This window comes from Pan paniscus, chromosome 7 (genome assembly GCF_029289425.2).
Source record: "Pan paniscus chromosome 7, NHGRI_mPanPan1-v2.0_pri, whole genome shotgun sequence".
Taxonomy (NCBI): domain Eukaryota; kingdom Metazoa; phylum Chordata; class Mammalia; order Primates; family Hominidae; genus Pan; species Pan paniscus.
The window spans coordinates 103425137-103497225 of NC_073256.2; the positions used below are offsets into that span (position 1 = coordinate 103425137).

General features: G+C 39.1%; 2 protein-coding genes across 2 annotated transcripts; one reads left to right on the forward strand and one right to left on the reverse strand.

Annotated features, from left to right (window-relative positions):
• The first annotated feature begins 965 nt into the window (after positions 1 to 965).
• On the forward strand, positions 966 to 1238 carry LOC103786542 (large ribosomal subunit protein eL42-like). Its single transcript, XM_014345969.1, has one exon. It carries the CDS (start codon positions 966 to 968, stop codon positions 1236 to 1238), a length of 273 nt encoding a protein of 90 aa, XP_014201455.1.
• Positions 1239 to 31297: 30059 nt separating this feature from the next.
• PSKH2 (protein serine kinase H2) lies at positions 31298 to 53780 on the reverse strand. The gene is made up of 3 exons (XM_003821161.6): positions 53550 to 53780; positions 48078 to 48744; positions 31298 to 32959 (listed from the first exon to the last, which is right to left on the reverse strand). Exons 1-3 carry the CDS (start codon positions 53732 to 53734, stop codon positions 32654 to 32656), a joined length of 1158 nt encoding a protein of 385 aa, XP_003821209.1. The 5' UTR covers positions 53735 to 53780; the 3' UTR covers positions 31298 to 32653.
• Positions 53781 to 72089: the final 18309 nt, after the last annotated feature.

The following is a 72089-nucleotide window of genomic DNA, read 5'->3' on the forward strand; positions in this document are numbered from 1 at the left end:
AGTTTCTTGCTTTCCCTTGGCTTGGATCTGAGGGCAGCCTGACTTTTCTAGCTTTCCTCTGTAACTTCTACCATTACACCTCACCCCAGCCTACATGTTGACCTTTCGTTTCCCACCGCCTAGACTGAGAACCTGGTCCATAGTTAGTGCTAAATAAATACTAGTTGCTTTGTCCTTACCATAACTGTCACCATCGCCATCATCATCATCATGACCACCATCACTGTCATCTGTAGAAGTGACAATTCCTTGTCTGGATTTCCAACCCTTTGTTCCCCAGCTGGTTAGCTTCGGTGGGCAATCCTGTCTATTTAGTGGTATGGATTATCAACTTTGTCTGCTCAGAAATACGTAACTTACCTGACCACTCCCTATCTTAGCCAATTTCCCTGGTCTTCAACCCCATGCCTTCCTCAATCTCTGGTACATTTATTTTCTTCTTCCACATAATCGCAGCTTGTTAGAAGTAGAAATCATCTTAAAGATCATCTTGCTTAACCCCTACATTTTAAAAATGAGAAAAGCAAAATTTAAGTAGATGTTATAACTAGCGGAGCCCACTTTCCATTCTCCAAGTCCAAGGTGTCTTTCTCTATGACCATGGTTCTCAGCCAGGGATGATTTCGGCACCCAAGCAGTGTCTGAAAACATTTCTGATTGTCAAAACGTGAGGGGCAGAGTATGCTCCTGGCATCTGCTAGTGTTTAGCAGTATCCTTGTCCTCTACTCACATTTAATCCTACTGCTGTAAATGGTGTTATATAGGAGACAAATGACGTTAAGAAATTAACGTAAGTACACTTGGCTAGTAAGTACAAAAGGCATCAATTACAAGGCCATCTGGCTTTAAGACACAATCCACTCTCCACAGTTGTGCCCTTGTCAAAAGAAAAGTAAAAAGGTGCTATATACTTCTGTTTCTGGCCTGGCCTCTTTCTTTCCGTGGTGATAGCATTCACACAAACATGGTGAACATTCCTAAAACCCGTCGGACTTTCTGTAAGAAGTGTGGCAAACACCAACCCCACAAAGTGACAAAATACAAGAAGAGCAAGGATTCTCTGAATGCCCAGGGAAAGCAGCGTTATGACAGGAAGCAGAGTGGCTATGGTGGGCAGACTAAGCTGATTATCCCGAAAAAGGCCAAAACTACAAAGAAGATTGTGCTAAAGTTTGAGTGCTTTGAGCCCAACTGCAGGTCTAAGGCTATTAACAGATGCATTTTGAACTGGGAGTAGATAAGAAGAGAAAGGGCCAAGTGATCCAATTCTAAGTGTCATCTTTTCTTTTATTATGAAGACAATAAAATCTTGAGTTTATGTTAAAAAAAATGAAAGGTAAAAAAGTAACCCTCAATTTTAGTATCATAATATTTTACATATTATAGTACATTATCATTTTTTCATTTTCCCAAATTTGGACCATTTATAGTTCTGAATTTCACAAGCATAAACTTATGTCCCCAGGGAAGAAAATTACTACTGTCCTTACTTGATGAGAAGAGGAATTGGCTTCAATAAGTGTTATAGGGCTCTGGGCCAAGTCTTCAGAGGAGTCTAAAATGATTTACTAGCTCAGCAAACAAAGAAGAGGAGGACATCTTGCCGACAACACTGCAGTTAGAATATGTTACCATAGTTTGTTCTCATTCGAAAAGAAGTACATGAGGAAAAAGAAATATTTCCTGGACCCTTTCACAAGTATTTCCTTTGTAAGTTGTTATTCCCCCAGCGGCCCTCTGCCAAAAATGGCAGTCTTTTTGTGTGCCCTTGGACATGAGGCAGGTGGCACCAGGCCCACAGAACCCTGATAAGAGTGTGGAATGACAGGAATGGAAAGAAAACAAAAATGGGAAACAATATCTCCTAAGAAGATCTTTCAGAGTTTATCTTGTCAACCACCTGCAAGAGATGGAGAAGCAGAACAAAGCCCATTGATGTCTATGATCGCATTTTAACAAGAGAGTGTGGCAGACAATTTCATTCCCGATGCTCTGACATGTACTATTTTTCAGACTCAGCGATCAGCACCCATGTTCTCTGCCTGTTTTGTTAATGATTCAAAGTGTACGCTTATTTTTTTTTACCATATGTGCTATCTATATACACACACTTAAATCCATAAAATCATAACAGCATTTTGATGTAATCATGCTGTCTCTCAATGGATTCTAATTGGTAATTTGCCTCTAATTTTTATAGTTACTTGAGTGACATGAATCCTAGAATAGTCAGGAAGCCCATGGTCTTGCCATAATACCGTAATTACCATAAATAATACTTTGATGAATCACAGCTTCTTTATTCCTTCTTCTTTACCCAACATTATTTCTAACTTAGTACTGATATCTTTATACTGCTTTTTTGTTTACCAGACTGATTCTCCTAGAAGCTTGTAAATTCCTTGAAGATAGGAATCATGTCCTATTTTTCTTTTTATCCCCAGAGCCTAGGATAGTACCCAGCACAGGTTAAGTGCTTAATAAATATGGGTCAGGCTGGGCACAGTGGCCCACGCCTATAATCCCAGGACTTTGGAAGGCCGAGGCAAGTGGATTGTCTGAGCTCAGGAGTTCAAGACCAGCCTGGACCATATGGCAAAACCCCATCTCTACAGAAAATTTAAAAATTAGCTGGGCGTGGTGGCATAGGCCTGTATTCCCAGTTACTTGTGGGATTGAGGCAGGATGATGGCTTGAGGTTGGGAGGTCAAGGCTGCAGTAAGCCATGTTCACGCCACTGCACTCCAGCCTGGGTGACAAAGGGAGACTCTATCTCTTAAAAAAATCAAATTACATTAAATTTAAAAAATAAAATTAAAAAAATAAAGTTAATATTGGTCAGGTTATCTAATGAATAAATAAATAATTGCTTGAGTGAATAAATGAAATAACAAGTCATGACGACTGGATTTATCAGTAGGTCTTTATCTGCCATAATAAGGACACAGAACCCACATTTTGCCACTATCAGAGGATCAGGGAATGAGGCAAAGGAGAAGTTTCTGGACACCAGAAAGCTTTCTCTGGGAGTGAAAGCTAAACAGCTGCTGGATGCTTCTCAGAACTGTGAATAAAGATATCAGCTTTCTAGGGCTGCATTTACTGTATACATAAGTTAACTTGAGTATTACACTACTGACAAAGTATATACTTGCCATCCTAAACATCAACAGGAACTAGAATAGGCAGTATTGTTAGAGCACATTAAGTTTTGTGTCTTCTGCCTCCCAAAGGTTAAATATCTGTACACTGGTGGCAATGAACTGGATATATACACCACAATCCCTCCAAGCTCCAATATTCTGTCACCAGTAGGGTGCTAGGTACCACTAGAGAACTTGGGAGATGCAATTCTAAATTAATCTTCACATTAGCATGTCCATTCTATGCAATTCAGCATCTCTGCACGACAATTGGCAAGTTGCTTATTTTTCTAGTCTCAGTTTTCTGGTCTGAAAAATGGAGACTATAAAGTGAGTTTATAGTACTTGGTGAAGAACCAGACACACGTTAAATAAATGTTAACTGTTGAGTTATGTTTATATAGATGTATTGTTAATGTGTTTCAGGATTTTATGAGATTCCTAAAATCTTGATATGTCTTAATATATGTTGTCAGTAATAATTATGATTATTATGTTAAGTTTTTATATGCCACAAAAATTACCAAATTTCCTTGTCAATTGTGTCTGTCCTGAAACTTTTGCATTCTACAATTGTTTTGCTTTGATTTTTGCAAAAAGCAGCTTATAATCAGCTACAGTCCAGGGCTTTCTTCTCTGGGAGAGTTCATGAAAAGGACTCTTAAATGCGTGTTTCTCATAACTGGAGATTGTGCCACTGGACTAGAGAAAAATGTCCAGGACTCTAATTAAAAGGTGGATGTGTCAATAACATTTACAAATCCAATATGAAGCAGAGCAGAAGTTGATTGCATGGACTGAACTAATGGAGGACAGAAGTACTTTTTTATGGCTTTTTTCTTTGAAACATTGCTGATTCTTTTGCTTTTCAGAGTCGACAGAACTTTTTTCTTTGAGCTATTTATAGCCTTTAGCAAATAAGTAGAGTATGCAGAATTTGAGACATATTTCTCTCTTTCTGTCTAATTTCTCCAGAATTCATAAACTATTTGTGAATATTCTTAATTCATGACAACGTGGTTGTTTGCATAAGTTCAATAAAAATTTGTTTTCTTTCATAATGGGATACAGTTGGAAGAACTGGTTATTTTCCCAGGGCTTTGACTAAAATGGCCTTGTGAGAGGTTTCAGAAAAGCCAGTTTAAAAGAGCCTATATGGACAGTGATTCTTGTTGCACTTCATGTGGGTAATCAGGCCCAGTATAGTGGGACTGATGATTATTTTGCAGGTAGGTTGGTCCTGCTGTGATTTGTCTTTGGTGAAAGTTGGGGACTGGAGAGAAAAAAAAGTGTGCTTCTGAAGAAAATCATGATATTAGATCAACCTTTGATTCCTGAGTGGTCACATGGTCACCCATTGCATGGAACTACCCACAATGCCCTTCCTTAGCATGAAGCAGCCAGAAAGATGAACGATCAGATTCCACACGAGTGAGGAACTGATAAATAGGGGAGACTGAAACTGGCCCAATTCTCCCATAGAAGTGACATTTACAGTTTATTTTGAATAAACATAGAAATTGATACTCCCAATCTTAAAACTTAAGAAAGTTACATTTATCTTATCTGAGTCCCTTTCTCAGGAAACAAACCATGAGTCCTCCCAGATAGTATCAAGAAACTGAAACTTACCAGATCACTGCATCTGAACAGTAAGATGCCAGATCTCTCACCTGTCATGATTGCCTATCTGACCATCTGCTTCCTGTTGGTTAATTAACTCCTCTTCCTTACTCAACCCCCCAATTCCTGTTTACACACATGTAGTTAAGTTCCTTTCCTGCTATATAAACCCCCAATTTTAGTTGGTCAGGGAGATGGATTTGAGTCTGATCTCCCATCTCCTCTTCTGTAGCATTGGATTAAAGCCTTCTTTCCTGGCAATACTCATTGTCTCAGTAATTGGCTTTCACTGTGGCAAGCAACTTGACCTAGGACAAACCTGTGGTGTTTTGGTAACATAATCTTTGCAAAGGTGGTTTCATTCCCCCATACCTTGCTCTATGTACCTCTTCCATTTGCCTTTTCCTGAGTTGTATTCTTTATAACAAATAGGTAAAGATAGTGTTTCCCTGAGTTCTGTGAGCCATTCTAGCAAATGATCAAACCCAAGAAGGGGGTTATGAGACCCTCCAGTTTGTAACTGGTCCATCAGAAGTTGTGGGTAACCTGGGAACCCACTACTTGCAATTAACATCTTACATGGGGGCAGTCATATGGGCCTGAGCCCTTCACCTGTGGGGGTGTGCACTAACTTATGTTGTTGTCAGAATTGAATTAAATTTGGAAAACAAAAAGTATCTGAGACAGGTCTCAATCAGATTAAAGGTTTATTTTGCCAAGGTTAAGGACTGTGGCCCACAACACAGCCTCAGGAGGTCCTGAGAATATGTGCCCAAGGTGGTTTGGTTATAGCTTGGTTTTATTTCGAGAGACAGAAATTACAGGCAAAGACTTAAATCAATACATGTAAAGTATACATTGGTTTGAGCTGGAAAGGCAGGGTATCTCAAAACAGGGGCTTCTAGGTCATATGTGGATTCAAATACTTAGAATTGGTTGGAAAAGGTGAGCTCTGCCTGAAGAGTTGAATTCAGCAGAAAAAGTGCTTAAGTTTAGATAAATGAGGTGTGGAAGCCAAGGTTCTTGTCATGTATATGAAGTCTCTAGGTAGCAGGCTTCAGAGAAAATAGATGGTGAATATCTCTTATTTGACCCTAAAAGGTGTCAGACTTTGCTGAAAAGACCTAGCAAGGGAAAGAGATTCTCATGTTAAACAAATAAATTTGAGGATAAAATTACTTTGATTCCCTTCAGGGCCTGTTTTCTCTCATGTGATGTGATATCAGAGTCAGAATTTGGTATATCTTGCTACAAAGTCTGTTTTGTGAATTTTAAGGTATCTGTTTTAATGTTAATGCTGGTCAGTTGTGTCTAAGTTCCAAAGGGATGAGGGTGTAATGAGGTATATTCAACCCCTTTCGTAGCATGGCCTGAACTAGTTTTTCAGGTTTCTTTGGGGTACCCTTGGCCAAGAAGGGTTCCATTCAGCCTGCTGGGGAGATTAGAATTTTATTTTAGGTTTACAAATTGTAGGGCACCCAGTTGGTGTCTGCAAAGAATTGGAGAATTGTGTAGTAAAGGAGAAATCCCCATGTTTTGGTGACCCGAAGTGTTCTGAGAGTATAGAAGAGAAAAAACATTTTTCCCCCAAACAATCTCCTTTAATCTTCACTAAAATGCTAAGAAACAGGTATAATTGCTATTATCCTTATTTTACTAATGGGTGAACCGAGACCAAAAGAAGTTAAGCAATTTTCAGCAGAGAAGCAGAGCTGGGATTCTGACCTTATGTCAGACTCAGAGCCCCACACTGCACCCTTACCTGCTACGACCCTCCCTCTAGGTCAGAAATGGTGGTGACCATCTCATCACAGAAGGGATGCTCATCTTTCCACATAAAGGAAGATCTGAATTACTATATGTCAAACAGACATAGATTATTAAAACAAGCAATGGAACTTAGTCTTTCAGGCAAATGCCAGAAAGACAAAAATGGTTTGAGAATGTGAATGCCACATTTGTAATTCAATAGAAATGCTGACTGCATAAAATGAGATCGTGATGGCCTTGATGTTCTGTGCTAACAATCATTCAGTATAATAATCACCTTCCAAAGAAATGCAGCCAGCAGCACAGAGAAAAATGAAAAACATCATTTTTGCACAAATGTTTGCTTTTCAAAAACACTTTGTGTGCATTTCCTTAGAATATTTTTGTATTTCTACAACTAGAAAATGCAGATTTATAGCAGCAGGATATGCACTCCAGAGCTGATCATCTGCCAATGTGAGGCTTCCTCAGGAACAGCCAGGCAGCACTATGAGATGTGACTCTGAGAGCAACCAGCAGGTTAATTGCACCTGAGACATGTTTAAATTCTTTTAGCCTGGACACATTCCAGAGTGATGGCCATGTAATGGACCTAAACAAACAAAATGTATGATCAACACTAGCTGTAGGCCTAGTAAGCTTCCAGAAGAGAACAGAAACATCTAAGACCAAAGATGATCTCAACATCTCTCCAGACTGAATGATTCCCTTCTCAGTAGGCCTTGGACAAAGCACCAACCTCATGAATCTGTTTTCTAATCTCTGAATAACAAATAATAGTACCTTATATCTAACCTTATGTCTAAGAGTTCTGAGGATCAAATTGATGGGTAAAAAAGAGTGAGGCAGTGTCTTATACATAAACCTTGCTCAACTGGTATTCCATAGTTTTTCTTGCTGTCATATAGGTGCTGCTTTTAACTGCATTTCAAATAATTAAGTTTATTCCTACAAAGTATAATCAAAATGAGGTATTCTTCAACAAATATGATGCGAATATAAAACAAGGATGATGTAATGAGAATATTGTTGCTCAATGACATCTTCTCTGAGAAGGTGGGGTCTTGAGAGGCCCCAGTGTGAAGCCTGGGACTGAGAAAGCTTCATGAGGTGGTAGAAGCAACAGGGCCAGGCAGGTCCCAACTAGATAGAGGCTGCACAAGACGATTAATCAAGCAAGGGCTCTGGAGTCCAACATTCTAACCATACCTGCCCAGGAACCACAGAAAAGGTACTTAGTGCCTCTCTGTATCCTCATCCATACTAAGTCTCAGGACTGCTCAGGTCATTTGCATGTCTTACATGGACACTGCTCTCCTGTCTATGTGATTTTACAACTTCAGACATTGTAACTCGGTTCTGACTCCACCAAGATCCCAAAAGGTGCTCTTTTTGTTGGATTCCCTTTGTCATCCTTTTCTTGGAAAATAATCTTTTCTTCTTGATTGAACACACAAATGAACAAAAAAAGACAAACAGCCTGGGAGTAGTGGCTCACTCGTGTAATCCAAGCACTTGGGAGGCCAAGGCAGGGGAATCGCTTGAACCCAGGTCTATGAGACCAGCCTAGGCAATTAGTGAGACCCTGTCTCTACAAAAAAATAAAAAATTGGGCAGGCATGGCGGCACACACCTGTAATCCTAGCTACTCGGGAGGCTGAGGCGAGAGGATCACTTGAGCCCAGGAGGCCGAGGTTGCAGTGAGCTGTGATTGTGCCACTGCACTCCAGCCCTGGGTGACAGAGTGAGACCCTGTCTCAAAAAACAAACCCACAAGCACAAAACAATAAAAACCTTCAACATCACATTTATCTACCTCATCTGTACCAGATTGCGTTCAAAACACCATTTACTTTATTTCCACGTTGTTGCTTTGGGATTGCATTCTATATTGTTGCAAACAAGCCTGACATGAAAACACAACCATAACATAAACACAATATGTGTAAATATATGTAAATCAAGCAATTACTTACCAAAAAAGCTGACCTTTCATTTGTGATTTATTTATCTACAGTCACATACTTGCAGTTAGTTTTTTTATTAGTAAAGAGCTGTGAAGCAGAGAGCTTGACTTCTGTCTTCCATAATCTTGGGCAATCTAAATAACCTCCCCTTTCATGGTTTATTTAATTGGAACTAATGTTTGATGGTTACAGGTAGCCACAGAGTTAATTAACATAAAATAAAGTAGTTTTATGGGCTTGTGACCCCAAAAAAGATATACAGAAGTCCTAACCTCCAGTATCTTTGAAAATAGGGCCACTGGAGATTGATTAGTTAAGATAAGGTCATACTGGAAGAGGGCATGCCACAAATCCAGTATGCTGGTGTCTTATGGGAAGAAGAAAGACAGACATGCAGGGAGAAGGCTATATGACAATGGAGGTAGAGATGGAATTGCTGCAGATACAAGCCAGGAACACCAAAGATTGAGAGCAAACCACCAGAAGCTAGGAAGAGGCAAGGAAGAATTTTCTCCTGCAGGTTTCAGAGGGAGCATAACCCTCCAGAAGAATTTTCTCCTTCAGGTTTCAGAGGGAGCATAGCCCTCCCAATGCCTTAATTTCAGGCTTTTAGCCACGAGAACTGTGAAACAATACATTTCTGTTGTGTTAAGCCATCTAGTCTGTGACACTTTGTTACAGCATTCTAGGAATCTCATCGGGGCAGCATGATAAAATCTTTGAGAGATTTCACCCTCTGAGTGAAAGGTCTAGCAGGGCATTTACAAACATTGGGCAACATATCAGCAAATAGAGCTCATGGGTCAGGCACCATGATATACACTTCACTTGAATCATTTCAGTATATTATCACAAGAAATAAATGCTGTTGGAGCTACTACCATTCCTATATAGTAGCTAATGAAACCATGGCACAGACAGTTCACATGACTCACTTGAGGTCACATTATTGGTAATTATAGAGTGTTGTGGGGACATCATGATGTTTCTTGCCCTTAAGGACTTGAAAATCTAGTAGGTAAAAACTAAAACATATGCACATTGGTTTAGTTATTAATTGGTTGTGTCTTTAATGTTTACTCCCTGAAATATTAACTAAAAGTATTCAACAGAAGGATCAAGAAATGTTAAGAGAGAGAGAGGCCAGGCACAGTGACTCATTTCTATAATCCCAGTATTTTGGGAGTCCGAGGAGGAAGGATCACCTGAGACCACATGTTCGATACAAGCCTAGGCAATGTAGTGAGACCAGGATAAAGAAAACTGGGATTACAGGTGTGAGCCACCATTCCTGGCCTCTCTCTCTCTCTCTCTCTTTCTCTTTCTCTCTCTCTAAATCTCTCAATCTCAGCCTTACTATGTTGCTTAGGCTGGTCTCAAACTCCTGGGCAAAATAAATCCTCCTGCCTTGGCCTCCCAAAGTTCTGGTATTACAGGTGTAAGCCAACACTCCTGGACCCTACAAAAAATTTTTCAAAACATCAACCAGGAGTGGTGACATGGGCCTGTTGTCCCAGCTACTCAGGAGGCTGGGGAAGAGGATCACTTGAGCCCTGCAAGTTGAGGCTGCAGTGATCCAAGATCATGCCACTGCACTCCATCCTGGATGACAGAGCAAGACCTTGTCTCAAAAAAATAAAAGACAGAGAGAGAGAGAACATGTATTGGGGACATCCAATCCTTAGCAGGCCTAAGAAATATAAATACAAGCCTGCCAAGTTCCTTATATAATCATCACATGTGGGAATAATTCATTTTCATAATCCTCACAGTCATATCAAAGTCCTGACTTGAGGCAATTTTCTAAGTTAACATCATTCTTGTTCTTGAAATTTTCCAATATTCTACCTGTGATTGTATTTGCCTGGCTCCCACTCACCCAGGGAGTGTGCATTCTGCACATAATTGCTTCCCTCCATTCTCTGTGTTCAGCCCAGCAGTGAGTGGAGATGGGCTGTATGAAAAAGATTTTTCCTTTCATAATAAAATGCGAAGAGGCGCACTTCGCTCCCTTTACCAAAAGAATAGCTGGCATATTTTGTTGTGTTTTCTCTTCTTTGTTATAAATTTAAGATGTCTAGGGCCTTTTTTCTAAAAGTTATCATTGTGCTTGGCTATGCCAAGCCAGCCTCTTAACTAATTCCTCCCCACTCACTCTCCTTCTGCACTCCTTCAGGGAGAGGACAAGGAGAGGCAGAGAGAAAGAGTTAAAGAGCTGCTCTTACCAGCCATTTTTCTTAGAGCTCTTCTGCTGTGGCCTTTCTGGACCACATTTTTCTTCTTGCCTAGCTACTACAACCTTTCTTTGAATTTTCTAAGCCACGTGGTATAAAAACTTATGCATGATCCTCCGTTAATTTGTGTGTCTCAGCTCATTTTATTCTATAATTTTCATGATGACAAGAGTAACGACTGCTCCAAAGTCACTCCAACTCTTTTGCTTCACAGTAACCACAATGTAATTTTTAAGTCTCTTAATTATTATTTTTTAGATAGTTAAGACAAAACTACCTGTACTGAGATTATCTTAATGATGTCAGTGTCTCGGGGTGACTGACATGCCAAGTAGCTGTTGTTCATCTACCATTGGAATTTCTGTGCAGATTCTGGCAAGGAACATTTAATATAGCCCCAGAAAAGCAAGTTTATTTCTGATGTCAGTGAAGTTCCAGTGAGGTAACTCTCAGATTGAATGAGTACTGATTTAGGCTTTATGGATAAGAGACTGGATTCTGATGTGTACTGAATGCATCTTGAATGTTGACTTCTTGTTACCTAATATTGATATTTCCATTTGTGGGAGGCACTGAACTGAGTGTTTTACAAGTATTATTTCAATTCTCATGCAAATCCGTGAAGTTAAATAATACTATTTTCAGGCTGGGCGTGGTGCCTCACGCCTATAATCTCAGCACTTTGGGAGGCCAAGGCTGGTGGAGCACTTAAGTCCAGGAGTTCAACACCAGCCTGAGCAACATGGCAAAACCACATTTCTACACAAAATACAAAAATTAGCTGGGTGTGGTGGTATGTGCCTGTAATCCCAGCTACCTGGGAGGCTCAGGTGGGAGGATTGCCTGACCCCAGGGGGCAGAGGTTGCAGTAAGCCGAGATCATGCCACTACACTCCAGCCTGGGTGACAGAGCGGAATCCTGTCTCAAAAAAAAAAAAAAAAGAAAGAAAGAAAAGAGAAAAAAAATTATATATATATATTTTTTTCCTTATGATTTCATATTTTATTTTAGATTCAGAGAGTAAATGTGCGGGTTTGTTACATGGGTATATTGCATGGTGGTGAGGTTTGGGGTATGACTGATCCTGTTACCCAGGTAGTGAGCGTAGTACCCAACAGTTAGTTTTTCAACCCCTGACCCCTCCCTGTCTCCCCCATCTAATAGTCCCCTGTGTCTATTGTTGTCATCAGTAATACTGTTTTCAAGTCCATTTCACAGATGAGGCTTTAAGGGGTTAAATCGCTTAGTCAAGAGAGAGCCAGTATTCAAATTCAGATCATCTAAAGCCAAACTTCTATGTTCTGAACTGCTGTGCCGTACTGCTACTTGTCTCTTCCCAGAACTCTGCTGAGGAACCACAACATTGGTTACAGCATTTGAGACTCTTTTAATGGCCAGAGTAACAAATGCAGTCATATTTATGCTAAATGGTTCTCTTCCTTATTTTCCAGTGTGGAAACCTCAAAAGGGAAGATATATGCCAGCCAGAAAATATATCCTCTTCCAGAGAGTAGTTAATTGCAATGCTATTTTGTAATGTAAACTGTTTTTCCACTGCCATCCCTGAAAGCATAGCATGAAAGGCTCTTCCCAGGCCAGCCACAGCCTCACCTCCCAGCCTCCCTTTTTATCACTGCCCACCACCTGCCTCTACCCCTTCACACTCAACGTCTCTCTGATCTTCAGATAAGCTGTGCTCCCAAACATCATCATGCCATATGCATACATTTCTTCTTCCTAGAATTCTCTTTCTTCTTTCTGCCAGGTGGTGAGCCCCTACTCATCTTTGAGGACCTGGTTTGTGTCACCTTCTCTCTATAGCCTTACTTGATTCGCCTAGGGAGAGTGAATTACTCTTGTCTGCACTATTGCGTGTTTCCTTGAATATCACAATTATTGCTCTTATTTGCTTTATTATCACTATTTTTTCAGTTATTTATTGTCCCAAAAGCTTGTCAGTAAATATTGGCAATATTGTAAGCCCTGCAACAGAAAACTGTGATTGCAATTGCTATTCTCTGCATTTCAATTTCCTTCTGTCAACATGTGCTTCTCTGTTATGCTTGTGAAACATAAAGTCTTACATACACAAAATAACCGATGCTTTCTTTCCCACCCCAGGTTCAACCAACCTGTTACCTTTAAATTCTATTTAGTTTTCAGCTTCAAGTTCATCATCAACCTCCTATGACTGGGCACTCACTTACAAATTAATAATTAGAACTTAGCCATTTTCTTGGCTAATAAAGAAATTGGTCTTGAGCTGTGTGGGTTTGAGTGGAGTCAAATATGTATTTTCAAATATTCCCCTACTCCCAAAGAGCCATTTCTCCCTATAACCGTAGCTGTTAGTTGGCAGAATAATTTCTTAAAGGAGCAAGATTCATTAATGTCTTTACATAATAAATATTTAGTGTGCCTTCCAGGTACCAAGCACTGTGTGAGATCCTGAGGAAATAAGAGCTTCATAGACTTTACAGTCTAGAGGAAAAGACGGGCTCAATTAGCAATCATTCAAACCAATATATAATTCCAACTGTACAAATGCAATAGTGAATATGGGTGCTCTGGACAAAAACAAACAAACAAACAAAAACAGAGACTAAGGATTCCAATCAAGTCTCTCTCAGAAAACGACATCTAAATTGAGACATAAAAAGTGAGCAATAGTTAACCAGGAAAGAGAGGAGAAAATGTTCTGGAATAAGATAGTAATCAGCTGCTCAATTTTGTATGGTCCAGATGTATATTTAGCTTGGCATCTAGACATGACTACTAAAGTATAGAGCTGTTTCCTAAGACAGTGGACATAACTCACCTTTTTAAATTTCTATTTAAAGAAAATATTCACTACATTTAAACACACTCGTTGATCAGTTGGCTATTAATCAAGATTAATTATTGCTATGCCTTAAAAACTGTGGGAAAGAATTATGGGAAAAGTGACTATAGAGAGCTAGGCTGAAAAGAGTGATTCCAATTGGGTCTTGATTGGTTCTATGAAATCATGAAGAATCAATCTGAATCTCAGTTTCTCAGAATACATGTGGTCCATCATGTATGGAACACTGGGGAGTGAAGCCAAGGAGCTAAAGAGGAGAAAGGAGTCCTGAGCAGAGAGAAGGCCTGGAGTTGGTGCACGGGGCAAAGTGGTCTGTAAGTCAGAGAGGAGCAGTCAAAGCGGAAGATGCAAGCAAGGGAGCTGCGCCTCTTCAGCCTTTCGAAGACTCCTGGCACGCCCACATGAAGAGCCGGCAGACTCAATATACCCATAGCTATGCTGGTTTTATTCGCCCTCTCTGCACTCCAGCCACCTCTGTAGAGAATCTCCTTTACATTCTAGGTCTTTTCCAGATCCAGGAGAGATTTCAATTAAGAGTCTGACACCTTTTAAGGTCCATCATGTAAGACATATTTACCATGTATTCTTTCTGAAGCCTATTACCTGGAGGCTTCTTCTATGTAACAAGAAACTTGGCTTCCACAACCACCCTTATCTTAACTCAAGATTTTTTTCTGCTGAGTTCAACTCTTCAGGCAAAGCTTAACTCTTTCAACCAATTGCCAATCAGAAAATCATTGAACGTGCCTGTAGCCTGTAAGCTCCCACTTCAGGATGTCCTGACTTTTCGTACCAAACCAATGTATATCTTACACATATTGATTTATGTCTTTGCCTGTAACTTCTGTCTCCCTAAAATGTATAAAACAAAGCTGTAACACAACCACCTTGGGCACACGTTCTTAGGACCTCCTGAGGCTATATCCCAGACCATGATCACTCATATTTGGCTCAAAATAAACCTCTTTAAATATTATGTAAAGTTTGGCTTTTGAAGTCAACACAAGAGTAAAACTCTTAAAAAACAATTTCTGTTTAGCTTCATAGCTTTTGGAGGCCAGGATATGAAAGGATTAGATTGCCGGGAGATAACAAGTGAAGGCTGGGCAGAGTGGGGGTGGGGGTGGGGGCTAGTGGCCCCTGTGCCCTGGGTGTGTGGCAGTAATGGAGAATGTGTTGGAAACATCTGGAATGCAACTTATATGAGCTCTTGTGGGGCCGGGAGCAGCAAGGATCACACTCCAGGGACTCACAAAGGGCATTGGCCAAACTGAGCAAGTCATGTCACCAGTGATGGGGGATAGAATTGTGGAGGGGGATTCCCTGAGGGAGGCACAAAACCTGCCTTATCTGCCAAGCTGCATTCATAGACAGGGTGGGAATTCTAGGGAGCCACAGATTGCTTTATCTGGAAGAAAAGAGCAAAGTTGTTGTTGGGACCATACAACTGCAGCAGACAATATTCCATTTGTGTAGGCAGGCTTGGAAGATGCCAAGCCCCACAACCCACACAAGAACAGCCATCACTCACTTCACCTCCATCTAATTTATCTTTCTCAATGCTGGGTTTCTTTTTCAAATGGTAAAAGTGGAATTCCAGTCCATATGGTGGACTAAGCTAGTGGGAAAAAACATCCCACTCTTTCAAAAGCATGAAAATTCTAGATAACATTTAAGAATGGAATATTTTAAAAGTATGCCTGAGTGCAAATGGGAAAAACTTCTTAGGCATGTTTTAAACAAAACCAGAACTGGGTACCAGAGCCACGAGCAGAAGCAAAACCAGAGAGGACATTGAGCTTTTGTGCTCATCTAAGGCCTCAGGGCTAGATGTCAGCTTTGATCCCTTGAAAGTGTGATGGTCCCCTGAGTATGGAGGAAGATGGGACACTGAACTGAGGAATTTTCCTGTTTAAATCTGAGAGCCATGAAAGGCTATTCAGTCTCCAAACTAAGACAAGAAGCTGAGCCACCCATCCTTTGGGCTCAGGGACACAGTGTGAGAGGGCCTTGGGTGGAAGGAGATTCACCCCTTAGAAATCAAAACATCAAGTCCCCACCCTGTGTGAGTGTGGGATCAGAGGTGGCCCTGTCTACATGAGGCCCTACCCAAACTGATAACTTATCACCAAAGCTGGTTCAGACATGCAGAGGCAAATGTGACCTCATCCTATAAGGACACCTTGGCAACCCATGGCACCGCAGGACATCTGTGGAAAACAATTCAATTTCACTTGGATAAGCTCACAGTCAAAAATTACAAACTTCTGGCTAGGCATGGTGGCTCATGCCTGTAATCCCAGCAGTTTGGGAGGCCGAGGTGGGTGGATCACCTGAGGTCAGGAGTTCAAGACCAGCCTGGCCAACATGGCTAAACCCCATCTCTACTAAAGATACAAAATATTAGCTGGGTATGGTGGTGGGCACTTGTAATCCCAGCTACTTGGGAGGCTGAGGTAGGAGAATTGCTTGAATCTGGGAGGCAGAGGTTGCAGTGAGCCGAGATCGCACCACTGCACTACAGCCTGGGAGACAGAGCAAGACTCTGTCTCAAAAAAAAAAAAAAAAAAAAAAATTACAAACTTCACAAGGCAATGAGTAACCATAGAGAAAGCCAGAAGATGCAACGAATGACATAGGCTACTTCTCAAGAACTTCTGATCATGGAGAAATCATAAAAGGAACACACCCTAACAAAGCTAACATTTATTGAGCACCTATCTAATATAAAGTGCTATGCTGATCGCTTCACATTTGTGATTTCATCTGTTGCTCAGAGTGACCCCATGAGTAGGTTTTACTACCATACTTTACAAGAGGAGGCTGGGGCACAAGGAGGTTAAGTAACCCACCCAAGATCACACAATCAGGATGCAAACCAGGCAGTCTGACTCCAGAACCTCCACCTTTATTTAACCCTTGGCACTAAACAACTTCTCCAATAGGATCCCTAAGACAAGATCTAATTAAAAAAAAGAGCAGACCAAATAAAATAGAAATAGAATTATAGATATAAATGCTTAATGAAAAGATTAAATAACAGATTGAACTGAATTGAGAAAATTAGCAATTTTGGAAGATAGATTTGGGGAAATTACCTAAAATATGGCATGGAGTGATAAAAAAAGGAAAATAAAATATTTGGAAGATAAATGAAGGAGCTCCAACACTTATTTAATAGAAGTAGCAGAAAGGGTGAATATAGATGGCAGAAGATAGATATTTGAAAAACAAATGAAGAAGATTTTCAGATATGTTAAAATTCACATTAAGGCATCCATTTGATCTTTGACAATCTGACATTATTAGTCATCCTGGCATTTATTAACAATATGATCTACTGCAAATTACTAACTTCTTGGAGACTTAGTTTCCTCTATCATAAAAAGGGAATCATGAATCATGATAATTATTTCAAAGGGTCCTTTTGAAAACTAAATGATATTTTATGCTTAGAAAGCACTTAGCCCAGGTTATAATACGCAGGAGCATTCAATAATTGCTCATTCATTAAATTAGAATTTAAATAATAAATATGTTTCTATTATAATTCTATTATCTGTTCTTACAGCAAACTTTCCTGAAAATAAAGAAACTCATTAGAATGCAAATGCTTCATTACTGGGAGTAATACTATCTAGACTCATAACTTATAACATCTTGACATAGAAGACAGTGACCGTTTAATAAAGATTGGACCTGAAAATATAAAAAACACCAAACATTTTGCTGTATGGTAATATCTATGTATAATTTTTAAACAAAAAATCCACTTTGTAATCATCTAAAATGTAGGTCTACAATTTATTTAGTTTTTGAAGAATATATAAATGTATGTGAAAGTAAAAAATGTTAGCTCTGTAAACTGTACCTTTTCCTTAATAAATTTTTAACCTCAGACTTCTGTTTGAACTAGTATTACTCCAGACCTACAAAGTGCTAACATCTGAATGTCTTATGGCTCCATCTAGTGTCAAATGCTTATTAATACAATCTGCTTTATTAGGAATAAGCATCTGAATCTTAGATATATAGAGAATTCATCCATCATTTAGAAGGGGCACACCGACAATACTAGGTCAGAAGTCCTTTGTCTCTGTTAACATCATGCTCTGTACACATTTCAAGACTATTACCTGTTGAGTCCACGTGCTTTGTTCCCACACTTGCCTATTTCCACTGTCCTAGACATTCCCACACATGCCTATTTCCACTGTCCTAGACAGGTAGGAACCCAGTCTCTTTTATCTTTGTGGCCACCAGGCTGTATGCAGTGCCTGGAACAGACCAAGTGCTAAGTAAATCTGAATGGACAAGAGTAGAAATATCAACAATTTGGTAGAATAACACTGCCATTCAAAAGGAAAAATTTTGATATCCAAAGTGATTGTCTTACGTGAGAGAGGTGTATCCTTACAAAGAATATCAAAAATCTCTGGAAGTACAGCTATACAAGGTCATTTTTATGTAACTTGGCCTTAGTTGAGTCTTTCAGCGATTTGATATTGATGGCCTGATAGTGTGGCTGTGAAGGATCCTTACTCAAAAAAAATGCCTCACATTAGTATAGCACTTTAGAGAGAGGAATTGAGGTTAGAAATATGCAATTATAGCATTTGCCTAACCACAAGCACATGCAGGTCTCAGCTGTCTAGGTCTGTAGCCTTAAAGAAGAATGCCCAGTTTCAGTGAAGAATAATTCACTCTGCTTGCTTCCTTGCTTTGTTTGTTTTGCAGGAGTGGAAATTGGTTTCTGAATTATAAATTGAGCTGTCTCTAACATTTCAACAAAGTAGAGTTAAAAATTGGTATTTTCATTCCTTGTGAGAAGTTGCCAGCTACTGATGATAAGAGTTCTTACATTTTCTACTTATTTTATAACCAAGAGCCTGTTAGTCACCAGCAACTTCCCCAAATGGAGGAAAGCCACTTAACTGTATCCTCCCTGAAAGCATAACTGCAGAATTCTGTTGAGAACAGTTGTAGGCACTACAAAGACAAAATAAATGTAATTTATTTTCTTTTATCAACATTTTATTTCACAGAAGTTTTGAGGCAAATGAGCAGTCTATTCCTGCCCCTGCCTCAAATTGAGGGTCATAAACCATCACTGCTTATATTATCTTGGTCCTGAGTTTAGACACGTCTCAATCTTGACTACTGAGTGAGCCCTGAACCCTTCCTCAAGCTCTGATGTCAGCAGCAGTGGGAAGAATATGGGATTGCCAAGAAAATCTCATTAAAATAAGCTATTGTATAAAATTTGTCAATAAATTATAGTACAAGGCATTTCAGGCTTGACTATTTTGTTTGTTTTATTTTTGATAGGCAAATAAAGACATGACAGGGGTTGAGTAAAGACGGCTTATCAAAGTAACATACACTATCCTTCCATACATATGTCCTGAGTTCTAGTCTGTACCCTCAAATTCATCTTTGGGCTCACTTGCTGCTGGAAAGTAAAGAAATCAAAATTAAGTCAAGATATCATTTTTCATCTATTTGAGTAGACCAGATTATTTTTAAACTACCAGTACCCAATATCTTGGCAAGGGCATGGGAAGTGTACATTTATGTAAACTTTTTAGAGGGTAAAAATTTCATTCTCTTTGATCTGCCAATTACATTCCGAGAATTTATCCCAATAACAAAAATGGAAGGAAAGAGATTACAAGCATTTTCATTATACCGTTTATTTACAATAGCAAAGTTTTGGAAATAAACTAAGTGCTCAAAAGTAGGACAATGGCTAAATAAGGTATGATATATCCACGTGCTAAAGCATCAGGTAGTCATCAAAAATGTGTGGAAGAATATTTAAAGAGATAGAAAAATTCCACAATATAAAAGTGGAAACCAAACAGCGCATACATATTTATAAAGTATGGTAATGTGGGCAGTAGATATCTCTGAGTATTGTAATTATGGGTAATTTGATTTTCTCTTTGGGGTTTACATATTTGCACAATGAGCATGTACATCTGTTATAACCCGAAAAAAAACAATAAAATTTATACACAAAAAAATTAGTCATGAGTTGGATAAAGTCATGAGCCTGAATGAAGAAACAGGAATATCCATTGTTCTTCCAAAAGAACCATGACTATAACTGCAACTCAGCAGTCATAACACAGGCTAGCCAAGTGTCATCACTGTTTAGAACCCAGGTGATGAGATCACATGAATCTACTTCAGATTTTATTTTCATAATAGCTTACACTAGTGTTGTCCTGGAGCAGGACCAGATTAGGCAGTGATAATCTAGCCTAGATTAGGCTAATCTAGACTAATAACTAAGACAATTAGTGATTGCCTTACATGATAGAGGTGTGTCCTTACAAAGAATAAGAAAAATCTCTGGAAGTGAAGCTATACAATCATTTTTATGTAACTTGGCCTTAATCAAGGCTTTATGCTGACAAACAGTAAAAACAGTAGGCAGACAGCTGTGGCAAGACATTACAATTGGAGTCACTGAAAGGAAGTGCAGCACCCACAGAGTGTTTCAGTGACCTGAGGTCTGCAGTGTCACCACAACACATGGTGGGTATGCAGGCAGGACGAGGGTGAGGAGACGACTAGAAAGATGGCATGAGAAGACTATAGTTGGAGTTTCAATATATTCAGTGGATTATTGGTAGGCCTTTTCTTTCAAGGATTTTAAGAATGCTGATGCCACAATCAAGATCTGTGTTTTAGAAGTGTGTGTGTGTGTGTGTGTGTGTGCAATGTGGAAAATGAATTAAAAAGAAAAGAAACTGAAAGCAGAGCTACCAGTCTGAAATCTACTGCAGTAGTGCAGAGTTTGGAAAAAAAAAAAAGATCTAAAACAGGAATGGATAAAAGTAAATGAATGAGAGAGACATTGTGGAGAGGCATTGTGGAGGTAGAGGACAGGGCTTGGTGATGAAATTGAAGCAGAAAGGGACAGACGGGACATTTGTAAGGTGGCTGCTCATGCTGTGATAATGCAGCTAGCACAAACCTTGGATGTTTTGATCATCACAGTTTATATGAATGGAAAAAGTCCTACAGACCCTTTAACAAGTGACAATGTGCCACCTCCACTCATAGCTGATTATAGCTACAAGGAGTTCCTTAGAACCCTAGAGGACATGGGTTCTTCCCAACAGGTCCAGCTACCTCTGCATTAAGTACAAGGTCAGAAGAGCAGTGGCATGGTTAATCTGAAGAGTTATCTTTTAAATATTGGGTTTGGAATATTTAAACCTGTATGTTTTTTAAATAAGCAATTTTTGACCTGACCAAAAATAAAAAAGAATTCATTATATTTCTAGGTTTTATTATTATTGTTGCTGCTGCTGCTGTTTTGCTAAGTGACATGTGAAGCAGACACCCTCAGCTCTTTAATTCTGCTCAGTAAAGTAAATAAAGAGCCTCAGGCCATCTTTCACTTGGGGTAGAGGGGAATGGGGGTGTTCAGCTGAGCTAGACAGACATAAAGAGGCTGATGGATGAGAGTCATGGTGAGTCATCACCCCACAGAGAAGCCACATGTGACCAGGAGTCCCAGGCCTGCCACACTGGCTACTCTGAAAAGAGCAATCAATCATTTAGGCAAAGTGTGTAAGGATTTTCTGATCATCGACTTGTGTAGGCTGCATCTCACATCTCATATTTCGCCCTTATATCTACAATGGAAATGTTCATTGGCTTAAACAAATTTCAGAGTTGGCATTTCTTTTGAAAGCATAATATTTATCATTACTTGGAAATGCTACTAAAATCTATTGAAAATTTAAAATAGAACTGGTGGCTCTATTTCATGGTGGCTCTCTCCTATAATCCTAGCACTTTGGAAGGCCAAGGTCATAGGGTTGCTTGAGCCCAGGAGTTTGAGACGAGCCTGGGCAACATAGTGAGATCCCATTTCTACCAAATTTTTTTTTTTATAAATTACCTAGGTATGATGGTATGTGCCTGTAGTCCCAGCTATCAGAGAGGCTGAGGTGGGAGGATTGCTTGAGTCTGGGAGGTCAAGGCTGAGGTAAGCCATGATTGTGCCCCTAGGCACGATCCCAAGCCTAAGCAACAGAGCAAGACCCTGTCTCAAAAATAAATCAATATATAATAAATAAAAATAAATTTAAAAATAAAACTGGGTAAATACATAGCTACAGTCAGGCGCAGTGGCTCACACCTGTAATCCCAGCACTTTGGGAGGCAAAGGTGGGTAGATTGCTTGAGCCCAGGAGTTTGAGACCAGCCTGGGCAACATGGTGAAACCCCAACTCTACAAAAATAAAATAAAATAAAATAAAATAAAAAGTAGCTGGGCGTGGTGGCACACGCCTCTACTCCCAGCTTCTAGGGAGGCTGAGGTGGGAGAATCACATGAGCCTGCGGAATCGAGGCTTCAGTGAGCCATGGGCGCATCACTGTGCTCCAACCTGGGCAACAGAGCAAGACCCTGTCTCAATATACATAACTACAGCATTCTTAAGGATTGAAGTTGATCTTAGCAGAACAAAACTTTGTGAAAGAAAGTTTCAAAATAGCGGTGCTTTGTATACAGAGAAGGCTGAAAAAAAATGGATGTGCATTGACTAACAATGTGATGCTCCGACCACAGAACTACTTAAAGACTATTAGGAAGACTGGGCTTCCATCCTGGCCTCTGACTATCTTTATAACATCTACAAGTATATCCCTTCCTTCTGCAACTAGAGGTGGGCTTTCCTATCTTTAAAAAGGTAATCTGTTTCTTTCCCTAAGATGTAAACTATTAACTTATCAGACACTGCAAAAAAAAGATTCCATTTTCCCATTTTTCTCTTCTTGATAAATTATAGGCTGGGATATAAACAACAATTATATTCTTAATCTTCTTGTGAAAAAAATCTGCTGGGAATAACAAAGATATTCTGTGGCTTTTGTTGACCTTTCCTTTGCTTTTGACTCTATGGGCAAAATTCAGTTGAGACTGCATTCCTGAGTCCAAAGCAAACCTCAGGATATTCAATAATATCAATAACTTTAATCTTTCTGAGTGTGCAGATTATTAGAAATGTCATTTGATAGCTTTGATTAATGGTCTCCAAACTTTCTTATTTAGTCTTTATCAGTAAATATATTTACTTATTTTTGTTTACTATTAAATTATCTACATATGCCATTATATGAACATATACTTCAGGAAAATTGTGCAAAACTAGAAATTTCAAAAAGACAAGATAAAAATAAAACAATTATTTAAAAGTAATTTTAACTTGTCTTTATTAATGATAAAATGTTATTATTTATTAACAATAGGATTTATTTTACTTTCATAAAAATTATATTTAATAAGACAAATATGATGAATTATGCTTCATTATTGTTGAAAAGCTTGTTTACTACTTTGCAATGTCGTGGTTAGATGTCTGTTTCTCAATGAGATTTACTTCTTTCCTTGTTTTGAAAAGCTGTCAGAATTTTTTTTAAAAAGTCTGCATTTTCAAAATTACAACACCCATGTTTCAATCCATCTACCAATTTTGTAAAGGCTTTTGATAAAATTGTGCTCAGAGATTTTTTTCTTCCCTGAAGTCTGCATAGGTATGAATGTTAAGAGCCCAGGCCTGGACTGATTTTGCTTCTTTTCTCTTATTTTGTATCCAGCAGCCACAGGCTATTCTTCACAAAGAGGTCCTATTTTCAGAATCACCCATACTGCAATATAGAAAACAGTTGTTTCAGTAATTCTGATCTTTCATGTACTATAGTTCCACTGGGGCAATGCACTTTTTTCCACTAAGAAGCCTGCTTTCTGTGCTGGCTTTTGTACACAGAGCACTTTGAAGTTGGCATTTGTGCACAGCCACATTTCCAAACTGCCTCCTTCTTCCCTGGTTTTCCTGCCAGAGAAAAATAAGCCTGGTCCCCTCAGCTGTTAGTGTCTCCCGCTTTGTCTACGAGTGCCAATGGAGACTGGCCATCTCTTGGAAATGTGCCAGTCCCAGTCCCAGGTCCTCTGCCTTGGTTGGGGCCTGGATTAGTGAAACCCTCAAACCTAAGCTGTGATTCACAAATAACTCTGGGGTGGCTTCTCCACTCTGGAGGGGGGCTTTATTTCAGATGAACTCTGGCAGGGGAAGAAGAGTCCCTGGGTTGCTTTAAGGACATTGGAGTGTGTGCTAAGAAGTGGCTACGTTCTCGATTCCTTTCCCTTTTGCTTTCTTTTTCCCTTCTAAGCACAAGTCTGTCCTAAAGGCCATGAAAAGCTCTCTCCCGCATGATCCACCCCCTGCTCACTATTCTGCTTGTCTCTAACTCACACCTGTGGGTAGGGGAAAATGGCAGTGACTGTGGCCAGGAATGTCCTTAGCGCTGAAGCAATGCTAATGCAAGGCGCCCAGCGCTGAGCTTCGCTAATCGCTTCAAAACTGAAGCCAGCTCTGGCACAGAGTGAAACAGCGTGCTTCTGAAGTTGCTCTAAACTGTGGCCAGAGCCGCCACACCAAGCTGGTACCAGGAGACCTGCCTGGGGCATGAATCTAACTTTAGACATTTTGTGAGAACAAGGAGAACTCCGCCTCTAGATTCAAAAGAGAACTACCCAGCTGAACCCAGCCGGTTAATCCCCTGGACGGCTCCGTAAACACGCAGCAGCCTCTGCATCCTCCTGCTACAGACTCACTGCCCCACTTTTTAAATGCCGGAGGTGTTGATGTTGAAGGGGGCTAGGAGGTGTGGGTGATCAAGGACTCAATATAAAAGTCCAAGATTTTCCTACTCTCCCCAAACCTTTGCAGCATCATGGGAAGCAAATGTAATTGGCTTCTCTCTGGCTTTGCTGTGGCACAAAGTATCCAAGGAAAAGCTTCTTGCTCTTGCTTTTCTGCTCTTCTGCTGAGACAAGCATTTGCCTTCACCAGTGGGAGGAGATTCCATCTGCGCCTAGATGATTTATTATCAAGAAAATGTGTTAATAATTGATAAGGAATCCTATAAAAATAAAATCATAAGTAGCCAAAATATAGATGAAGAGGCTCTCTTATCACAAACTAGGTATGCTTTCAATAGAGAAATGACCCTCCTATAGGATATCTGCTGGGAAGAAGAGCTAGAGATCTATTTTTAAATCCAAGTCATCATTTTCATTAGAGGTTCCCCAACTTTTAACTAGCATAAAGATATTAATTCTACATAACACACTAATTCATTCAATTTCCTTAGAAACAGTTCTTTATGCCAGTTTTTTTTAGAAGAAGGTACACCAAGAGGGGACACTAACAATAAAAATCATGTGACACTTTATGAAATTTATTTTATGTATCAGAAGTAAGTATTTTGCCACAGTCACTTTAAGGTTTTTCAAATATTAAAATAATCCATGCCATTTACTGTGGAGTTTTGGTGGCCTTTGTTGCCCCTTCTTTTGGGCACTGCAGCAGGCTCCAATTTCTGAAGAAAATCCTGGTGGCATCCAAGGATATGCCCTCATCCCACCTCCATGTGGAGGGGAGGCAGTTTCTGTCCAGCATGTGTGTGGCACAGGTTGTCAGCCCAGCCCACTGGCTGCCAGCTCACCCACATGGCTGTGCCCTGAGCTGGCACTGCAGGCAGCCACCTTGCAGGTAATGTCACGTGTGGGACCTGGAATCACTGCTGTGCAGTGCAAACCAAAATCAGGGTGAGAAACAATATTTCTGGAATATTATTTGAAAAGCAAGTAAGCTATTCCTTCATTTGAATCTTCTAAAAATCCCTCTCTCCAGTAATCCAGACAAACATGGAGCTCCATCCATGGACCATGTTCTTTTGAGCTCCCTGGACTTGTTTTCATCAAATTACCCACTGGCCGACATTGAGGGACATTATGAACAAGAACCTGTGGAAACTGCTCACTGTGTTTACTACGAGGATGTTGCTGATTGCATTGCACTTGTTAATTACATTGTACATCCTCCCTGGGAGATCCCACAAGAAATTCTTTTCAGTCTGGGTCAGGAATGAATGTGCTTCCCTCAAGCAACTAATTAAAATTATTTGTTGTAATTTTATGACCACATTGAAACATGTACCTGCTTTCTTCTTTGAATGGATTACCAGAAAACAAAGTCAAATATAAAGTCGCCTTCTGTAATTTATGGGTTTAAATGTTTTATATTTTTATTTCTAATTTTTATGTGAGAATATTATCTTAGTTTTTCCTATCCCTTCTACTTTCAGGGTTTTTTTTTCCTGCATTCCTTTTCCACTCAATTCAAGTGGCCTTTTGTCTCATTTTTATCTATTTACGTAAGATACCTTAAAACCTTTAAAATAGGAAAATGAATAAATAGACAGTAATATCTGGTACTTTCAATTCATTATTTCTCAGAGGCAAATAAGATTCTCTCTTTTCCTGAATTTATATACCAAGAAATAGAATGTAATTACATAATTTTATGGAATTGGAACAATTACATAGAATATTGTTCTGAACAAATCCACTAATTAATACTGAAAGCACCATTTCATAAAACATTGAAAGTAGGGCCATAAAGCCAAGGCCAGAGACAAGAGAAAGACAAAGAAAGTGGTTTAGGACACCAGGGCTCAGGGAAGATAGCACATATTTTCTTCAAAGCTGCAAACCACAGATGATGATTTCCATGTGAAGTGGGTGGCACAGTGACCCCTAAAAGATACATCCAAGCAGAACCTCAGACTGTGACCTTATTTGGAATGAGTCTTTTCAAATGTAATTAAGGTAAGGATCTAGAGATGAAATCATCCTGAAATAGGATGGAACCCTAAATCCATTGATGAGAATCCTTATAAAAGACAGAAAAGGAAAAGACACAGGGACACACAGAGGAGAAAGCCAAGTGAAGACTACAGCAGAAACAGGTGGGCAGCCATGAGCCATGGAGCGCCAAGGGCTGCTGGCCACCACCAGAAGCTGGGAGAGAGGGACAGAGCAGATTCTCCCTCACAGCCTCCTGAAGGAACCAAACCCGGAGACACCTGGATTTTGGACTTCTGTCCTCCAGAACTGTGAGGGAATGAATTTCTGTTGTTTTAAGCCACCTGGTTTGTGGTATTTTATTACAGCAGCCCTAGGAAACTAATGCATCGTCTTAGGTCTCAAGATTGAAATTGAGGTCATATTAACTCATGTTTAAGGTTTTAGAACCTCCCTCTGTGAATTTAATTCTTGTTAAAAATCACTTTTTAAAGTAAAGCTTCTAATGGCCAGTTGTGGCGGCTCACATCTGTAATCCTAAGACCTTGGGAGGCTGAAGTGGGAGGATTGCTTGAGGCCAAGAGTTCAAGACCAACCTACCATTATAGTAAGACCTCATCTCAAAAAATAAATAAGTAAAATTTAAAATAAATAAAGCATCTGTAGTAAAAGTTTTAAAAAAATCCCAAGCACAAGTCAATCATTATTTGTCATATTAAATGGAAAGTGTACATTAGCCTAAAGATTTTAACTTTCCAGAATTCTATACACTCTTCGCCATCACGTATTTATATGTAGCTAATAGACAATGGTATAATATACAATAGTATGAAAAGGTGACTACAACTCATGTGAGCATGATTTCTGTTCTACAGGTTATGTTAAACATTATAAAACCCTTCAAAACATAGTCACTAACATTCTGTATATGTCATTGAAGTAGATCTTTTAAACAAACATTTTTAAAATATGGCAAGCAAAGCTGTCTTCCTCGGCACTGCCTATGAAGATGGCAGCCATCTTCTCCATGGCATCATGGCCGTTCTCAGATCCCTCATGAAGCCCAAGATCATCAAAAAGAGGACCGAGAAGTTCATCCAGCACCAGTTAGACAAACATGTCAAAATTAAGCGTAACTGATGGGAAACCCAGAGGTATTGACAACATGGTTCGTAGAAAGTTCAAGGGCCAGATCTTGATGCCCAACACTGGTTATGGGCGCAACAAAAAAACACAAAGCACATGCTGCTGATGGCTTCCGGAAGTTCCTGGTCCACAACGCCAAGGAGCTGGAAGTGCTGCTGATGTGCAACAAATCTTACTTTGCTGAGATCACTCACAATGTTTCCTTCCAGAACCGCAAAGCCACATGGAAAGGGCCACCCAGCTGACCATCAGAGTCACCAACCACAATGCCAGGTTGTGCAGCAAAGAAAATGAAGAGACAGCTCATGTGCTTGTTTTGTGTTTCAATAAAACCACCATAAAAAACTGAAAAATAAAATACGGCAGGCAAAGATGACAACTAACTATCACATAGCTTCCAGGAAACAGAAAAAGGGTGAGAGAGAATATACTAAGTAAGAGAGCTCAGAACAAATAATAATATAAGACAAAACCTAAATGAGTATTACATAGCAATGAAAGAAGTTTACATTATCATTCAGGAGACACTTGTTTTTTCTATTAGGAAATAAGTAAAAGTGATTGCACAAAAGTAATAAGAAAGGTAATAAGAAAAATGAAACATGGCTGGGTGTGGCGGCTCATGCCTGAAATCCCAGCACTTTTGGAGGCCAAGGCAGGCAGATCACTTGAGGCCAGGAGTTTCAGACTAGCCTAAGCAACATGGGGAAATTCTGGCTCTACTGAAAATACAAAAATTAGCCAGGCATAGTGATGCGTATCTGTGGTTCCAGCTACTCTGGAGGCTGAGGTGGAAGGATCATGTGAGCCCAGGCGGTTGAGACTGCAGTGAGCAGAGATCATGCCACTGCACACTGGTGTGGGCAACAGGAGTAAAACCTTGTATCACAAAAAAAAAAAGAAAAGAAAAGAAAGAAAAGAAAAGGTGAGGTTTAATGTGTTTATTATAAAATAATCTGAGTGCTCTTTTCACTCTATTGGTATTAACCCTGGTCAAATAAAGAAAAGAATATCCACATTTAGAAATTGATTTGCAATACCTAATTTCACCAGAGGATGGCAGAATAGGGTCAAAATAGGTGAAAAAGTGCTAGTTTATCTATTTTTCTCCCAGGAGTTCACAATAAAGCTGAATGATATGTCTAATTTGTAGGACTGTAAAAATCTGTTTATTTGACTGTCAAAATCTATTTATTCGAAAGTACAATTTAGAAAGGTAAGATGATGGGTTGGTTGGTTAATTTGCTTGTTGGTCTGTTTTGTTTGCAGTAGGAAAAGGGAGGGGGGAGAATTCCATTCTGGGGGATAAACTGACATAGAAGTTCCTTGTCACACCAAATCAAGATAACAGGAAACTAAGCCTCTGAGAGAACCACGATCTTATTAGAGAAACAGTTAAAAAACAAACTGAGTTGATTCGTAAGAACTTTACAAAAGCTGGAGAGAAGAGAACTAATAACCCAATCGCAACCTTCCATTCAAAAGCCTTTAAGGTTGGGAGGATTCTTAGCGAGGGCCCGGGGGTACTCAGCAGGAGAGAGAAGGATTTTTTTTCTACGAATGAAAATTTCCAGTGTACATCCCGCTAGGCATCTTGTCTCCCTCGTCATGCCTCTTCCTTTCCCGTCTCATTCATCCTTCTACACAGAGGCGAGTGATTTAGAAGATCTTCAAAGGGAACTCTGGCTGCTGAGCAGAGAAAAGGAGATACAGACACCAGTCCACAGTTCATTTTCAAACACTAACTGAGTGCCTGCTATATGTGGGCTACCAGATCCCAGGGTTTCAAAGATAATAAGACCTGGTCTGTGCTCTTGAGAACCTAAAAACGTAGGAGTCAAGAGGCACTGCCTACCTCTCAATCCTCCTATCCTGTAGGCTGTCTCATTAATGGTCCCCCAGTCACCATGTACACAAGCACTCTGACCTTGAGAAATCTTTGACTCAGTGTTAAGCCCCTCTTCAAAGGCTCTGACACCCAATTGTTTCCCTCTACCTGGGTTATTGAGCCTGGGTTGCCTGGAGCATGTGTCTGAGATTCTTCTGATCTCCTCTTCTGCAGACAGCCTCTCCAAATTACAAACTCCCTGACTTTGCTGATCTCTGAGGCTTGACCGTCTTCCTAGACCAGCCCCACTTCTCCTAGACCTCGCGCTTTGCCCTGCATTTAATAACCTTTGTTGTCCCAGCAATAACCTAGTCCTGCCCTTGGACTTCAGGATGCTTGCTGGGCGGGCTCGTTACGGCTGGTGAGGGTAGAAAAGCACCTCAAGGCAACCTACACAGGCAAAGGTGAAAGTCAATTATCCGTGGAAACTAGAAATATTTACACCATAACTCAGCATAATATTGTGTGGCATTGTTTCTTTGTGGCAGCATAGACAAAATCTAAGTCATCAGAACCTGACTTTTGCATTCTCAATTCTTGGAAATATCCAACAAAGAGATTAAGGGAAAAGTTCTGAGTTTCTGATTCCATATCTGCTATTTACCTACTGATGACCTTGGATAAGTTACTTCACATCTGTGAGCCTCAGTTTCCTCAGATAGAAACCAAATTAAGTATAATACCCTATAGCTTTGTTGTGAGGAGCAAATGAAATAATGTATGTTAAAGTCTTAGCATAGTACTAGGCACAGAGTAAGTTTTCAATAAATATTAGGATAAAATGACCATGGCAGCATGTGAAAGCGACTTCCTGATCACTTAAGAAATCTGAAAGTATTAGCATTAGAAATTTTGATTGCTTTTTTTGTATTCTAAAAACTTCAGGGGGCAAATATATGAAATATTCAATTAAAAAGAACCAGTTTTCACATCTCATTAGTCAATCCCCAGTTCCTATCGGGGTGCTTATTCAAGCTTCTCCCTTTTAGATTGTTTCCCTTTTGCCACTTGCATTTTTAATTGCATTTTCTTTTTACTATAGACTTAAAAGAAATACATCAATTTTTCTGTTTGTTTGTTTGTTTGAGACAGGATCTCACTCTGTCACCCAAGCTGGAGTGCTGTGGCATGATCTCTGCTCACGGCAACCTTGACCTCCCAGGATCAAGTGATTCTCATGCCTCAGTTTCCTGAGTAGCTGGGATTACAGTTGTACACCACCACGTCCAGCTAATTTTTGCATTTTTAGTAGAGATGAGGTCTTGCCGTGTTGGCCAGACTGGTCTCGAACTCTTGGCCTCAAGTGATCCACCCGCCTCAGCCTCCCAAAGTGCCAGTATTACAGGGGTTAGCCATTGCACTCAGCCGAAATACATCAATTTTTTTAATGTTAAGGTAGAAATAGGTGTAAAATGAAAAGTAAACCTTTCCCTCCCACCCCAGACTTATTCTTTTTTTCTCCAGAAATAATCACTGTCTCCTTTATCAAATTCTTAGCAATCTTTCAAGCTTCTGAACATATTTTTTTCACACAAACATCATACTGTAATACTTCTGTGCTTTTTGCTTATTCATTTAACACAATAACATGTTATATAACAAAACTTACAGATCTACCGCATTATTTTTAATGGCTACATAGTAGACCTTTGCTTAAAGGTAACATGCTTTAAGGCATTCTCCTACTGATAGGCATTTATTTATGACTGTTAATATAATAACAATGTTTTATACCTTATGCACAATGTTTTATACACACTTTGGCAAGAATATATGTAGGACAAATTGCTACCAATGATGCAATTAGACCAAAGGTCAATGCATTTTTAATGTGAGTAGATATTACTACCAAACTGTCCCCCAAGGCCATGAGGTGGCACCAAATTGCACTCCTCTCTCTCTACAGGGCATGAGAGTATCTGCTTGCCTGCAACCTTCTACCATATGTAGTATCCAAGTTTTAAACTGTTTTGATCTAATAGGTAAAAAAAAATTCTTTGCCTTTTAAATTTTCATTTTCTTTGTCATTTTTATTTTCATTTTGTAAATTACAAATGAAACTAAGCATTTTTTTTATGTACTCATTAGCCATCTATATGTTTATAAACCACCTGGTAAAATATTTGCCCATTTTTCTATTATTTATCTAATGAATTTGTAAGTGTCTTTCTATATTAAAGGAATTAATCCAGGTCTGTCATATATCATGTGATACAGCATTACAACTTAAAAAGAAAATAGTTGTGTCACTAATTACATATTCTTATCTATATATCAGATATATAGCTGTTCCATCTATGTAGCCTAAAAGAGAAAAATAAAATGAAAAAATTGAGACTGATTTTAAAGTTACAGTAAATGTCATTCTAACATTTTATTATTTTACTGAATAAAATAAGCAATATCAACTAGTTAATCATTTATTTACTATGTTTACCCACACATATTACTGACTCACAGATTTGATTAATAATATTTCAATCTTTATATCATTTTACAAAAATTTACTGTATAAGAGATCAGGCCATATGCAACTTGCCTAGAGAACTAAGTTTTGAAACTTACCTCTTTATTGCATTACCTATAATTATTTCATGGTGAGCGTTTAAAGTCATCAAGATATTTGATTAAATAATTCTAGAAGAAACCAGTACATACTAAAAAGAGTTGACAGTAGTGATAAGAAGCAAGATGATCATATATTTTTTTGTAAACCCTGGTGGTTGATGAATGCTAACATTAGAAAAAAAATCACTATTTTATGATTCTTAAAAATCTCTATTTTTCCCATGAATAATGCCCCAATTAGACTAAAAGTTTCTGATAGATTGAAATTATATCTTATAGTTCTTTATAGGCCCCATAATTAATAATTTTTCATAAATATTTGCAGACTAAATATGAAATTAACAGACATTTATAACTACTTCGAGTGTTACCTAGTTAACACTGTATACTGGGGCTTAAATAAAAATCAGTAATTTCAGGATAAATACATATATTCCCCATATCTAACTATTCCTGCTATGTCTCTGGTTCACCATGCCTTCACATATACATCCCTTATTTCTATAGTATTGTATTTTATTTAATCCATTACATACTTTAAAGATTTTCTTATCTATTTATTGTTTCCAGTTATCTAAACATAGCTAGTATTTACTAAACTGTTAATCATTTGCAGCAGTATATTTTGGGAAAATGAATACAGGTATAGGTAAAATTATAGAACAAGAAAATGTTAAAAGTCAAGATCAATAGTATCCAACAATACCATGGGGTCCCATGTCTTTGGAGCTTGAAGGTGCCCTAATCATGATGAAATGGTCCTAAGATAGGCAAAAATGGTTTTAGAGGTCATCTGCTTACAAAAGTGCAGACAGTGGCGATTCTGCTATCCTTAAGTTTCTCTTGCTCCACATATGCCTGGATTTGTGAGAATAATGTGATTTAGAAGACTGTGCAGATCCAGGACTCTGAGAGTGGGGAGAGGCCCTCTGCATGAGGTTTCGGGATATGGCCCTCTGGAGATTCTTCATGGAAGACCCTGCAGCCATGGTGATCACCCAGGGATGGTCCAGGGCCTGGCCAGCTGACATGCGATGACCAGCCTCCAAAATCAGTAGTTTGTCTATAAAGTCCTTCGCCAAGTGGGAAATGCTTGGCCAAGGCTGAGAATAAAAATAAATAAGTTAGAATAAAATAAATAAAATGGAAATATACACAAACACAAAGAATCCTATTCTTAATTACATAGATTAATGCCAATCGAATCCAAAAAACTTTTTCAAATAAGCAGTTTTAATACTGTGTCATTACATATATAGAGGAACTAAACCACTTTTGAGGGAGGAAAAGAAAAAACTTTCACAGAAGAAAAAGACAAACACAAACACAGAAATTCTCTTCCAAACTCTTTGTCCAATGAGTGAGAAAACCTTCTCAGAAATCTGTCCATTGTGCTGTTGTTATCAATACGAGTTCCCATACTGCATTTACAGGAGCTGGACAAGGCAAAGCAGCTGTCTTTTACGAACTATGTCAACATCAGGTCAGTGTTTGCAACACTGTGGTCATCTCACAGAGTTCCTGTGACTTCAAGAATGAGAAGGAGTAGAAGGGGAAAGTGGAATGGATTGAGAAATCATCAACTTTTCCCTCCCTTTGAAAGCTTACTCTGAGCCAGGCACAGTAGCTCACGTTTGTAATCCCAGCACTTTGGGAGGTTGAGGAAGAAGGCTCGTTTGAGTCCAGGAGTTTGAGACCAGCCTGGACAACACAACAAGAACCCATCTCTACAAAAAATGTAAAAATTAGCCAGGCACAGTGGCACATGTCTGTAATCCCAACTACTCAGGAAGCTGAGGTGGGAGGATTCCTTCAGCCCAGGCATTCAAGGCTGCAGTGAGCTATGATGGCACCACCACACTCCAGCCTGGGTGACAGAGTGAGACCCTGTCTCTAAAAAGAAATAAAGAGGAGAGAGAGAGAGAGAGAGAGAGAGAGAAGAGGGGAGGGGAGAGGCAGAGAGAGAAACAGAGTGAGAAAGAAAGAAAGAAAGAAAGAAAGAAAGAAAGAAAGAAAGAAAGAAAGAAAGAGAAAAGAAAGAAAAAGAAAGGAAGAAAGGAAGAGAGAAAGAGGAAGAAAGAAAGAAAGGAAGAAAGGCAGAGAGAGAGAAAGAGGAAGAAAGAAAGAAGGAAAGGAGGGAGGGAGGGAAGGAAGGAAGGAAGGAAGTGAAGTGCACTTCCTCAAACACACTGGGCCCTCACTGTTCCCAATCAGCTGAGAACAAATAGATCCAACATGTAACAAATAGATTCAAATAGATTTGACTACAAATAGATTGAACATGTAACAGCTATGACACAGTACAATATGCACAGCTAAGCAGTTCCTATTTCAGGGATTTATAGTGGCAGTGTTTACAGCAATTGCACATACTTTAAGTACAATAACAGCACTTCATAGTGGCATTTCTGAGCATGGGAATAAGAAGGCTGTTGCTTTATATTCAAATTTGCTTTCTGCATTATCTGCTGAGAAAGAAAAGAAACATTTAATCTGAGGAATGCAAGCCCCTTTAAATTATCAGGCCAAGAGAGGCACTGAAATATAACAGCCTTCACTTCTCATTCTCCTCTTGTGCTAAATAATTACCTCTTGAAGCCACTTGCTATGTGGGCTCTACACTATCTAACACCAAGTAGCCATAAAGTGCCATAGGTTGGACACCATCACTCATACCCTACAGTTCAACAATATAGCCTATCACTAATCAATGTTATTTCTGTAAACCAGTGTTAATTCCTCTCAAGCAACTTTGTATCAGCCCAGACCTAAGAGCACACGCCCCACAGAAGTTAGGACGTTTTCCAGAGCAGCTGTCCCCACTTTGGCCTGATCAGACAAGCTCTTAAAAACTATATTTTGTGCCTCCACCTCATCCTTTAGGTTGACTCTACCAACACATACCATATACCTGGAAAACACTACAGTTTAGTGTCCTTTGTCCTCTGCCAAAGAGAAACATTGAGAAAATTGCCCATACGTTCGCTGCATCTCAAACACAATTTCTAATTGATGTGTGTTTTTAAAAGATGGTATTTCCAAGGAAAGATAAGGGAATCCTTCCATGTATTGTCTCTGCCCTTGTGTAACGATAAAGCAGAGTCCATACATAGACATCACACTCTCCAATCTCTTAGCACCCTATTAACTCTATGTTTTGTTTTTTGTTGTTTTGTTTTGCTTTTTTTAGAGATGGGGTCTTGTCATATTGCCGAGGCTGGACTTGAACTCCTCCTGGTCTCAAGCCATCCTCCTGCCTCAGTTTCCCAAGTAACTGTGACTGCAGGACCACTCCCACCCCCACCCATGCCAACTTAACTCAGAATTTGTTTGTTTGTTTGTTTTTGAGATGGTGTCTCATTGTGTTGCCCAGGCTGGAGTGCAGTGGCATGATCGTGGCTCACTGCAACCTCTGCCTCCCGGGTTCAGGCGATTCTCGTGCCTCACTCTCACATGCTGGGATTACAGGCATGTGCTACCAAGCCCAGCTAATTTTTGCATTTTTGTAGAAGCCGGGTTTCGCCACGTTAGCCAGGCTGGTCTCAAACTCCTAACCTCAGGTGATCCGCCTGCCTCGGCCGCCCAAATTGTTGGGATTACAGGCGTAAACACTGCCCCCAGCCTTAATCCAGAATTTGAATAATAAGAAACCAGTAAAAGAACTCTTCTTTTTTTTCCTTCAGTGTATTTAGGTAAATGAGACATGAGAAATATTTATCCCAGAAATAAAAGTTATAAAATAAATAAGCATATCTGACAAATACTCAAACACAGGAAAAACAAAATATAAACTCTGCAAGTCTAGAAAAAGCACATCAGTGACTGACACTCACAATGCCATGCCCTCTGGTTCTGGCTAGACATCTATTTGGCCCTGAATCCAGACACATCTATCTGAGCTCAAGACTATTTAAATGAAGGTTAAATTAGATGGCTCCTCTGGAACATTTTAAGACAAGCAACTGAATCTTTCTGAAAGAATATAAAATATGTGCAACAAGGTTTATGGAGAGCTTATTAAGATGACCCCAAATGATTGTACGTTTAAAATGCAGTTGAAGAAAATAAAGTAACCGGAGAAAAAGTTCTTCAGCCAAAGCTTATTATTCAAACATGAGTTATAAATTGCAGAATTCCTGAGCCATAAAGAACAACTGGAGAGTATCTAGGAGTCAGTTTCACATTTCACATTAGAAAAGGGCAGCTACAGAAAGAAAATGAACTATTTTATTTTTGTTTTATTAATCTAAAATTGACTTTCATCTATGTTTAGTAAAGTATAAAATAGACTAATATACATACACATACATATCTATTAATAAATAAAAATGGAGTGTGCATGCCCCCAAATGTTTAACTAATAGTGCTATATAACCAAAAATAACTAGGGAACCATAGGTTGAATCGAATACCCACTCTGGACCAGCTGTCACCTGATGACATCATTTAGTCTTTTCACCAGCTTTCCCATCCACTTGATGTCCAACAAACTTCCTTAGACTTTCTCCTCCCAAATTCGGCCATCTCCACTCTTTGCTTCAAAATTCCCCTTTGTTTGGCGTTTCTGGACAGTCTCAGGTAGACATGACCCCGAGTCCCACTGCTAACCCATCTTACTGTGGAAAAAGCATGAAGTCCTTGGATCTGGACTAGACAGGCAGTCTGACCACACACAGCTCTGCAACCTCAGGGTCTCAGTTTCCTTGTCAGAAAAATGGGGATCATCATATCTCCTTCACGAGATTGCCATTAGGACCAAATTAGACCAAGCATGTGAAAAAGGGTTTTCAAACTGTAAATATTGTTGCTGTTGTTCTTGTTACTATTAAATCCTCACACCTTAATTCCTTCCTCAGTTCTTTTGTGGATAGATTAACTGACTGCACTTAGAGAACTGGAATATGAAAATTATCCAATAATTCTCAAACCAATTCCATTCACAATAGCATGACAAATGTGCACCCTCAAAAAAAGTTATGTGTTAAGAGGTAATGAACCATTTTACAAAAAAAGGAGAACTTTATTTTATCCCAAGATCATTAAATTAATTTAGTTGCAAGTAAATTGTAATATTTGTGGATATTTCAGGACTTTTTTCCCCTTTTCTTCTTTCTTCATCTGGTTCTTTGCCTATTTTTCTGTCTTTTCCAATGGAGATTGGCTTCACTGTATAAAACAACAGTGACCCAAAAAAGGCATAAAACTGAACACCAGGAATCGCACTACTTATTAGCTTTAAATGATTCAAAGGAATTCGGAGGGATGGTATCTTACATGCTGTAGATGTCTTGACTCTCACCTTCAGAGAAGTCAGAAGTGATTGTAGTTTACTGCTTTCTAGTTTTTTGATGAACAATTTTCCTCTGTTGTTTGCCCACATCCAGGCCCTTTAAGAGTCTGGCTCTCGTCGCACAACACAGCCTGGCCTGCCCTGGTGAGGACCTTGCTGGACTCTTCTCCAGCATGGTGTCTCTAACTTCCCCTCAGTGGTGACTCTCTAACCCATCTCCCCAGCTTGCCACTTGCTGACTCTGTTCTCCCTCCTATTCTGCCCTCTTCTTCCTTTCAGTTGCCTTCCGTGGTCTGGTAGTCAGACCCCACTTCCCTCTCCAGTTTTCTGCATCAGCTTCCAAATTAAATGTTCTGTTCAGGCTTCTCTTTATCTAGCGGTCACACATCACTTTGTGTACTATAGACCCCCTATCTCCCCTCCTCACCATGAGCCCCAGGAATCCCATGGAGATTGGTGGTGCCTCTTCAAGGAGACAAGAATCATATATTCAAGATTAATATTTTCATTCTCTTCTTTTTTATGAACACCAATTAGTGCAGCTAATTTAATATCTTGTGCAAAAGATTGGTAAATATACAAAAGCTAACTAGGTAACCGGTTTAAAGAATGACTAATATTCCTACAACTAGTCAACGCTTTAATATTTCTCAGTTCCTTTGCATAAATGCCCACAAAAAATCATTATAAAAATAATTATTAGGACCAGGAGTGGTGGCTCATGCCTGCAATCCCAGCATTTTGGGAGGCCGAGGCAGGAGAATCACTTGAGCCCAAGAGTTCAAGACCAGCCTGGGTAACATAGTGAGACACTGTCTCTACATACAAAAATTAGATTAGCATGGTGACACGCAGCTGTAGTCCCAGCTTCTCTGGAGGCTGAGGTGGCAGAGTTGCTTAAGCCTAGGAGGTTGAGGCTGCAGTGAACTGTGATCATACCACAGTAACCAGCCTGGGTGACAGAGCAAGACCCTGTCTCAAAATACAAAGAAACAAAAATTATTAAAAAGCTAAACACTACACACACAACATAGACCCAGTCCCTAAAATTCTAGATGCAAACCTTTGAATTTAAGATTGTAATTAATGTTACAATTTGCTAAATATAGAGCTCTTGAAGTATAGGACAATTATTGGTGGATTTAATTAAATAATTTTTTTAAAGCTACAAATATCTAGTTTTAAAAATAAATAAATAAGCTATCGTTCAATTCCTTGCACTAGAAATCATCATTGTCACATTTATCTCCACAAAAAATCATAAGTTTTATTAAAAATTTCTACTCATGACAACCTTCTGATGAATTTTCCTTCCTTCTTTGAACATTAGTGTGTGGTCTTGGTAGAATTTAACTCAGGCTTTGCAAATAAATTTTATGTAAATATGCCCCAAACTGATTACTCTCTATGACTTTGTTAGTAGTAGACATGGCAAAAATTATTCTTCCACATCTCAGGAAGCAGAAGATTCCATACATCATTTTTGTTATAGATATTTAATATTTTTATTTCTTTATTTCTCAATCTACAAAGCAGATTTTAAATGCTTTATCTTGCCAAAAACGAAACTGCAGAAAGACAAAGCATTGACTAATTATGTCAGAATGCTCTGTCTGCTGGGGCATTTGTAAATTCTGGGAAGAGTGAACACATATTCACAAGTCACAGGTGCCATTTAATTTTAAAATGGAAAGTTAATTAATCTTACACTAGGCTCATAAAGAGTTTATTTTTGTGTGTGAAGGGGTTCTGCTTTGAGAGAAGGAATGCTTCCATTTCTTTACTCATAAGGAAAACCCTAAATTTAAGTAAAATTGGGTACAGTTGAAGTTTTCTGAGCACCTACTATTTTTCAAAGCACCAGAAGTTAACAAGAGGAGTGTTCCATTTTCTCCAAAGAAAAAACAATGTAAGAGTGACCAAAATAAACGGGTTGGCCTTTGAACCCCAAATCAACAGATGACTCATTCTTCTATGCATAATATACATTTATTATTCATAGCTGGTGCTTATAGTATAAACATATAGAATAATGTATTTATATTTATAACTAGTTCTTGCAGTGTACACCTATTAAAGTATAATATAAACAATATAAACATAGTATTAATATTAAGTCAGTTTCTGGAAACTTTACTCAAATAGTTCCTTTCCTCTCAACTCTGTGAATTCCACTGATGATATCAAGGTCAAGATACAACCTAATCAAGGAAGCAGATAGCATAGCTACGTTTATACCCTAATCACTAATGCAAGGTGACATCTACACAGTCAAAACAAAACACACCACCATCATTTCCCTTCCTAGAAACACTTATTGTCTGTGATTGAGTTTAAGAGATGAAGGTTTATATCCATTCAGTTTAAGGCAAGTCAGAGAAGAAATGAAGAAAGTGATAGAGCAGAAAATGAAGTTACTCTTGTAAGATTTAAAACCACTAAAATTATTTTCTATAAAGTAACTTTTAAAGTAAAAATATCATTAAAAATCATTAAGCACCACATATTTTGGTGAGCATAAGTACTTAGGAACTAAACCATAGGAATGGGGACCAAATTACAGGAATTAAAGCTTAGCAGACCTATCTGAAATATGGTACAATATTCATTCCAAGAATTCTAGTCATGATAGAAAGAGAATTAAAGTACTGAATGTTCTGCTTTTCTTTCCTTTTTTCCTACTTAATAACCTGAATGGAGAACAAGAGAATAAGAGAAGTTAGTGGAGAAAAGGAGACATAACAAAATTGGGATCATGGCTGGTGAAAAGAGCATAATCAAACAGACATGTTACTTCTAAAAGAGAATATCAGCAAAAGTATTTCCTAACAGTATGAGAATCATAGGTGAACCTAAGTAGATAGGGACCATTTTCTATCAATATCCATGTGGGATTTTAAAATATATATACATATATGTGTGTGTGTGTGTGTGTGTGTGTGTGTGTGTGTGTGTGTTTAGGCCAGGCACTGTGGTTCACATCTGTAATCCCTGCACTCAGGAGGCCAAGGTAGAAGGATCACTTGAGACCAAGAGTTCAAGACCAGCCTGGGCAACATAACAAGACCCTATCTCTACAAAAGATTTTTTTTTTTTAAATGAGCTGTGCATGGCACATACCTGTAGTTCCAGCTACTCAGAAAGCAGAGGTGAGAAGATTGCTTAAGCCCAGGGAGTTTGGGGCTGCACTGAGCTATGATCACGCCACTGCACTCTAGCCTGCTGGGTGACAGAGTGAGACCTTGTCTCTCAAAAAAGAAAAAAATGTTTATAATATCAGTGTCTGTCCTCGTCAGCTAGCTAATATGGTTATAATTCTCCTTTTTTTAAAATCAATGCATTGCTCACCAAAAAAAGATGACTGTGATACAGTGGAATATAATTAGACAAGAATATATGATTCACAACTCATTGATGAGAATTCTTGTAATTTATCATTAATATTAAAATTCTAACACTAACCTTTCTTCACTATTCCATGTAAAAGATTTAAAAGGTGCACTTGATAAATGAAGTTTGTACTGCAGAAAAAAAAGCCATAAAACTAATAACCTACTTAAGCAAAATTCAAACTTTCAGTCCTAGTCTCCTAAGTTAATAGTAACAATAACAAAAATAATGAACATATATATAGCACTAACTCTGTATACACTAGCATATGAAAATAGTCTCAGCACCTACATCTATTAGCTTATTTGATCTTCACAACAACCCTTTTAGGCAGGTACCACCATGATTACCATTTCACAAATGCAGAAACTGAGATACAGAAAAAACTTTTAAATGTCCAAAGTTACACAGTTAGTAAATTGCAGAGCTGGTAGTGGAATCCAGCCAGTCTTGTTCCACGTAGTTGGATTTTTTTTTTTTTTGGTTTGTTTGTTGTTGTTGTTGTTGTTGTTTAGAGAGAAGGTCTTACTCTGTTACCCAGAAGACTGGAGGGCAGTGGTGTGATCACAGCTCGCTGCAGCTATGATCCTCTTGCCTCAGCCTCTCAAGTGGCTAGGACTATAGGCACATGTCACCATGCCCACCTAATTTTTTTAAAATGTTTTTGGTAGAGATGGGGTCTTGTTATGTTGCCCAGGCTGGCCTTGAACTCTTGGGCTCAGGTGATCCTCCCACCTCAGCCTCCTAAAGCACTGGGATTATAAATATAAGCCACTATGCCTGGCCCAGATCGTGTTCTTAATTATTATATTATACAGTTTTTCCAAATACTTAATATGCATGCATGTACACACACACACACACACACACACACACACACAAATGCATGCATCTGAGCTCTAAAGTTTTTTTCGTTTTTTTGTTTCATTTGTTTTTGTTTTTGTTTTTGTTTTTTTGAGACAGAGTCTTAATCTGTCACCAGACTGGAGTGCAGTGGCTGGAGTGCAGTGGCCCGATCTCAGCTCACTGCAACCTCTGCCTCCCGGGTTCAAGCGATTCTCCTGCCTTAGCTTCCTGAGTAACTGGGACTACAGGCACGCGCCACCACACCCAGCTAATTTTTGTATTTTTAGTAGAGATGGGGTTTCACCATGTTGGCCAGGATGGTCTCAATCTCTTGGCCTTATGATCTGCCCACCTCGCCTCAGCCTCCCAAAGTGCTGGGATTACAGGCATGAGCCACCACTCCTGGCCTAAAGTTTTTACATTTTACTAGTCAATGTATTCCCTTATGTGCTTTTGCATATATTCTGTCTATTTGGAATCTTCTTCCTTCCAGAAACTCCTTCCCTTCCTGCAAGATAGCACAAATGTGGCCCTTTTCATGGACCCTGACCCAGTTTTCCTAAGCAACGATAGATTTTCTTCCATTGCCCCTGTGAACTTTGAGGCTTTGTTCCCACTTACAATAAAGCACTTGTATTTGAAGAGATACATAATCATACTTGTCTCTCAGCCAAGACCACGAGGCTCCTAAGAGGAGAGACACTGAGCTGAACAAAATTTCCGGCACGAGGAAGGCCTGACCAGAAGGAAGGGGTGAAGACCACATAAAGATGCCTTCAAATGGTCTCCATAATGAGTCCTTTACTTAGCGTCTCAAGCACGAGCTCTGCCACCATCCAAAAGCCATTGTGATGGCACTGGCAATCAAGTAGATAAGTTAAGGCCTTCCTTGCACACTGGGGAGGAAATCTTTGCTTTCTTCCATCCCTTCTCCACCATCTGCTGTACCTGTCTACCCTGGCTGCTCCTCCAGCATTGCAGAAAAAGACTAGAAAAGGGAACTCCTATGCCTACCCTGCAAAACCCAGTGAATAGAGTAGCTGTAGCCTTTCAGACCACCTACATATTCCAGAATGGATCTAATAAACTCAGCAACTAAGGATGTTAATTATCATCTACCTAACTATAAGTCAGAAATTCTATGCTGTGTTCAAAACAGTTATATCTGAGATACAGTTACTCATGCAGTTATAAATCAGAATCTTTTAATATTTTTCAAAAGCAATTTATTTGTAATTGAATGCATTCTCCATGCTTATTCCTTTTAGATGTCTTATTGAATGCAGAGAGAAAATATGGTAGTATCCCTGCCTTTAAGGAGCTTATAATGTCTTAAAGCAGCAACCTACAGCAACCAGATTAAATTAGAACAAATGAAATTAATTGTAATTCTAAACAGTATTTGGAAAAGGGAAAGAATGACAGAAGTGGAATGATCATAGAAGATTTCATGAAAAAGAATATATTTCACAACAAAATCCAAAAAAGTTAAACATTAATATTATGGCTAACTTTTACTTATATACGAGTGGAGCTAGAGTATGGCTCCGTTAGATATTAGTATAATATTTAGTATTATATTAAACACATCACTCCCCTTCAACATAAGAGGTATACCACATAAATCTCTGGAAGTTTTCATCCAATTTATTTTATTTTATTTTATTTTATTTTATTTTATTTTTTTGAGACAGGGTCTCACTCTGTCACCCAGGCTGGAGTGCAGTGCTGCAATCTTAGCTCACTGCAACCTAGACCTTCCAGGCTCAAGCAATCTGCCCACCTCAGCCTCCAGAATAGCTGGGACTACAGGCACACATCACTATGTGTGGCTAATTTTTTGTATTTTTTGTAGAGATAATGTTTTGCAATGTTGCTCAGGCAGGTCTAGAACTTCTGAGCTCAAGCAATCCTCCTGTCTTGGCCTCCCAAAGTTTTGGGATTACAGGTGTGCACCACAATGTCCAACCTATTTAATTTGATGTTTATACCTGAATTCTGGGGAAAATAAGTGATTTATACAATGTGTCATATCTGGAATTTCAGTTATAGGCAAAAGAAAACCTTTCTGAAAAAAATGCGAATTATTATTTTACAGTTCTGCAAATCAGAAGTCTAAAATGGGTCTTACGGGCTAACATCAAAGTGTCACCAGAGCTGTGTTCCTTCCAGAGGCTCTAGGGGAAAATGCATTCCTTGCTCCTTCCAGCCCCTAGAGACTGTCCTTATTCCTTGCCTCATGACCCCTCTCTCCATCTTCAAAAGCACATCATTTCAACCTGTTTCCCTAGTCATATCTCTTCTCTCTAGCTTTGACCCTCTTGTCTCCCTACTATAAAGAAACTTGTGATCGTATTGGGCCTCCAACATTATCCAGAATAATCTCCCAATCTCAAGAGTTTTAACTTAATCACATCTGCAAATTCTCTTTTACCACATAAGGTAGCAATCACAGATTCTGGGTATTAGGGCATGGACATCTTTGGTGGGCCATTATTCTGTCTACCACATCTATGCTTCCAGACTTGACGATATGGGAAACCAAAATATATCCACCAAAATATACTTCTTTGGCATATTTTGAGATGGCTCTTTAGAGGTGCTGCAGACATAACAGTGGCTCTGAAAGCTGTCCTTTTGTGGAAAAGATTTGCATCCGTAGAGGAAATCTACATTAGTGAAGTAAACAGTGGATGCAAACAGGATTTCTCTGAGACCCATTATCAGCCTTATCCTAAACTAGGAAAGATTAACTCATAGGAAATATCTGACAGTATTAAAGTTCCAACAGGGAAACTGTCACCACTGGGTTCCATCTATTCTTTCTGAGAGCTGTTACCTGAGAGATTTCATCTGCATAACAAGACAGCCTTTGCTCACCATGCCTTTTCTCCCCTCCCCCTCCCATAACCTGTCTCCAAACTCCAAGTCTCTGTTCCTTTCTGTACAGTATGAAAACTTCAGTCATTTGGCTCTTCTTTAAGTCTCATCTTTTGTGTGGCTCCTGTGCACAGAAATAAATTTATATACATTTTCTCCTGTTGATCTGCCTATTGTCAGTTTGCCTTATAGATTCAAATTATATTCAGAAGAAGGGGAAGGAAAATTCCCTTTACTCTACAGTGGTCACCTGGTTTTAAATAAAATTGGTACAATTAGCAATTACTAGACTTGGCAATAGATGCTAAATATATGGTAATATGATGACAAATGAAAACATGATGATATACTTTTCTGAGTCTACCAATATATGATTCCTTGGTATTATGGACTGAATATTTTATTCTCTCAAAATTCTCTGTTGAGCCCTAACCCCCAGTGTGGCTATGTTTGGAGATGAGGCCTCTAGGGAAGTAGTTAAGCCACCAAACCTGTGTTATTTTATTATGGCAGCCTGCACTGACTAAGACACTTGGTGATATCAAAAGAAATGTTAATATGCTGGATATGAGTGCCTGACAGACATGGGGAGGGAAATCAAGATAATATAAATCTAGTACTTTATTACAAGCAGTCACACTCCTCTGTGGTGTATGTTGTCAGTACTCTGGGGCTATAGGCAGACATTTCCTCAAGAAACAGAGGGTGCCTTGCACCTCCCACCATGGAGATGCTGTTAATGCTCCATCTAGACCCTGGGCCCCTCTTTCCTGTATGCATGCACGCACCCTTCTTTTGAAGTGCTTTGCTTCTAAATCCCAGCCCCCTGCTCTTTTTCAGCAGACTGCCCTGGGGCTCATGGAATCACTCTGCCTTGACCTCAGAAGGCCTGAGAATTTACCACCATTACCAACCTCAGTGACCAACAGATAAGTGTGGTGTGAAAACCCTGCCCATTAGCCTCTGGACAATGCTGAGAAGTATTAATATCTCCCCTGCTGAATAAGGCCTACCCTCTGTGGCCTTGGCCTCTTTGCCTTCCTTGTCCTGCTCCCCTCACTCCCTTACCTGTCTCCCCAGGAGTCTATCCATAATAAATCACTTGCACATGAATCCTCTTCTCAGTTGCTTTTGGGGAAACTGACCTTAGGAACTCTCTGAATTAAACCTAACAAAAGGATTTTTAAACAGAAAATATTGTATATTGTTTATTATTCTTTCACATTAAAAATAATTATAGTATCTAGTCCAAATATGGCCCAAATGGACCGCACCCCAATATCACACTCTGTGTAGTTCCCTCCAACATTGAATCATGGCTGGCCTAGGACTCAGTAACCAATAGAATGATGCAGACATGGAGCTGTGCTATTTTCAAGTTTAGCCTTGAAGAGGACTGGCAACTTCCATACCTCCCTTTTGGAATATCCCCTTCCCTCAGCTGTCATGTAAGAAATCTGGCTGCCCTGCTGGAGAAAGCACATGGAGAAACCCGTGGAGGAAAAGAGAGCCAGAGATGCATAGAAAGAATGAGAGAGAAAGGCCTAGGAGTCCCAGTGATCTAGTTGAACCCAGATTCCAGCCATCCCCACCAAGATGCCAGACATTTGCGTGGGGCCCTCGTGGATATTCCATCCCAGTCAAGCCCCCAGATGACTGCAGTCCCATCCAACATCATGTGGCACAGAAGATTCACAAGCTGAGCCTTATCAACCACAGGTTCATGAGTCATAAAAAAGTGATGATTGTTTTAAGCCACTAGGTTTGGGGATGGTTTGTTGTGCAGTGGTAGATAACGAAAACAGAAATATATGTTCTTTGTAAACAAAACAAAAACAGAAATACAAAGATATTCAAGCTATAAAGAAAATCAAAATGATCCAAATCACCATACCAGGAGAAAAGCCCGGTAAACATGCTATTGTATTTCCTCCTAGCCTTTTCCCATGCAAACATTTTCCCACACGAATGTGATCATAGTGTACACACAGTTTATATCCTGCTTTTATTCTACTTGGCAGTATATTGTGAAAATTTTCCAATGTCATTACAATTTTTAAATGTGCATGAATTGGGGACTATCATACTCTATCATATGGATGCTCAGTTATGTGTTCAAACATTCTCTCAGGACTCTTTAATTTTTTACTTTTGTAAATATAGCTTGGATTAGTACTCTTACAGTGAAACCTTTGCTGCATCTGGGATTACTTAGATTCTTACAAATCGAATTATAAGATCAAAATACATAAATTTTTTAAAGTTCTTGATATGGTTTGGCTCTGTGTCCCCACCCAAATCTCATCTCAAATTGTAATCCCTGTAGTCCCCGTGTGTCAGGAGGGGAACGAAGTGGAGGTGATTGGATCATGGGCAGTTTCCCCATGTTGTTCTCATGATAGTGAGCGAGTTCTAACGAGATCTGATGGTTTTATAAAGGGCTCTTTCCGCCTCTCTTTCTCTCCTGTAGCCATGTGAGAAGGTCCAAGCTTGCTTCCCCTTGGCCTTCTGTCATGATTGTAAATTTCCTGAGGCCTCCCCAGCCATGCAGAACTGTGAGACAGCTAAACCTTTCTTTAAATATAAATTACCCAGTCTTGGATATTTCTTTACAGTAGTGTGAAAATGGACTAAGACAGTTCTAGATTCATATTTTCAAACTACTTTCCAAGAAACCTATGACAATTTGTCCTCTACTAGTACTTAGTGAGAGGGCTAATCTCTCAGTACCCTTCGCAGCCATGTGTAGAATTTAGTTGTTTGTTGTTTTATCTTTATGAATTTGAAAGACAATAAAAAGACATTTTTGTGTTCATTTGCATTTCTTTGGTCATTAGTGAGGCTGGACATTTTTTAGACTTTTAATAATCAATGGTATTGCATTGTCTGTGAATTTTTCCCATCCTTTCCTACTTCCTTGTGTAAATTTTAGCTCTCATTTATCAATTTGAATGAGTTTGTAAAAACATATACATGTACCATAAGGCACTAAAGGTCTGTCAGAGTATAGAAAACATTATATTTAAATTTGGTGTTTAACTTTAATTTTGCTTAAAGATGTTGCTGTAGATATACACTTTACATTTTAAGTAGGTATAAGCAAATATCAATGTTTTTCTTCATGAGAAATTAGAAGTCAAATAAATTTGCTCATCTGCTGTACATGAAATGAATTTCCTATTTTGTCAGGCTTCCCACACACAAGCATTGGCAACTTTCCTTCCCTACCCAAAACAACAAAAAAGTTAACACATTCATGAACACTGGGAGTTTCAAGTTTAATCAGTGGATAAATATTTTACACAAACTGTGAGGTTAAACATTTCGCTGAGAAAACACTTCATCACAAAAAGGGCTTGGATCATCAAGATTTAAGGCAGAAAAATCTCTCGCCAAACACCCAAGCGTCATGCTGAGTTTCTGTGAACACATTAGTCTAGTCAGCCAGCTCAAGCTCTGCACGGATTGGAGAAAAAAACTGCAGAGGAACTCATTTATCTACTTGATTGTCAGTGTCATGTGCTAACCACAGGCAGCTAGTAATGGAGGCCCTTGCTATCTTGAGTCAAATGGCTCTCAGTCAGGGGCAATTTTGCCCCACAGGGGACATTTAACAATGTCTGGAGACATTTGGGGGTCCCACAACTGGGGGAGGTACATTACTGGTATTTAGAGTAGAGGACAGTGATGCTGCTAAGCATCCTACAGCACCCAGGACAACCCCAAAAATCATCCAGTCTTAAATGTCAAAAGTGACAAGGTGGAGAAGCCCCACTCTAAACCAACACAATAGAAATAAAATAATGCTCTCTTACCTCTCCTGTATAATTATATTTGCCTTTCAGAATCTTCTTGTAAAGCCTTGTCTGGCTTTCATCATCAAAAGGCAGGAATCCGCTAAGTAAAGCATATGTGATCACACCAAGAGCCCACATGTCCACTGCACTGGTATAAGGCTTCCTTAGCAAAACCTCAGGAGCTATGTACTCTGGGGTCCCACAGAGTGTCTTCATTGTCCAGTCACCACTTTTGTTCCCGGAGTGTGCCAAACCAAAATCTGTAATTAAAATTTTCGACTCTGCACCTGGATGATAGTATAAGAGGTTTTCAGGCTTTAGGTTCCTATGAGTTATCCGCAGAGCGTGCAAATACCTAATCCCATCAGCAACCATCTGGAGGATCCTGACGGCATCCCGCTCTGTAAAGGATCCCTGAGCAATGAGTCGATCAAAGAGCTCCCCTCCGGTAGCCAGCTCCATTACCATGTAAACTCGATCCTCAGCCTCAAAGATCTCCATGAGCTGGACAATGTAACGATGGCTAACCCGCCGCAGGACGCTCACCTCAGACACGCATGCTTCTCTACCTTCCCTCTCTCTGGTTTCCATCACTTTTATTGCAAAAGGTTTCTTGGTGGTCTTCTGCTCTACCCTGACAACCCTGCTGAAACTGCCTGTCCCAATAAGAGCTTTGATGTCATATCTGTTGGGAAGAAAAACCAAACATGTTATCCCCAGAAGTGATGATTCTCAAAATTATTTAAGTCCATGCTTTATATCATCTTTTCTATCCTTCTATTCCTCCCATCGGATTTATTTGTTTATTATTACTTGTGTTTATTATTTTTTGAAAGGTACCCCAAATCCTGTTTTGAAATGGAGGAAAACGATATAAAGGTAATTTGTTGGTAGAAAGACAATCTTAATACAATAACTACCATTTATTATACAGTTATTATATGCCAACAATTTTTAAAAATCTTATCCCTACTAAAACCCTGCTGGGTAATATAATAATATCCCCCTTTTTCAAATAAGGAAATTCAGACTTAAAAAGAAGTTAAATGAGTTATCAAGGGCACCCAGATTGTGGTTGGAATGGATGGGATTCAAATCCAGCCCTTTCAAATGCATTTCACGAAAACTGTTCCAAGAATGTTAAGACCCCCCTCTACCAATTTCTTTCCTTCCTCTAGCCCTTGTTTTTGTCATTCTTCAACAACAAACAAATCAAGTGGGGGAGAATAAAGTAGAAGCTTACTCCTGTTTATAATTTCTCAAAAGACTGAGGATCCCATATCAGAAGACAGAGAATAAACAGTATGTTTCTTTGGGTTGCTTGACTGTGAGCTCAGCCCCAGGCTCATCTTGTACACAGTAGCTGTTAATAAGGAAGAAGTAAATGCAGCTGTGCTATTATAAGAGCAGGTTTCAGCAGTCTGGTGGGAGTAGTGTTAGGGCCACCTTGCAGCCAGTAGCTTCTCACAGCCTCCCTCCATCCCCATACCCACACTTGGAATTTCTCGGCAGTAAAGAGAATTTTAACATGGAATGTATGTCAATAATTTGTAAACCAATTATCCCACAAAAAGGCCAAGAACATATGTTTACCTATGTAACAAACCTGCACATCCTGCACATGTACCCCTGAACTTAAAATAAAAGTTGAAGAAAAAAAGGCCAGGATATCAGCTCAGATTTCAAATGCTAGGGATCTTAAGCTTTAATTATCTGTGTAAACGTCTATTAAAATTTAAGAATCTGGCCAGGCACGGTGGCTCATCATGTAATCCCAGCACTTTGGGAGGCCGAGGTGGGAAGACTGAGCCTAGGAGTTTGAGAGCAGCCTGAGCAAAAAACTGAGACCCCTTCTCTATAACAAATTTAAAAATTAGCCAATCATGATGCACAGCTGTAGCCCTGGCTACTGAGGGGACTGAAGCAGGAGGATCCCTCGAGCCCAGGAATTTGAGGTTGCAGTGAGCTGTGATCAGACCACTGCACTCCAGCTTGGGTGAGAGAGCGAGACCTCTGTCTCAAAAATTAAAAAAAAAAAAAATAGAATCCTATCAAATTTAACCCTCTACCTCATATTTAAGACATGTTGAGAAAATGCTAGACTGAAAATCATGATTGTATAGCTGGAAAGAATATTAAAGTTGGGTATTTAACCCAACTTCTTGTTTTACTGATGAGGAAATTTGAAGACCACATTAGCCAATTGGTTGTTTACGTTGTAGAGTCAGGATTAGAACGCAGGTCTCCTTTTTTTTTTTTTTTTTTTTGAGATGGAGTCTTGCTCTGTCACCCAGGCTGGAGTACAGTGGCATGGTCTTGGCTGACTGCAACCTCTGCCTCCCGGGTTCAAGAGATTCTCCTGCCTCAGCCTCCTGAGTAGCTGAGATTACAGGTGCACGCCACCATGCCCGGCTAATTTTTGTATTTTTTTTAGTAGAGACGGGATTTCACCATGTTTGCCAGGCTGGTCTTGAACTCCTGACCTGAAGTGATCTGCCCACCTCAGCCTCCCAAAGTGTTGGGATTACAGGTATGAGCCACTGTGCCTGGACTTCATTTTAATAAAACCTCTCCTTGCTAAGGATGACAGAGAATGGAATGTACTCAGGGAGTACCCAGGGAGAAGGCACGTTTTTATATCACATATTCAATACCAAAGATTCAAATGCAAATACTAAACTATGCTTTAAATAGTCTTACTTCTTTTATTGAGCTTATTTTTCCTGTAACTTTTTTTTTGCCTTCTTGTTTGTTCTTTATATTCCTGTGTGTATTGAATAAAAATGACATTTGGCTGTACCAGATTACAGAAAACAGCTTTGTTCTCCACAGAGCATTTAATTTTCTGGCCAATTACCTTATCAAAACAGATAGCAATTTAGTAATCTTAAATAGATTCTTTCCCCTTTTCCCTTTCCAACTCTGCTTTTTTATTCACATGCATTCTCAGTGTGATTTTGAAGATAATCACAGGCATTTCAAATTCTATTGCTTTGCAGACCAACCAAGTTTTATATTACCTCTATTGTGGATGAAAGCACTTTGTAAATGCTAATTTATCACTATGCCCTCAAAGCTGCCATCAAACTCATTTGTTCACAGAATTAATCATATCAAACAAACTACCATTTCTGAGAACTACACGCTTTTGCTCAAATAAAAGAAGCTTTATTCAATACTGTTAAGGGGGCTTCATATTTCCAATATTTGAAAAAATGCTAGTAATTTGGCATTGGAGGAAACAGTACACTTGAAGCCAAGATTTAGAGTGGTGGAAATAAATGCCTCAGATTGTTATTCAGTTTGTCCCATAACAAATTCTTATAGCTACAGCCTTGCTCATGAGTCCTCAACTGCCATGAATGGTGACCAACTTCATGATTTGTGTGGCTATACCTTGTAAAGTGCCTAGCACAGAGGAGTAGCAATAAACGCTGAACAAAAGAATCATTCACTGAATACATATTATTCCTGAATCATCATATATATTTTGCAAACATTAAGTAAAGATCACATCAAGCTGGGAAGAATGCCTTTATAAGGTCTTTTCATTTCCTTCACTTTTACCCCTCCACTCTCTTAAAGAGTAGCCTCAGAGTCAGTTTAGTAGGTTGGACAATTTCGTATCATCCCAGAGACTACTGGGAATATTGGAAATATTACTTTAACCTCAGCTGCTATGATACCAGCTGGAAATTTTTGAACATAGATTGAAGATTTGAAACAAGGAAATAATAATAGTGTTACAACCTGCTTGAGAGAAACAATTATAATAAACTCCCAACAAGAAAGTAAATATACTCATATTTAAATTCTATCATCTCTTTTCTGCAAAAGTTATAGATGGAATCACAACGGAGAAGGAAGATGACTGTGTTCTAGTCCCTATTCTACCATTAACTTGGACAAGTCACTTAACCTTTGGGGACTCAACTACTCATTGGTTAAAGATGAGCCTTGAGTTAAAGTCTCTGAAGCCCTTATAATGTTGAGATCCTCTACTTCTGTGATGCCTTTACACTCTGTGGGGCTGGGTCTACCCCTGGATTGGGAGTTAGTAGGGTGGATGAAAACTAGACCAGACTAGCATCATCTCTCTGACTACAAATGGCCAGAGATGCCATTTAACCAATTCAGTCTTGACAAGACCCTGTACCTACTCAGATTCAGTTCAGTCATATTAGCCAGCCTTGTTCTTCTGTAAGCTTAGCAGCCACTGAACTAATCCTCCAGGAGTCACTGTACTAAAAGTTCTCAAGGAGGCCAGGAAATGGCTCTGCATAGATTCTGGACAGAGCACTGTGACGAAGTGAGCATGCAATTCTAGGACCAGCAGTGCCTTGGGAAGCCAGCTGAGCCACCCATTATTGTGTCTCCCCAAACACACAGAGGAGAAGGGGATTCTGTGATTTACTTGGTCAAAATGTCCAACATGTCCAACATGGTACACTCAGGAGGCCAACCAATCTGAAATCTTCTACATAGGAAGGGCTTATTTGCACTTCATGAAAACAATAATCAGCATTGCACTAATGTCTACATGAGGACTGGTGCCATGCACTGTGCAGCATAATTTACATGTATTACTTTAATTATGCTCACAACAGTCTTATGAGATAGATACTCCCATTTTACAGAACTAGAAACGAAGGAAGGAAAAAAGCTAAGGAATGTTCTACATGGTACATGATAGAAGATATGGAACTGGACCTCAAGTCTGGCTGACTCAAAGGCTCATCTCTAGTTCACTCGCTGTAATCCCAATTTTTAGAATTAGTGGAAGATCCTTCACACACCAGGTCTGGCAGGACCCAGCCCCAGGATATTAGAGGCAAAGCTGTCTTCCACCACAGATGCTGGAGGTTGGCAGACAGTCCTCTCACACCCCCACCCCCCACCTCCGAAGACAGGAATTCCTTCCCTTGTTTGCTGCTGCTCCTGCTCTCTTTTTTCGCATCCTCTGAACTCCCTGTTCAGAGATGTCAAAGAGAAATTGTACTGGGCACTTATGGAACACAGCAAGGAAGGCTTATCCCAGACTATTGCAATAGGAGTCAAGGCTTCTGCAACAGGGGAAAGAAAATGGACGCCTTTGAAACAAAAGGCAAGAAAGTTTCTAAGCACTGGGGTGAGCTGGTGGAAAAGAATGGGAGAAGCTTAGGGAGAGGTGGTCAATGAGATCTGTGTTTGCTACCTGGCCCTTATGGAAGTTAGGCTCCTACCCTCCCACAGAGACTGGGAGACAGTGGCCCTAACTCTCTTGATGACTACATTTCAAAGGGATGGCTCCCAGGTGCCTGAAAAAGACACTCTTGGGTTGTAGAAGATTTACATCTCAAAAGGGCAGAGAAAGGGGGAGATCAGTGGCCTATCATCCGAAAGAACCCTGTCCAAAATTGAGTCAAGCTGAAGGAAACCTCGAGGCGGTCTTGGCCAGGGGTTTTTCTTTGTCAGCCCAGTCCCAGGCCAGTTCCTCACGTGGCGCTTTACCTGGCAAGGACCCGGGGGTCGAACTTGGCTCGGAAGCGAGCCACCTGTATCCTCTGCGCCGCCTGGGCCGCCGCCTTGGGCCCACGCCCCGCGCCTCCGACGCCGGCTTGATTTTGACCTTCGTGCTTGGCCCAGGCCAGCGCTGGTGGCCCCGGGACCACCTTCCTGCTGGCGCCGCACCCCATACCCGCAACACGCCCGCTGCTCGCGGGACCTGGGGACTCGGGAAGCAGCTAGCCCTGTTCCTCCGCCCTTTATCAAAGAGCAGCTGCGAGGGGCGGGACACTCTGAAAGAAACCCCACTGGGGGGTCGTGGTCAGGGAGATAGCCCCCAGGATACCCGCTAATGACCGAGACGCCTGGATCATCGCTGGTCACCGTCTGTGTGTGTAATCTGACGTGATGAAAGCAAAGTCAACCAACAGGCAGAGCCTGCGCCTAATTCTCTGGGCTTCACTTTCTGCATCTCTAACCTGACAAAGTGAACATATAAAATTATACGATTCTATAAAGGATATCGTCCCTCTAAAGAACTTTTCGCTGAGCTCATATTCGGATGACATGAACATTAAACATATATATATATATATTTAAAATTCTAAGAGCTTATAATATTTAAAGTATAACTTCACTGCCTTCTATTGCATTAAACGGTTGACAAAGGCCTGTGTCTGGCACTCATGACCTTCATCTTCCGGGTAATCCATCTAAGAGAGAAAAACTGAGGGCCACGATAGATGTCTAGAACCCAGACGAACACCCTAAGCAAATACAGTGAGAAAACCTGTATATACATATACAGTGTATATACAAAACCTGTATATACAAATATAGTGAGAAAACCTGTATATATATATAAATATATATAAATAAATATAAATATTATGTATGGTAACTTTACATTTTCTATATATTTCATTCTTGTATTATTTATATATATTATACATGTATGTGAATGTGTGTATATATATTATACATACACAGTATTATAATACTTATATTTATCATTTTGATAAATGTATATTGATTATATCACTATATTGATTAGATTTCATTGATATTTGTCAATTATATTCATTCACGCACACACACACACACACACACAAATGATGTGTGGGAAATGAAATCCAGTCACGACCAAGCAAGTCAAGATCACATGCCTTGCAAGTTGTAGAACCGGAACTGGAGGCTGTTTCCCGATTTCCAGGCCAGTGCTACTTCAATTTGTGTAATTTCCTTTCTAATTTCATTTAATTTGTAGTTTGGTTTAACAGGGAATGTCTGTGATGAATAAATTAGTCATGAATTTTCCCAGAGCTATATTTTGATGGAAAATTTAAAATACGGCTTGCATATAGCTGAGGGAAAATTAGTTCATCCTGCAAAGAGAGCATAACTACCAAATAATGGACTTTTCTTCCTAAAGAACCCTCAGAATTCTCCAACTACTAGGAAACAAGGAAAGAAGGTTTATTTTAAGCAGGTAAACAACTCGTTCTTATATGTCTCCAGCTTTTGAACTAATTTGCAGAATAGGCTATCTATTAGGTTAGAGCAAAAGTAATTGTGTTTTTGCCATTAAAAGTAAAGGCAAGGCCGGGCATAGTGGCTCACACCTGTAATCCCAGCACTTTGGGAGGCCAAGGCATGCGGATCACCTGAGGTCAGGAGTTCCAGACCACTCTGGCCAACATGGTGAAACCCCATCTCTACTAAAAATACAAACATTAGATGGGCCTGGGGGTGTGTGCCTGTAGTCTCAGCTACTCAGGAGGCTGAAGCAGGAGAATTGTTTGAACCTGGGAGGCGAAGGTTGCAGTGAGCTGAGATCGTGCCGCCACTGCACTCCAGCCTGGGTGACAGAGCAAGAGTTCATCTCAAAAGGCAAAAGCTGCAATTACTTTCGCACCAACCTAATAGTATAAACAGAATGGAAGAGAGAAATAAAGGGAACAAACTGAAGTCAGATGTTAAGGTACAGCATACTCAAAAAAACACAAAATTTGTTCCTCAGAGAGCCTGTTGTAAGGATTGTTTGCATAAGGATCGCACAGCAAATAGGAAGCATCTACTATAAAACCTAAACCTGGGCAGCAGTGAAGGCGCCAGACATTTCCACGAGGCAGGCAGTCCCTCTGCCTGTCCACCTTCTCCCAGCAGTGAGGGCCTTCATAGTAGGCTGCAGAAACCTCTTCTGTCCTGGCTGCAGCTGGCCACACAGCAGAGAAAGCTTTGTCACAAACCTCCCACTAAGTCTAAACCATGTTCCTTGAAAATTGGAAAACACAGTCGCTGACTTTAAAGCCCTTAAAAAATGAAAACATTAATGAAACCACTGATTAGTTCTCTTTTGGAAAGCCCCAACTATTAACTAGAAGTGTTGTTGATGTAAATACTTTACCTGGAGACAAAATTTAAGTACCTGTGCATTTGAAACTTTCACTTTCAAGGACTTCCACTAAGCTCTGAAATGTTAAAATGGTCATAAGTATATCCTTTTAATATGACTAATCTCAGAAAGAATAATTCATAAAGTAACATATAGAAAAATATCCAAATACGTAGACTCTCCTGCATGTATTTCTCTTTATTGTGTATAATTGCTTGATTATATGGAGACCACTCAAGCATTGTTTGGGACCATTTGCTATTCACCCATTAATTAACTATTCATAGTTATTTCAATTATATATTTAACTTAATTAAAGTAATAAAATGTTAAAATAGCTCTAGACTTAAGGCCAGCTTTAAATGAAGCTTTATTTTTATATCAATGTGTTTAGTGCTTTTAAGTGGCTACCTGTGACACTTAAAGCAACTGAATAAATGGAAATGGTTCTGTGACATGGTATTTATTATAAAGAGTAATTAGATTGGACCTCCTTCTTAATAAAAAAAAAATCGTACTTCAACTGCCATTTATTGCCCAAAAGTCACAAATTCTTACTAGTCAACTGTAACATTCATAATAATGTGTAATACATAGCTCCCATCCCCTGATACCAGAATCTACTCTACACGAAGTTTTAAAGAGAAGAATTAGAAGGACACAAAGAATTAAATCCAGAATGTGTCCTGGACTATCAAGATTCTGACACTATAGAAACTTCCTAGAATAACTTTCTGACTTACATTTCATACAGTGATTTAATTAAATGGCTTGGTTTATGAGAGATATTTTTCACAAAGTATAATCCAACCCCTAAAGAGTATTTCACTGTAAGGATTTAAGGAATTATGCCAAATCAAAAAACCATTGCAGATTTAGACTAACATTTAGGGAAAACACACTTCTTTCTTTCATGAACAATATTGGTGGAAAATATGGAAAAGAATACAATCGTGATATTCTGCCATCAGTTTTTATTATACTCCAGCAACATGAAGAGTACAAAACAAGTAACTACGGATACCCTAAGGAGTGATATACCAGGAAGCCCTACAATATTATACCCTCCTTTACCTTACAGCTAAAAAGATAGAACCTTCCTTTTTAACAGGTAAAATGAAGAATTTGTTTCACTTATTAGTTCTGCTTGAAATAACTTCAATGTTGTTGCTTTTCAAGTTTTAGTTCTCTTTAGATCCCCCCTACAGGGATTAATTTTCTCTAAAGTGATCTCCTGCCTCAAACATCAGTTTGAAGGTATACATCTTATCAGCTTCCTTTTCCCCAAGGTGTAGGGTCTGTGTTTGTCATGACAACTGGCATGGGGCTCTTTTAAGCCAATTTCACATACACCATGACGTGTGAAACCAACAATGCAAAGCTACTCTCACAGTTTTCGTCCCATAAACAAATAATAATGAGCTTCTAAGTAGGATGTCTTTGTGTGAAACTCAGAGATGGTGGGCACTTTCCTGCCACCCTGCCAAACTATTTCGCACTATCACAACACCTTACAAAAATAGGACTGTAATAATCCAGGCAAGTCAGTAATAATTTTTGAATTACTGAGAATATTTTTCTGTCACTACACTAATGAATAATTCATGTTAACTTGCATATCTTTATATTTAGCACCAAAGAAAGAATATTTAGCTTTCGTAGAATTTCAAGTTTTATGTTTTGTCTTGTAACTATAAAAAAGAAAATAAAAATTATTATATAGTAATAAGTGATAGAAAAAATCTCTGCTGTCCAGTAAAAACATAAATTTCATTTTGTTATTGTAGTGACTTAAAGAAATCTCCAGGCACAACAGGAAATGAAGTTTTCTTATTTTGATGCACAAATTTAAAAAGATAAAGTGATAGGGTATTTCACTGTATTTTCGCTGATTTGCCTAAAGGATTTCTGCCTTTTCAAGTTGTCAATTTGCACCCAAAGCTTTCAAAAACGATGGCTAGAAATATGTTTAGTTACATGGTAAAATAGTTACAATATGTTGCAAGGTAAAAAAAAAAAAAGCCTACATGGCATGATCTCATTTTTAAAATCACAGATAAAATAAGTTCCTATGGTGAGGAATGGAGGCCTCCAGCTGACAGAGAGCAAAGAATTGAGGCCTGCGACAACTATAGGCGTGATCCTGGGAACCGATTCTCAACCTCATCTGAGCCTTGAGACGACTGCAGCTCTGGCCGACAGCCTGACAGCAACCTCCTGAGACAGCTCTGAGAGGAGACTTTCCAGGTTCAAGTCCCGGTACACCACTTACCAGTTCTGTGACCTTAGGAAAGATATTTAACCTCTCTGTCTTCTCAGTTTTCTTATCTGTGAAATTGAAATAATAATAACACAAATGTTATAGGGTTGCTGGGAATCATTTAATTCTTTTACTTTTTATTTGTTATTTTTTACAGACTAGGTCTCTTTCTGTCAGCCAGGCTGGAGTGCAATGATATGATCACAGCTCACCACAGCCTGATCACAGCTCACCACAGCCTTGACCTCTGGGTTCAGGGCTCAAGCAATTCGCCCACCTCAGCCTCCTGAGTACCTGGGACTACAAGTGCACACCTCTACACCTAGCTAATTTTTTTTTTTTTTTTTTTTGTACAGACAATGTCTTGCTATGTTGCCCAGGCTGGAAATAATTTAATTCATGTGAAGCACTTACATCAGCACCTGGAATATTATAAATGCTCATAAATATTATCTTGTATAAGTGAATGGTCCTAGGTGTGGTGGCTCACACCTGTAATCCCAACACTTTAGGAGGCTGAGACAGGGGGATCAGTTGATACTAAGAGTTTGAGACCAGACTAAGCATATAGTGAGACTCTGTCTACACAAAAAATTATCCTGGCATGGTGGTGTGCACCTGTAGTCACAGCTTAAGCAAGAGGATCCCTCGAACCCAGGAATTTGAGGTAGCAGTGAGCTACGGATCACACCACTTCAGTCCAGCCTGGATGACACAGCAAGACCCTGTCTCAAAAATAAATAAATAAATGGCGTCAAGGGGTTGCATTAGTTATCTATTGCTGCATAACAAATTTCCCCAAATTTTTACAGTTTTAAAACAACAAGCATTTATTTCCTGAAGATTGAGTATCTGAGAGGGTAGATCTGGCTCAGGATTTGAGGAGGAAGGTTGCGGCCAAGCTGTCTGATGAGGCTACAGTCATCACAAGCCTTGACAGGAACTGAATCCCCTTCCAAGTGCATGCACATGACTGTCAGCAGGCCTCAGTTCCCAGCTGGCTGTTGGTAGAAGGCCTCCACTCCTCACCACGTGGGTTTCTCCATAGGCTGCCTGAGTGTCCTTGCAGCATGGCAGCTGGCATCCCCCACAGCCAGTGAGGAGTGTGAGTGTGCCTGAGCAGATGAGCAGGAGAACACACAAACAGAAGCTTCGGTCTCTCATAACTCAATCTCAGAAGTGGCATGCCATCACTTTTGCCACATGTTGTTAGTCATGCAGAGCAACTCTTGTCAATGTGGGAGGAAACTCCGCAGGGAGGTGGCAGGAGGTGGGGATTTGGAGAAGCCATCATGGAGGCTGGCTTCTACTGTCATGGAACTGGGACTGATGAGTGAAATTTCACTACAAAGAGAATTTTTTTTTTGAGACAGGATCATACTACGTTGGTCAGGCTAGTCTCCAATTCCTGGGCTCAAGTGATCCTCCTGCCTCAGCCTCCCAAATTGCTGGGATTATAGGTGTGAGCCACCGCACCCAAAGGGGAATTTTGAAAGTCAAAGATAAATCTAGAGATGAACACTATACTTAGGAAATTGCAGGCTGTCGATCACCAGAGCGGTTTAAGCAGCCTGGGCACCCCTTGGCCTTGCTGAGGAAAAGGATACTCAAGCACAAGAGTGATTGGACTTGAACCTTCAGATCCCTTCCAAGTCTGGGCTTCTGTGACTTTTTCTTTCATGTGGTCAACTCTAATCATAACTAGGTAGTAAACCTCTTGAAAACCTAAGTCTTTGTGTCCAGCCTAGTATTCTAAACAAAGAATGATCTCTATAAATTTTTTTATTATACTTTAAGTTCTGGGGTACATGAACAGAATGTGCAGTTTGTTACACAGGTATATACATGCCATGGTGGTTTGCTGCACCCATCAACCCATCACCTATGTTAGATATTTCTCCTAATGTTTTCCCACTCCTAGCCTTCCAACCCATGACAGGTCCCAGTTTGTGATGTTCCCCTCCCTGTGCCCATATGTTTTCATTGTCCAACTCCCACTTGTGAGTGAGAACATGTGCTGTTTGGTTTTCTGTTCCTGTGTTAGTTTGCTGAAAATGATGGTTTCCACTTTCACCCATGTCCCTGCAAGGGACATGAACTCATCCTTTATCCTGGCAGCATAGTATTCCATGGTGTATATGTGCCACATTTTCTTTATCCAGTCTATTATTGATGGACATTTGGGTTGGTTCCAAGTCTTTGTTATTGTGAATAGTGCCACAATAAACACATGTGTGCATGTGTCTTTATAGTAGCATGATTTATAATCCTTTGGGTATATACCCAGTAATGGGATGGCTGGGTCAAATGGTATTTCTAGTTCTAGATCCTTGAGGAATCGCCACACTATCTTCCACAATGGTTAAACTAATTTATACTCCCACCAACAATGTAAAAGTGTCCCTATTTCTCCACATCCTCTCCAGCATCTGTTGTTTCCTGACTTTTTAACAATCGCCATTCTAACTGGCGTGAGTTGGTATCTCATTGTGGTTTTGATTTGCATTTCTCTAATGACGAGTGATGATGAGCATTTTTTCTATGTCTGTTGGCTGCATAAATGTCTTCTTTTGAAAAGTGTCTGTTCATATCCTTTGCCCACTTTTTGATGGAGTTATTTGATTTTTTCTTGTAAATTTCTTGTAAGTTCCTTGTAGATTCTGGATATTAGCCCTTTGTCCAATGGATAGATTGAAAAAATTTTCTCCCATTCTGTAGGCTGCCTATTCACTCTGATGATAGTTTCTTTTACTGTGCAGAAGCTCTTTAGTTTAATTGGATCCCATTTGTCAATTTTGGCTTTTGTTGCCATTGCTTTTGGTGTTTTAGTCATGAAGACTTTGCCCATGCCTATGTCCTGAATGGTATTGCCCAGGTTTTCTTCTAGGACTTTTATGGTCCTAGGGCTTACGTTTAAGTCTTTGATCCATCTTGAGTTGATTTTTGTATAAGGTGTAAGGAAGGGGTCCAGTTTCAGTTTTCAGCATATGGCTAGCCACTTTTCCCAACACCATTTATTAAATAGGGAATCTTTTCCCCATTGCTTGTTTGTGTCAGGTTTGTCAAAGATCAGATGGTTGTAGATGTGTGGTGTTATTTCTGAGGCCTCTGTTCTGTTCCATTGGTCTATATATCTGTTTTGGTACCAGTACCATGCTGTTTTGGCTACTGTAGCCTTGTAGTATAGTTTGAAGGAAAATTTATAGCACTAAATGCCCATAAGAGAAAGCAGGAAAGATCTAAAATTTACACCCTAATATCAAAATTAAAATAACTAGAGAAGCAACAGCAAACAAATTCAAAATCTAGCAGAAGACAAGAAATAACTAAGATCAAGCAGAAATGAAGGAGGCAGAGATACGAAAAAAAACTCAAAAAATCAATGAATCCAGGAACTGGTTTTTTGAAAAGATCAACAAGTAGATAGACCACTAGAAAAGATCAACAAGTAGATAGACCACTAGCCAGACTAATAAATAAGAAAAAGGAGAAGAATCAAATAGACACAATAAAAAATGATATAGGGGAGATCACCACTGATCCCACAGAAATACAAACTACCATCAGAGAATACTATAAAAACCTCTATGCAAATAAACTAGAAAATCTATAAGAAATGGATAAATTCCTGGACACATACACCCTCCCAAGTCTAAACCAGGAAGAAGTCGAATCACTGAATAAACCAATAACAAGTTCTGAAGTTGAGGCAGTAATTAATAGCCTACCAACCAAAGAAAGTCCAGGACCAGATGGACTCACAGCTGAATTCTACCAGAGGTACAAAGAGGAGCTGGTACCATTCCTTCTGAAACTATTCCAATCAATAGAAAAAGAGGGAATCCTCCCCAACTCATTTTATGAGGCCAGCATCATCCTGATACCAAAGCCTGGCAGAGACACACACACAAAAAAAGAAAATTTCAGGCCAATATCCCTGATGAACACTGATGCAAAAATCCTCAACAAAATACTGGCAAACCAAATCCAGCAGCACATCAAAAAGCTTATCCAGCACGATCAAGTTGGCTTCATCCCTGGGATGCAAGGCTGATTCAACATATGCAAATCAATAAATGTCATCCATCACATAAACAGAACCAATGACAAAAACCACATGATTATCTCAATAGATGCAGAAAAGGCCTTCAACAAAATTCAACACCTCTTCATGCAAAAAACTCTCAATAAATTAGGTATCGATGGAACTTATCTCAAACTAATAAGAGATATTTATGACAAACCCACAGCCAATATCATACTGAATTGGCAAAAACTGGAAGCATTTCCTTCAAAAACCGACACAAGACAAGGATGCCCCCTCCCACCACTCCTATTCAAGATAGTATTGGAAGTTCTGCCCAGGGCAATCAGGCAAGAGAAAGAAATAAAGGATATTCAATTAGGAAGAGAAGAAGTCAAATTGTCTCTGTTTGCAGATGACATGATTGTATATTTAGAAAACCCCGTCATCTCAGCCCAAAATCTCCTTAAGCTGATAAGCAACTTCTCAGGAATTTGTAGCAAAGTCTCAGAATACAAAATCAATGTGCAAAAATCACAAGCATTCCTATATACCAATAACAGATAAACAGAGAGCCAAATCATGAGTGAACTCCCATTCACAATTGCTACAAAGAGAATAAAATACCTAGGAATACAACTTACAAGGGATGTGAAAGACCTCTTCAAGGAGAACTACAAACCACTGCTGAAGGAAATAAGGAGGACACAAACAAATGGAAAAACATTCCATGCTCATGGATAGGAAGAATTAATATCCTGAAAATGGCCATAGTGCCCAAAGTAACTTATAGATTCAAAGCCATCCCAATCAAGCTATCACTGACTTTCTTCACAGATTTGGAAAAAACTACTGTAAGCTTCATGTGGAACCAAAAAAGAGCCCTCATAGCCAAAACAATCCTGGGCAAGAAGAACAAAGCTGGAGGCATCATGCTACCTGACTTCAATCTATACATTTTTATTAATTGTCTGTAGCCCATATGATATATACATATATTTAGATATCTATAGACATAGATATATTTAGATATCTATAGACATAGATATATTTAGATATCTATAGATATAGATATCTGGATAGATAGATAGATGATAGATGATGGATAGATAGATAGATAGATATTTTTTAATTGAGAGGGAGTCTCGCTCTGTCTTCCAGGCTGGAATGCAGTGGTGCAATCTCAGATCACTGCAACCTCTGCCTCCCAGGTTCAGGGGATCCTCTCGCCTCAGCCTCCCGAGTAGCTGGGACTACAGATGCATGCCACCACACCCAGCTAATTTTTGTATTTTTGGTACAGTCAGGGTTTCCCCATGTTGGACAGGCTGGTCTTGAACTCCTGACCTCAAGTGACTGCCCTCCTCAGCTTCCCAAAGTGCTGGAATTACAGGAGCTAGCCACCACACCCAGCCCTCATATGACATTAAAACTATTATCAGACTTGCTGGGCATGGTGGCTCACACTTGTAATCCCAACAATTTGGGAGGTTGAAGCGAGAGGATCACTTGAGCCCAGGAGTTTGAGACCAGCTTAGGCAACATAGAAAGACCCATTTCTAAAAATAAATTAATAATATTTAAATTTTAAAAGTTTAAAAAAACTATTATGAGACTGTATCTGTATGCTCAGTTATTTTTAAATATATTTATATCTATGCTTTTTAAATCAAGTTCTTTGACTTTGCCATAATAAGTTATTTATATTTATTGGTTTCATTTCTTCAGGGATGTTCCCTCCACTTCATAAACTTTTTAAACGTCTAAGATAACTATTAATTCATGCAATTTCAAGTAAAACATCGTGAAAGGAAAATGTGCAGTTGCTAGGTGATAGAGAAATAAATATGAAAAGGAGGACCAAATCATCCAAAATATTTAGGAGGATAATGGAAATAAAAAGAAACTAAATAAATATCAGTGGCATGTCAGCAGTTAAACATTTTTAAACTTTCCATCACTGCACTCTAGATTCCAGTTTCACAGTCTTTTTTTTTTTTTTTACCAAAAACTGCATTTTTATTCCTGCACCTCAAATTCAACCACTGTAACCTCCAATCAGAATACAATTCTGAGGGAAGAAGCTACCAAAGAGATACTGTTATTCTAGATCTTCCAAGAAGCAGATGCCAAGACAGAACTAAATGTGCAAGGATTTTATTAGGTGTAATATCCATGTAAAAAAAATAAAGAGAGTGATGGGAAAGACTAGGAAAACCACTGAAGAGGGTTGAGAGAAAGTGTCTCAGAGTGATATGCAGGTCATCGGGGAGTCCTTGAGTCAAAGTCAACTGAGAAAGGAGTCCCCTGTCTGTCAGAAAATGATCACTTTTAGCATCCTCACCACACCACACTCAGTCAGCTGATGAGGAGCTGCTCATCGGCGGTGTGGCCGCTGTGCAAACTCAAAGATGGATTTCAAAGCTGGGACCCTGGGGCCCCCGATCAACTGTGTTCCCCATAGTAGGAGGTTTGCAAGACACAATTCTCATGGATGCCATAGATACAAAGCATTCAATGCAACTATTATTTTAAAAAGTAACACTGAATATCTAGATAAACTATTTTCAAATGAACATTTCAACAAATAAAAATCAATTCTGCATTTTTATTTGAAGAATTTTTGCATAGTTTTCACAAACATTTCAAAACTGATTTCTAATTTAAATAAATCAAAGTTTCTTAACTATTTACTGAAACATACTCTGGCTTTCCTTGCTGCAATGTTTAAGATAAACAAGGCTTTAAAAAGTTAATAGGGAAAAAGAACCTTGGTACTTGTTTGATTTGTAGATTCTATGCATTTTCACAACCTATATAAGATACTTCTCATATATCTACAATTTCCACACAATTCTTTCTCTCCGGGGAAATAGCTTTTTCTTCCTAGAACACCATCAATTGCACCTTTGACCATACTTTTCTCCCCAGCTGTTAGTCTGTGACCAATTTTCTTTCTGCAACATTTTGGAGAACCCTGCTGTGGATTGAAATTGGAGGTCACAGTTTCCTTCCAAACATGAGTTCAGAATGCAGGACACAGCCCCACTGCCCAAGAGAAGACTGTGGTCAAGCTGAAGCCAATTGTGAAAGCTTTCAAGACCTAATTATCTTCACCCTACTATCAACTTGTTTGGTGTCCAAATTTCTCAGGAGTCATTTAGTTTCAGGAATACCAGAGGATGTTTAGTTCCAGAATTTGTTCCCCCATTATGTGAAGTGTTCTTTCTGAAATGCTATCTCGTGTTTTCTTTGTTTTGTTTAAGACATTGCTTCTTGGTTTATTTACTTCAGTTTCTAACTACATGTTGGGTACCTTAATGAAACAGTAAATTCCTGAGAGAAAAAGAGCTCTCAGGTTATTAAAATTGCATCATTGATTGTCTCTATCTGTTTGGGCCTTTTAAAATGTTGATTATATAATCACGTGCTAGGAAAATAGCTCAGATAAGGAGTCAAATAAAATTCAGAATTTAAAAGCATTCACAGGTTGGGTGCCATGGCTCACGCCGATAATTCCAACATGTTCGGAGGCCAAAGCAGGAGGATCACTTGCATCCAGGAGTTCAAGACCAGCCTGGGAAACATAGCGAGACCCTGTCTCTACAAAAAATTTAAAAATTAGCTGGGCATGGTGGTTGATGCCTGTAGTCCCAGCTACTTGGGAGGCTGAGGTGGGAGGATCGTTTGAGCCCAGGAGGTCAAGGCTGCAGTGAGCCATGGTTGCACCAGTGCACTCCAGCCTGGGTGACAAAGCAAGACCCTGTCTCAAATAAATAAATAAATAAAATTTAAAAATAAAAGTATTCAGGGCCCGGACACAGTGGCTCATGCCTGTAATCCCAGTACTATGGGAGGCCGAAGCAGGAGGATCACTTGAGCTCAGGAGTTTGAGGCCAGCCTGGGCAACATGGCGAAACCTCATCTCTATAAAAAATACAAAATAAAATTAGCCGGGCGTGGTGGCATGAGCCTGGAGTCCGAGCTACTCAGGAGGCTGCAGTGGGAGGATCACTTGAGCCCAGGATGGGGAGGACACAGTGAGCCAAGATTGCACCACTGCACTCCAGCCTGGGTGACAGTGCCAAATGCTGTTTCAAAAAAAAAAGCATTCACTAGTTCAATATGTATATTGTCATTTTTGTCACCCTTGATCCCAGCCATTATCAACAGTTCTCCAACTTTAATGTGCATAAATCAAGGTCTGGGCACAGTGTCTCATGCCTATAATCCCAGCACTTTGGCAGGCTAAAGTGGGAGGATTGCTTGAGCCCAGGAGTTCAAGACCAGCCTGGGCAACATAGTGAGACCCCATTTCTAAAAATAATAATAATCATAATTCATTTTAATGTAAAAATAACCCAGGGAGCTAGTTAAATGGAAATTCTAAGCCTGGGCAACATAAGGAGACCTCGTTTCTACAAAAAATAAATAAATAAATAAATAAATAAGTAGCCAGGCATGGTGGTGTACACCTATGGCTCCAGTGACTGAGAAGGCTGAAAGGCAGGAGGATGGTTTGAGCCCAGTAGGTCAAGGCTGTATTGATCTGTGATTGTACCACTGGACTCCAGCCTGGGCAACAGAGCAAGACCCTGTCTTAAAAAAAAAAAAAAAAAAAAAAAAAAGCACAAATTCAAGAACACTGTTCTCAAAATACCAGCCTGCGAAAGCCAAAAAGCTGTGTTTTTCACAAGCACCCAATGAACTGAAAGTTCCACCCCTCTAATCACATGGTTGCTTCCCCTGGCAACAGCCCACGTCCTGAGGCTCTTGAGGAACCTCCAAGATTTGCCTCATTAGGACAAAAAAAGATCCTGTCACCCAGGAAATTTCAAGGGATTTAAGAGCTCTGTGTCAGAAACTGGGGTCAGAGACCAAATACTATTAGAACAAATATTAGAACAAAAAATACTTATAGCACCCCCATCTATGAGGGTTTTAGGAGGTCTATGCCAGGAACTGGGGGCAGGGACCAATATTTCTATATCTGTAAATATATCTATACAGATGTTCCTCAACTATAGCTATATCTATCTATATCTGTACATATAGACAGATATAGTTATAGATATAGACATATATAGTTGAGAAGCATATCTACATATCTGCCCCCAGTTCCTGGCAATAAATATATATAGTTATTCATATCAATAGATATAGATACATAGCAGATATAGACATAGATTGATATAGATAGATATAGATATAAATATAGATAGATATAGCTAGATAAAATCTGTATCTATTGATATAGATATAGATAGCAAAATAGATATAAAGAGAGATAGCAGATATAGATAAACTATAGATATACAGATAGATATTTCTTCTTATATCACTGTATCACAGATGACTAATAAAAGTGTGCAAATGTGAAACTTACATACATATTATTAAATTCCACAGTAATTTCAATTATTTTGACCTAAGACCAACAAAAGTTTGGAGAGAGAGTATTTTATCACTGACATTGTTTAGACTTGGTGGTGTATGGTGGTATTAAAAAGAAGGCCTACTTTGTAGGCAGTTCGTTATTGTTTTTAAATTCTCTACAGGCATCGCTCTTCTTTCTTACCTGCACCCAGAGGTGGCTGCTCCCACTGCCCCACCCTCTGTAAGCCCCTGGCTGGTTCCTCTTTGGGAATGCCTCAGCTAAAGAAAATTGCCTCGCCCAAGGTCATGCCTAAGCTCATGTCTAAGGACCAATATACAGAAGGTATAAAGGCCCAGCTCTTTGTTTCCAATCACTCTGAAGGTCATCACAACTCCAGAGCTCCCTGCGGGGTGGACTGAGGACTTCTTTGAGTCTGCATCAGAGCTCAAGTTCTCCCTCTGCCCAATCTTACTTCCACTCCTTTCCACAGGTGTTGATTCCAGGACCCCTCCCTAATAAAAGTCCTACACACTAAAATTAAAGTTAAAAATTAACTAGAAATCCTGCTTCCTGAGGAACTCAACGGGTAATACGAATTTTTCAATTTTTTGAAGAATTCAATAAAACCTGATAGTTAGAATTTACATTTCTTTGATTATTAGAAAGTTTCAGTTTTGCTCCTGACATCTTTCGGCCACTTATACTTCTGTTTGTGAATTGTCTCTTTTTTGTCAATTTTTCTTTTGAATTGCTCTCCTCTCCACCCTCACAATAAAACTATCTGCCCTTTGTCAATTTTTCTTTCCTTTATTAATGGGCTCTTTATAAATTAAAGATATTAACTCTTTGGCATATTCAGTTCTGCCCAAGGGAATACTCCCTTCTTAGCAGATGGTTCAGTCTATGGGACTGAAAAATAAATGTCCGTCTTGTCTTTCAGTTTTGTTTATGATATTTTTAAACATATATATTTTTTAAATATTTATGCAGAAATTTTTCCATTTTTTTCCTTTGTCGTTTTGCCTTTTGCATATACCCAGAAAAGCCTTCTATATTGGATACATTATGACATTGAAATGCACTGTATGATCAATCTCAGTGCTTTTGATTAAATTTTCTCATTTTCTACTCACCACATGTGTGAGATCACCAAAGCAAGTTACATCTTAGGGTTCAGGAGACATTAGACCGGATCTCACTGCTTTAGCGGTAGAGTGGAGTGAGAAGGTGATGACCTCATTCTCCCCAGGTTAATTCCACTCACCCAAATCTTATAACCTCCTATCTTTGCTGACTTTGCAATTCACCACTCTTTTCATTGATACCTGTATCTGAGATCCTGTATTGTGTACTATTCAGTAGCCTGCCATCTCATGGTGGAAATAGAGAAGTAGAAGTTTTTCCCCAGAAGAATAACCCCATTTCAGAATAGAGCTCTAAGGTAAATTAATAGTTAACTAATAATTGTAAAAAATTATGTATCATTTATAAATCAATTTTAAAATAAAACATAAATGTATCATAAACCTGGTATTGTAATATCTTTGTTTTATCCCCAGTTCTGCCATTATTGATTTGTGATGTCTGTTTTTTTTAAAAAAATTCTTACACCATTCTGGAAGTTAGCCTTAAGGAAGAATTTATGACCAAGTCCTCAAAAGCAATTGCAACAAAAACAAAAATTTACAAGTGGACCCTAATTAAAGAGCTTCCATACGACAAAAGAAACTGTCAATAGAGTAAACAGACAACCTACAGAATGAGAGAAAATATTTACAAACTGTGCATCCAACAAAGGTCTAATATCCACAATCTATAAGGAACTAAGCAAATCAACAAGTGAAAAATAAGTAACCCCATTAAAAAGTGGGCAAAAGACATGAACTGGTACTTCTCAAAAGAAGACATATAAGCAGCCAACAAATATAAGAAAAAAAATGCTCTTGATCACTAATCATCAGATAAATGAAAATCAAAACCACAACGAGATACTATCTCACACCTGTCAGAATGGCTATTATTAAAAAACAAACAAAAATAACAGATGTGAGTGAGGCTTCAGAGAAAAGAAAATGCTTATACACTGTTGATGACAACGTAAATTACTTCAGCCACTTTGGAAAACAATTTGGAGATTTCTCAAAGGACTTAAAACAGAACTACCATTCACCCCAGCAATCCCATTACTGGGTATATACCTGAAAGAAAATAAATTATTTTACCAAAAAGACACAGGGAGTCACATGTTTATCACAGCACTATTCACAAGAGCAAAGGCGCTGAATCAACCTAGGTGGACATCAGCCCTGGGCAACGTAGGTGCCCATCAATGGTGAGTTAAATAAAGAAAATGTGGTACATATATACACCATGGAACACTATGCAGCCATAAAAATAATGAAATCATGTCATCTGCAACAATATGGATGCAGCTGGAGGTCGTTATCCTAAGCAACTTAACACAGGAACAGAAAACCAAATACCGCATGTTCCATTTGTAAGCGGAAGCTAAACATTGAGTACACATGGACATAAAGATGGGAACAATAGACACTGGGGACTGCTAGAGCAGAAAGAGAGGGAGGAGGGCATGGGCTGACAAACTGCTTATCAGGTATTATGCTCACTACTTGAGTGACAGGATCATCTGTACCCCAAACCTCAGCATCATGCAATAAACCTATGTAGCAAATCTGCACATGTACCCCCGAATCTAAAATAAAAGTTGAAATTATTTTTAAAAAAGATTTGAGACAGAAAAAAAAAAAGAAAGGAATATTATTTGGCAATAAAAAGGAGTAAAGTACTTGTATATGCTACAACACGGATGAATCTTGAAATCTTGCTGAGCAAAGGAAGCCAAACACAAAAGAACACAAATTATATTGTTCCATGTATATGAAATGCCCAGAATAGGTAAATCTATAAAGACAGTAGATTAGTGGTTGTGTAGAGGTGGGGGAAAGTAGGAGGGAGAAAATGGGAAATGAGTAGTAATGGGTATGAGATTTCTCTTTTCAGTTATAAAAATGTTCTAAACTTAAATTTTGAGAGTGATTGCACAATTCTGAATATAAGAAACCACTGAATTGCACACTTTAAATGGTTGGCTTTTATGGCATTGAATCATATTTCAATAAAGATGTTTACAATTTTAAATTTAACTTAATTTAACATTTAAAAAATTTTCTTAATCTTTTAGAAGTTGAGTTTCTCTTTCTTTAAGGTAAGAAGGCTGTTGTTGTTGTCCTAAATTCTCTGTCATTGCCAATATGTCCTATTATTCTATTCCATGTGATCTTTGGAGAACTCTCACATCAAGAAATTTATTTTCCAGAAAATAAAAAAGTCATTTCAATAAAAGAAAACCTATATATTGCAGAAATAGAACCTGCAGATTAGTTTCATGGGAACACGTTTTGCTTTGCTAGGAAACAGATATTTCTACTACTTGAAGATATCTGAAAATTTAATGATCAGCCTCAAACAGTCATGAGTTCTTCCCAATTTCTGCAGGTGATATGACATTATATCAAATGACACTGAGGTCTCTTTGTACACTAAGATTGCAAGGTTTGTTAGTATAAAACCTTTTCTGATTACTAATCTTTCTTCTGTGACATTTTTGTGGCCTTATAATAATTTAAAATAATGACCTTTCTGCCTATAATTCACTTTTCTTTGTTCATTATTTCTCATGAAAATAGTATTCTCATCATACTAATGCCATTTACAAGTCCAGCTGGTAAATTTTCCATCATTAGTTTATGTAATTACTATACAAGTTACTGCTGTAGCAAGACAGCTCCTGGGATCATTGTCATCAAAATACAAAAAAAAAAAAAATTAAAAATAGGAAATATTTGGAAGACAGAAGAAAATACTGTCATGCTTTAAAAATACATATTTTAAAATACAAATTTTTAAATTCATGTGAATTCAAAATATATAATTTATTCAAGTTAAAAATGAAGTGGATATGTATAGAATACTGATATATGAGTTTTGTAACACTTTTAAAATAATTAATGTTATAAATCAGAATTTCCCAGATAATGGTCAAAAGAATATCACTTCTTCAGGTTGCTAAAGGTATTAAATAGTCATATGGTTTGGCTTTGTATCCCCACCCAAATCTCATGTTGAATTGTAATCCCCTGTGTGAAAGGTGGGGCCTGGTGGGAAGTGATTGGATCATGGGGTTGGTTTCTAATGGTTTAGCACTATTCCCGTAGTACTGTCTCCTGATAGTGTTCTCACAAGATCTGGTTGTTTTTAAGTGTGTGTGTGGCATCTTCCTCCTCTCTCTCTTGCTCCTTCTCTGGCCATGTAAGACGTTTCTCCTTCCGCTACACCTTCTGCCATGATTGTAAGTTTCCTGAGGCCTCCCCAGCCATGCTTCCTGTATAATCTGTGGAACCATGAGCCAATTAAACCTCTTCTTTATAAATTACTCAGTCTCAGCTCTTGGGAGGCCAAGGCAAGAGGAT

What these genes read in the sequence shown, in the direction of transcription:
- PSKH2 (XM_003821161.6), bottom strand. Translation starts at nt 53,734, where the DNA reads ATGGGGTGCGGCGCCAGCAGGAAGGTGGTCCCGGGGCCACCAGCGCTG. An exon ending in GACCCCCGGGTCCTTGCCAG is followed by an intron (nt 48,745 to 53,549) that starts GTAAAGCGCCAC and finishes TCTTCCCAACAG; the next exon opens with ATATGACATCAAAGCTCTTA. An exon ending in AATATAATTATACAGGAGAG is followed by an intron (nt 32,960 to 48,077) that starts GTAAGAGAGCAT and finishes TTTTATTCTCAG; the next exon opens with CCTTGGCCAAGCATTTCCCA.
- LOC103786542 (XM_014345969.1), top strand. Translation starts at nt 966, where the DNA reads ATGGTGAACATTCCTAAAACCCGTCGGACTTTCTGTAAGAAGTGTGGC.